The sequence below is a fragment of the Enhydra lutris genome, unplaced genomic scaffold (genome assembly GCF_002288905.1).
Source record: "Enhydra lutris kenyoni isolate GAN:26980312 unplaced genomic scaffold, ASM228890v2 scaffoldscaffold26, whole genome shotgun sequence".
Classification (NCBI taxonomy): Eukaryota; Metazoa; Chordata; class Mammalia; order Carnivora; family Mustelidae; genus Enhydra; species Enhydra lutris.
Genome location: NW_019154110.1, coordinates 137,152 through 209,240, shown reverse-complemented (window position 1 = coordinate 209,240; position 72,089 = coordinate 137,152). Strand labels below are relative to the sequence as shown.

At 40.4% G+C, this 72,089-nt stretch overlaps 2 pseudogenes; one reads left to right on the top strand and one right to left on the bottom strand.

Moving 5' to 3' along the window:
- Nucleotides 1–33,333: 33,333 nt before the first annotated feature.
- LOC111151787 lies at nt 33,334–34,199 on the bottom strand (annotated as a pseudogene).
- Nucleotides 34,200–61,428: 27,229 nt separating this feature from the next.
- LOC111151414 overlaps nt 61,429–72,089 on the top strand; it is a 14,674-nt pseudogene continuing 4,013 nt past the window's right edge.

Genomic DNA, 72,089 nt, shown 5'->3' with positions numbered 1-72,089 from the left:
TGATCTCTGCTCTAATCTTGATTATTTCCCTTCTTATGTGTGGAGTTGGTTTGATTTGTTGTTGATTCTCCAGCTCTTTAAGGTGTAGAAACAGCTGGTGTATTCTGGATTTTTCAATTTTTTTGAGGGAGGCTTGGATGGCTATGTATTTCTCCCTTAGGACCGCCTTTGCTGTATCCCATAGCTTTTGGACCAAAGTGTCTTCATTCTCATTGGTTTCCATGAATTGTTTAAGTTCTTCTTTGATCTCCTGGTTGATCCAAGCATTCTTTTTTTTTTTTTTTAAAGATTTTATTTATTTATTTGTCAGAGAGAGAGAGGGAGAGAGAGCAAGCACAGGCAGACAGAATGGCAGGCAGAGGCAGAGGGAGAAGCAGGCTCCCTGACGAGCAAGGAGCCCGATGTGGGACTCGATCCCAGGACGCTGGGATCATGACCTGAGCCGAAGGCAGCTGCTTAACCAACTGAGCCACCCAGGCGTCCCTGATCCAAGCATTCTTAAGCAAGGTGGTCTTTAGCTTCCAGGTGTTTGAGTTCCTTCCGAACTTTTCCTTGTGATTGAGCTCCAGTTTCAAAGCATTGTGATCTGAGAATATGCAGGGAATAATCTCAGTCTTTTGGTATCGGTTGAGTCCTGATTTGTGACCCAGTATGTGGTCTATTCTGGAGAAGGTTCCATGTGTACTTGAGAAGAATGAGTATGCTGTTGTTTTAGGGTGGAATGTTCTATATATATCTATGAAGTCCATCTGGTCCAATGTGTCATTCAGTGCTCTTGTTTCTTTATTGATTTTCTGCTTTGATGATCTATTAGTGAGAGAGGCATGTTAATATCTCCTACTATTAATGTATTCATGTCAATATGACTCTTTATCTTGATTAATAGTTTTCTTATGTAATTGGCTGCTCCCATATTGGGGGCATAGATATTTACAATTGTTAGGTCATCTTGGTGGATAGTCCCTTTAAGAATTATGTAGTATTCTTCTGTATCTCTGACTACAGTCTTTAGTTTAAAATCTAATTTATCTGATATGAGAATCGCTACCCTGGCCTTCTTTTGAGGCCCATTGGCATGAAAGATGCTTCTCCATCCCTTCACTTTCAGTCTGGGTGTATCCTTAGTTTCGAAATGGGTCTCTTGTAGACAACATATGGATGGGTCCTGTCGTTTTACCCAATCTGAAAACCTCTGTCGTTTTATGGGCACATTTAGGCCATTCACATTGAGAGTGATTATTGATAGATACGTTTTTATTGACATCGTGTTACCTTTGAGGTCTTTCTTTCTGTAGATTGTCTCTATATTTCTGTTCAATGATATTTTTAGGATTTTTTCTCTTTTATTGAACCCCCCCTTAATATTTCCTGCAGTGTCAGCTTGGTGATTGCATAGTCTTTTAAGCCTTGCCAGTCTTGGAAACTCTCCATCCATTTTGAATGTCAGTCTTGCTGGATAAAGTATTCTTGGCTGCATGTTCTTCTCATTTAGTTCCCTGAATATATCTTGCCAGCCCTTTCTGGCTTGCCAGATTTCTGTGGACAGGTCTGATGTTATTCTGATGGGCTTTCCTCTGTACTTAAGGAGCTTCTTTGTCCTGGCTGCCTTCAAGAGGGCCTGCCTACAATTATAATTCTTCATTCTTGCTATTAGGTGTCTCGAGGACTTTCAAGAATCTATAATCTTGGGGGGAGACCATTCTGCCTCTAGTACATGAACACTGGTTCCATTTGCGAGATTGGGAAAATTTTCATGGAGAACTTGTTCCACTATATCTTCTAGACTTCTTCTTTCTCCTCCCCTTCAGGGATTCCAATAATTCTGACGTTGGAACGTTTCATGGCATCATTTATTTCCTGATTCTTTTTTCATGGCTTCTAAGCTGTTTGTTCCAGGCTTCCTCCTGATCCTTTCTCTCTATCTCTTTGTCCTCCAGATCACTAATTCTATCTTCTGTCTCAGTTACCCTAGCTTTTAGAGAATTTAGATTAGATTGGAACTCATTGAGAGCATTGTGAACATCATCCCTGGTGGCTTTCAGTTCTGCCCTAATCAATTCCATTTGGTCATCCATGGCTTTCTCCAACCTAGCTATTGCCTGGATAATTGTTAGCCTGAATTCCCTTTCCAACATATTGTCTATGTTGATAGCCATTAGCTCTGTTGCAGAAGGCCCATCCTCTGAATTTTTCTTCTGTTGGGCATTCCTCCTCCTAGTCATTTTGGTGAGAGATGGCTGAACGGATGTAGCTGGATGTATCGAGAATGGTGCAGTCAAGGGGCACCCTGGAACGCTTCTGAGCAATCAGGAGTCCCCACCCAAATGAAAGAAAAAAGAAAAGAAAAAGGAAAAAGAGAGAAAAAAGAGAGAGAGAGAGAGAGATAGGAAAAAAAAAGAAAGATAAAAGAGAAGGCTCAGCCCAAATGGGCACCAAGGTAAGATTTATGACATATACAAAGAAAAACAGACAACAAAAAGACTGATAAAAGTATACGACAAGAAGAAAAAATATATATATATATAAAATCTAAAAAAAAAAAGAATCTTGTCAAGAAGAACTTATAGGATATATAAGATTTATATACTATCAGGACAAATACAAATACACAGAAACACTGGCAGAAGAAAAAGATGGGAGAGTGGTTATAAATTCTCAGTGTGGGCAAAGAAGGTTATTTTGATTCTTCCTGGATGTATCTTGATATCTTTGTTAAAGGACTCAACTTTCCTAAGATAAAGGGGGATTAAAAATTGATTGATTGATAGGGTAGCATTGATTGGGGGAAGGGTATTACCTTGTAGTTTAACTCTATATGAATATTAAAAAATAAAAATAAAAAAAGAATAAACTTAACTAAACTAACTAAAATTTTAAAAAAGTTAAAATATACAAAAGCAAAAGAAAAACACAGGTATATGTATCAAGAAGTTTAGGTTAAAAGGTTATTATGAAATTTGATGTACTGGACATCTCACTATAATGGTAAATAGGTTAAAAAATTATCTATATAAAAAAATGAATCAGAATAGTGGGAATGAGTTAAAAATAAAAGTTGTATCTGTGAAGTAGTGGTAGTTGTTCTCTTGTCATCTTTTTTTTTCTTTTCTTTTTTTTCCTGGTTGGTTTTCTGGGGGAGGGGCCTGCCATGTGGGTTTTCAGGCAATGTTCCCTGAGTTAAGTCCTCCCACCCCCCTCAAGGGGGTGGGCTCTGAGGAAAGCGGTTTTTCAGGCTTTTGTTCTCTGGAGGTTTTTTTTTTTAATTTTTTTTTTATTATTTATTTGTCAGAGAGAGAGTGTGAGCACAGGCAGATAGAGTGGCAGGCAGAGGCAGAGGGAGAAGCAGGCTCCCCGCTGAGCAAGGAGCCCGATGTGGGACTCGATCCCAGGACTCTGGGATCATGACCTGAGCCGAAGGCAGTCGCTTAACCAACTGAGCCACCCAGGCATCCCTCTCTGGAGGTTTTTATGTTTGTTTTTTTTTTCTTTTTTTTTTTTTTTCTCTCTCTCCTTGACAGCTTTTGATAGTTTTTGGAGGTTTAGAGGAAAGCAAACTGCACCCTGACCTCCCTCTCAGAGGGAAGCCTCAGTCAGTTCCCCTCTGGGTGCTCCAGAGCACATAAGTTCCCCCTTGGCTGCTGCAGAGCACATTCCGAGTCTTGGTCCCTGGGGACGCAGGAACTCCTGCTTGTACCCAAAACCACAACAGCAGTGGCTGTCTGGGCAGCTCTGGACTGCCAGAGAGGTTCCAAGCAGCGATCGCACACTGAGATTTTCCCGCTGGCCGGGTCTGGGAGCGCCTGGTCTTTCCGGGTCCGAGAGCGCTGGGCTTGCGCGCATCTCTCTCAGGGTAGGGTGTGGGGCGTGCGCATCTCAGGCTCTGATAGATAGCATGGCACATGGCGCTTGTGTGGAGAGTGCAAAAAGGCTGTGCTTCTGCTGGCTGGCGAGGCTCCTAGACCCTCACAGGACCCCATGTGCTCTCAGGTGCACTGGCGGCTCAGAGACCAAGACCTGGTTTCTCCGCCGCACTCTCTCTGGCTCAGCGCCAGGGGTGGCTGTCCTGGGTCCGGGGACTTAAGCCCCTATTCCTAACCGCCCCGATTCCCACAGTTTCCCCCCACGATCCTTTGCTCTTTTTGAGTGCTTTCAACCAGATTCCCAGTTAATGCTGGTACCCAGACGCAGGGCAATCTCGTATTGGGGTATTACTTGCCAATGGGTCGCCTCTGGTGACTCCCTCCCCCTTTTGTTTATCTTCTGATATCAGTCCGATGTTCCCACTCCACTTTACCTGCCACTGGAGTCTTCTGCCCCTGTAGAGATCCAGACGTGTATAATTCTGGTCTCAGGCTGATTTCATGGGTGATTGGAGTTCTTTGGTAGGCAATCAGCTCACTTTAGGGTACAGGTTGAAACGGCGCCTCCTCCTACTTCCCTGCCATCTTGTCTCCCCCACTGTGGTCAATTTCTGAGAAAGTCTCCCTTGTGGTGCAGAACTGGGGGAGGGAAACAGCAAATTGCTCCTGTGGAGGTGGGGGTGATTCACAAGTTTCAACTGAGACATTACTCCTCTATCTTCCCTACAAAACTAAAAAACCTAAATCTGTAGGAGGGATGGTCAGCACACCCTGGTGCTCTTGGGGCACTGGTGAAAACCCATTGCAGCTAGGGAAGGGAAATAGGAGAAAAGAAACTTGAAACCCTGGAGGAGGGGCATAAAGATCTTCTGGACTCAAACTGCAAAGCAAACTGCAGGACTGAGAAGTAGAGACACAGCACCCAAGACAAAGATTTATTTTTTAAGATTTTATTTATTTATTTGACTGACAGAGATCAGAAGTCAGCAGAGAGGCAGGCAGAGAGGGATGGGGAAGCAGGGTCCCCACTGAGCAGAGAGCCGATGCGGGGCTCAATCCCAGGACCCTAGGATCATGCCTTGAGCCGAAGTCAGAGGCCTAACACACTGAGCCACCCAGGTTCCCCAAGACAAAGATTTAATCAGAGCAGAGAACAACTGCGGATGTGGTCCCCCATCCCCAAGCACATACTGCAGGAAAAGAAGCATCAGGGAACAAGTAATTTACAAAAGGCAGACCTTCACTGAGGTCCAGTATGAAGGGAAGATTAGCATAGAGCAAGCATTGAAATAAAAAGTCCTCTGAAAACCCAACCCTAAACACATGTAGTATTAGAATTTGAACCCTGTGGTACAAATCTGAAAAATCAGGTTTAATGGGTTCACCAAATTGATCCTCCCACCAAAGGCCTAGCAGGAAGAAGAGCACACCCATTTCCAAGCATGAAAATGATTTCCTACAATTTTTTCTGTCCTACACAAGTTCTGCATCTTTCAGGAATAAGCTAGAAAGCATACAAAAAGGGAAGAAAAAAACCAGCACCTTCCTAAGAAACAGAGCAATCATTAAAACCAAACTCATACATGATAGAGATGTTAGAAGTACCTGAGAGAGAGTTTTAATTAACTAGGATTATTATGTTAAAAGCTTTAAAGGAAAAAGAGGACAACATGTAAAACAGGTGGTTAAATTCACAAATTATAATAAAGATTCCAATAAAAACACCAAAAATGCATAACACAGTCACAAAGAATGTTTTCAATAGGCTTAATAGTAAACTAGGCATATCCAAAGAGAGAATCCATGTATTGGAAAACAGGTATGTCCCCCAGGCCAGAATGCAGACTGACTAAGAAGTCTTCAGATGGGGGCACCTGGGTGGCTCAGTGGGTTGAGCCACTGCCTTCGGCTCAGGTCATGATCTCAGGGTCCTGGGATTGAGTCCCGCATCGGGCTCTCTGCTCAGCGGGGAGCCTGCTTCCCTCTCTCTCTCTCTCTCTCTCTGTCTACTTGTGATCTCTCTCTGTCAAATAAATAAATAAAATCTTTAAAAAGAAAAAAAGAAGTCTTCAGATGAATGAAATAAACACAATGAAATGAGTGGGGAAGAAAAACCCAACCTAAGTAACTGGAAAATAGTGTTTTGACTAGATAACACGAAGCCTTAAGGCCAAAAGAACTAAAGGGATATTGCATTCTAGTTGGTAATCTTGTTTCACATACATCTGTGGGACATATTTTCAAACTGCTTTATATGAGTACTAGGCTTGAACAAATGAATAAATTTTAGTAATGAGAATCAGAGATTTCACTACTAGAGCAAGAAAAAGGCTATGTCCCAAGGTCACAGGAGTCACATTTAAAAAGAGCTCTCAATGACCAATGCTGAAATAATCGAAGAAACACAATAAATAGTAATAATATTAGGTTATAACCCCCCAATAAAATATATGCCATTGAATCTGAAGACTTCAGTTTTTAGCCCAACATACAAAATGATTGGAAATCATTACTCTTACTCTTACAATGAGAAAGCAAAACTACACAAGCTGAAAATCGGTGCTTCTCAGACACACCAAAGACATGAGGTTGCAGGACAAACTGCATTTCCCAAAACTCAAGAGTCTGGTGTATCCAGAGAGATAACGCTCCTGAGACTGGCTTACCTGGAGTAGGAGCTGCCAGTCAAGGATCATTTATGTAGGATGCATTAGGAATTACCAGACTGCAGAGAGCCTATAGGCGGTGAGAAGCTCCTCGAGGCTGCAGTTAGAAGGGACCCCCACACCTTCCCAGGCATTTCCTCAAGGAACCCCATCAGGTTTTCACTGGGAGATCAGAGAAAGCTCCTAAGGAGCTTGTCCTTGTTCTTCCACAGTTCTTGTTCTCCCCTGTTGTATTCCATTCCATTCCGTTTCCCTGGTCCTGACAGGAAAAGAGGGTAGTAGGTATTTTGAAACTCTCACAAACCCTTCCTCTCTAACAAGGGCCTAATCTCCAGGATGGAGTACAACACTAGAGCGAGAATCTGGAAACATATCCAGTTTGGCGAAAGGAAATACACTCCACCCTAGACCAGTCATACCTTCCTATGTCACCTAAGGCGGGGTCCACAAAGAAAGGACATGAGGAAATATACTAGAAATATTACAGCTGGAAATGAGACTAGCAGATAGGAGTGACCAAAGCTCTGCTCCTGGAGGAGAAGCAGAAATCCCTCACAGGCCAAATCTCCAAGACAGGCACATTAAAAGATGGACACTTAATCAGAAGGTTAGATCACATCCCTTTTTTTCTCCATAACCTATCACAATACTAACAAACCTCCAGAAATAATAAAAGTGGATTATAGAAAAAGGGCTGCAAGACACACACACTCTCTAAAAACAAAAGGAAACTGAAAGCCGAGAGGGAAGAAAAACAAGATCACCAGAGTAATGAAAAACCTCTGGTGCTCACCGCGAAAATAAACACGCAGTGTACCCAAACTCCTAGACAGATTAACATAAGTCCTCATACTAATGACCTACTTCCTCAGTTTCTATTCCTTTGAACAATATGTCTGGTCTCAACAAAATTCACAAGGCATTCCAAAAGGCAAGTATAAACACCATCTGAAGAGACAAAACAAGCATCAGAACCAGACTGAAATATAAAAAAGATGCTGAAATTATCTCGGGAAATTTTAAGTAACAATGACTAATATGGTCAAAGCTCTCAAGGGAAAAGTAGATAACGTGTAAGACAGATGGAATGTCAGCAGAAAGATGAGAACTATAAGAAAGGAGGAAAAGGGAATGCTAGAAGTGAAAAACAGTATTGGAAATGAAGACTTCCTTTGATGGGTGCCATCAGTAGACTGGACATGACTGAGGAAAGAATCACTAAGTTTGAATATAAGTAAATAGAAACTTCTCATACTGCAATGCAAAGAGACAAAAAGAAGGAAAAAGGATAGGATGGGATGAAACGGAATGGAATAAAGGAGAATGTCCCAGAACTGTGGAACAATATCAAAAGTTGTGATATACATAGACTAGGAATATCAGAGAAGAAAGAATGGAACAGAAGAAGTATTTGCAGGAATAATAATGGCTGAGAACTTTCCAAATTAATGATAGATACCAAACTATAGAAACAGAAGTTTAGGGAATAGAATACACAGACACATCACAGAATTAAACTGCAGGAAAACGAAGATAAAGAGAAAATACTGATGGAATCCAAGTTATTGGGGAACACTTTCCATACAAAAGAACAAGATAAAAATACAGCAGACTTCTCATTAAAAAAAAAAGGGGGGGGGCAAACCAGAGTGTAATGAGATCTTCAAAAATGCTTGGGGGCAGGAAAAAACTCTACATCCGTGAATTCTATAGCCTTTGTGATTATCCTTCCAAAGTAAAAAAGACATAGTTTCTCAGATAAACAAAAACTGGGAGAATTCCCAGACAGCAGACTTGCCCTGCAAAAAATGTTAAAAGAAGATTTTCGGGCTGGGCGCTGCCCGCTGCGTTGTGGTGGAGCTGACCGCGTGTTCGAGAGCGCGCCGCGGTTCAGCTCGCTTCCGGGGCCCCCGCCAGCAAACCCGGCGCTTGCCGGACCGTGGCGTAACGTCCACGGACGTAGCCGACCGCGCGGGAGGAGAGCCGCCGTCGGCGAGGAGCGGTCCCCGCGGGCGCGGGCGCTTGGTTTGCTGCTGAGCCGCGCTGTCCCCGCGAGAGCCCCGGCCCACCGGCTCGGGCGCGTCCTCCTTCCCCGGCGCGTCCCCGCAGTCCCGGCAGCTCAGGGTCAGGCCCGCCGGCCGCGCGCCAGCCAAGCCAGGCAGCTCCTCTCGTGACAGCGCCCGGCGCGCCCAGGGCTAGAGACCCGAGCTCCTTGGCTGGAGACTAGCGCGTCGGCCAGCTTCGGGCCCGGGTCGCTAAGGAGCCAGGCCGCGCGGCGAACAGTGGGAAGGTCAGTGCGGTCACGCCCGGACCTGGAGCCGCGTGAGCGGTCGGCGGGCTGGGGAGGGCCAGTCCCATGGTTTGCGGTCCTCGGAGCGGGGCGGGGGGGTGGGGACGTCTTGTGCTCTTCGCGGCCGCTCAGCCACTCGGGACGCGGCGGATCACCGCGACTCCCCACCGCCGAGCCACTGGAACGCGGCGGGGCTGTGGGGCCCGGGGCGCCTGGGCCCGCGGAGGGGGACTGCTAGCTGCTGGCCTCGTGCTGACCACACCCCAGCGCCCCGCTCCTGCGAGGCGCTTCCTTCGCCTCCCTGCTCTCCTGTGATGGGAGGACACTGACCACGCTCCGTCCACCTCCGCAACACTCACGTCCTTGTCACAGCAGGTCGTCAGGTCTCCTTTACCCGCAGCATAGGACGCTTTCCGCCTCCCTCCTCCCTCCCTCCGTTTCGCTTTCCTTGTTCTTCTCTCTCTCTCTCTCTCTCTCTCTCTCCCTTTCTCTCCTTCCATCTGTCCCTGTCCCCAGTCCAGCTGTACGCACAGTCGGTATGTAGTGACCGCCGAGAAGTTCAGGGCCGGAGACAAACACAGGCTCTGTTGCCCAGAGAGCACACACCCTGCGGCCTTCTCTGCTACTATGAAAACAAAACAAAACACCCCCAAAAAACCCCAAACACCCCCTAATTAAAACTGTCCAGAAAGAAACAACAGGCCCCAAAGGGAGTCCTTTGTGTTAAGTCCCGCATGGGAAGACAAGACTTAACACCCAACCGACCGGGGCCTTCAGCCCTCCAGGAATGTCCATCTGGCATCGCCTTGTCAGCACTAGTGAGGCCACTGGCCTGATAGACCTTCTGTCCCTGTAGGAAGGCGACCTTGACTGAATCAATCCACTCTTTGCTACAAATGGTGTTCTGCCTCCTTCAGCCTCTGAGAGATGTTCATTGTGTACCACTCCTGGAGCTCCTTCCTGTTTGCTAGAAGGGGTGCTGCCCAAGGCATGAATTGTTGAATAAAGCCAATAAGATGTACCAGATGTACTCCGTTAATTTTGTTTTTTAACAAATCTAGAAAGCAATTACTCAAGGACTGAGTGTTCATTAAAGTTATATTACAAAGGGAGGTCAGAGATCAAGAAGCTGCACTGGCTAAGTTTCCTTTTTTATGTTCCATCTTCGACGTGAAGACCACCCTAGTCCAGAACAACATGCAGACACAGAGAGCAGTCTTCAGATGTACCCTCTATCAGTCTGAGGGCCAGGAGTGGGATCCTCGGGAGACCGAGAGGCTGACAGTATGGGAGGGAATCAGTTGTTTTCTTGATTTCCCTTTTCTGTCCTTTTTTGGCTGCCTCTTTTCTCTCCTGGCCATGACCTGTGGCAGCTCAAACCCCAGGCTCTTTGCAACAGTGACAACAGGAGAACCCAAAACCCTATGAGAAAACTTGTCTTTCTGGCCAGACGCATTAAACTGGATAGGAGGGCCCAGTAGTCTAAGATTTATTGTTTCTTTTCTCGTCTCTGCTGCACCAAGCGGCTGTACATAGGCACCTCCCAAGGGGAGACCCCGAGGGCTGTGAGAGCTGGAAGCACTGGCAGAGGACACACCTTGACAAGGGAAATTCCCAAGTCCATGTCTAAACAGACACAAGTCCTAGGGTGGCCTCCAAAGTACATCTGTGCAAAAAAGACCTGCACACTGCAGTGGAGCACTGAACTTCGAGCACTAAACCACGACAGAGACCATAGATCACTTCCTGGACAAACCCTGAGACACCAGAGCATGGGACACGTCCACTCAGCTCAGCAAGATCGTCAGGTGGTGAGACTGGAATTCTGCCCACGAAACTGAGTCTGTCCCAGCCAAACAGGGCTGATTGCCTGTAAAAACAAAACCCACAAAATTTAATATTTTCCAGAGCATTTCAACGGAGACAGAAATTTTAAAATATAACATTAAAAAATACCCAGGATAAAACACAAATGTATTTGACATACAAAGGGTCACAAAATGATAACCGATAATCCAAGGGAAAAGACAATCAACAGAGGCCAATCCCAAGATGACCCAGATGTTGAAATTATCTAAGACTTTAAGGAAACTACCTACCACAAATACATTCCTTGAGATCAGGGTAGATAGTGAAGAGAAAGTGAAGCTCTCAATAAAGAAGGGGGAAACTATGAAAAAAAAAAAAAGAAACAGAAATTTTGGAACTGAAACTTACAGTACATGAAATAAAACAATTCCCTGGATGGGCTTGTGTGTGGAAGGCAGACAATGGGAAGTTTGTGAATTTGAAGATAGACCCATAGCAATTATCCAATATGCAATTAATTATAATCCAATTATCCAGAGAGGAAAGCAAACTGAAACCATGGCAGAGCCATAGGACCGGGTGGGACAATATCCCAAGTCTAACACCCTCATGCCCAGATGAGAGTGGAGAGAGTCCAGTGCTACGAGAGCAATTATTTGAATTAGTGGATTAATTCCATACTGGAGGTCAAACCATGCCCTTGTAAAACCTCCCCAAATATGGTGCAAGACAATATTTTACAGATTCAAAAATTCAGTGATCCACAAACAGGGGAAACTTTAAAAAAAAAAATGTGTAGACACATCCTACTTATCACGCTACAACGAGGCTTAAGGAAAATGTTTGAAAAGGTGAGAAAAATAAAGTGTTTTCCCTCAGCACAAATGAACAACAGTGTCCCCATTTTAAGAAGTCCATCTGTGACTGTTTCTCTCTGCAGAAGACATTTAAACCAACAAATAAAGTGGAGTGAGGGGCACTGTGGCTCTGGGAAAGGATGTGCAAGATATGAAGTAAAATAAAAATTAGTGGGCAAGTTATCTAAATATTTGGAACCTCAAACAAAAATTGGGTTTGATTTAGAGGCAAATAAACGAGTTGGTTACTTCTTTTTTTTATCCCCTCTGGCTCATCATCTGTGGTAATGACCAACAAATGAAAACACTGTAAGGTGAGTAATTAAATATAAGCAGGGTTGGCTGAACCCATTGCCTGTTCTACTTCTGAAAGTCAGGGGCCTTTGGAAGCTTATTCAAAAGGCATTAAAACATTAACTGCTTCAGGCTCCAGCTTACTCGATAAAACTGGCATTTCTCAGTGGAGGTTCTCTTGTTGGCATCCTGTGATGACATTCAGGCCTAATACATGGCAGTGTAGACAATCTGCATATCCTGCATAGGGCCTCCTACCACACAGGGTGTCCTACCTACCAACAGCCTCATTTCTTAGGAACCACAAACAGTGACGGTGAAATTTCAAGAGATTTAGAATCTGAGGGTGCCTGGGTGGCTCACTCGGTTAGGCGACTGCCTTTGGCTCAGGTCATGATCCTGGAGTCCAAGGATCAAGTCCCACATCAGGCTCCCTGCTCAGTGGGGAGTCTGCTTCTCCCTCTGACCCTCCCCCCTTCTCATGCTCTCTCTCTCTCTCTCATTCTCTCTCTTTAAAAGAAAAAAAAATAGAATCTGAATGTGCACATATTCCCTACATGCCCAGAGTAGATTTCTTAACTGCATGAAACAAACTTCCTTTTATAATCAAGGCATTTTCTTCCATCCAAGTACTAACCAGGCCCGACCCTGCTTAGCTTCCGAGATCAGACGAGATCGGGAGCGTTCAGGGTGGTATGGCCATAGACTCAAGGCATTTTCTTAACACATATTTATGCCTTTGAAACTCCAGTTTCCAAATTCCCCACACTTATCACAAAAGGGAAAAGCACTCTAAAGACAAAGTATGCAGGGAAATTGAAAGAGAACTTGAATGAGAACATTCCATGCTGACACATGGGGACAGTGGGGCTTCCCTGGGTCTCCGGGCACAGCAGCTCCCTTCAGTCTTGACCCTTAGCTACAGGTGTGGGAGCATCTGCAGATCTGTCCACACAGATTTTTGTGTGGGTGTGTCGCCACCCAAACAGGTCGTGTTTGAGAAGGGCATGGTTTGACTTCTAGATGTGTGAATCCAAAGGAAGTGATGCAGATTACAGCAAAGGTTTACTCTCATCTGAAGAAGAGTGAGCAGGTAATGTGTGATCTGCTGAATATGGGCTGAGAAGGAAGAGAAAATAATTTTTGTTATTAGAATATAGTTCTTGTATGATCTGATCCCATCAGACTGAAAAATATGTGTTCCTAGCCGTGGAGAGCGAGAACATATAGTTATCCTGTAACTACTTGTGCTATTTTAATGGTATTTTAACCATAAATATTGCAACTGGGTATACTCATGAATTTTAAATGTTTTTATCCTTATATTTTTCCTATGTAATTCTTACTAATGAGAGCTTCTGAATAAGGACTTTGTGCTTGCTATTTAATAGGAAAAACTAAGGATTTCAGGTTTTGTATTTTGAGGAAGGCAAGAATTACCGCCGATTCAGATCTTCAGTGTGGCTTGGCTTCTCCCTACCACGGAGGCTGGGATGACATGGTCCCTGCTCAATGTTTTGCATGACACTGCTGGAAATAAACACAAAAAACCCTTAAAAAAAAAAAAAAGAGTTTCAAGCATAAGGAAAGAGATAGAGATCAGACACTTGAATTTCCGTAAAAGAAAGGAGAGCATCAGAGAAGGAATACATGAAGGTAAAATAAATTCTTTTCTTTTGTCTTATTCTTAACTGACCTAAAGGACAACAAGTTGGGCAGTAGTAGTATTTTGGATAGTTATATGAATAAGTGAAATAAATAACAATGTCACCAGAGAGAGAAGGGAAGATTTGGGATACTAGGTTATAATGTATTGGCACTCTGTGTAAAGCAGTAAATTGTTACTTAAAGATGGACTTAGATAATTTGAACATGTATATTGTAAACCCTAGGAAAACCACTAAAAAGAGTTTTTAAAGGAAGTTGAAATGATAGAAACAGAAAGGAATTAAAATGAAATCATATAAAATATACAGTGAATTTATACTGACATAAATATTAAATAAGAGGTTGAGAAGGAACAACTCCTCCTAACAAAAGATTTTGAATTAATAAACATAGACTGAGGGAACTAAAAAGCCACAATAATTGCTGTAGTCAACATCCATTGGTGAATGCCAAGACTGGTTGACAATAGAAGAAGAAACAGATTTTTACATCGTCTCATTTAAGCTTATCTTTCTTAAAACACTTAGTATTACAAAGGGGAAATAATGACTTTACAATAAAGAAACCTTCAGACTCCACCTTAGTGTGTGATCAAGATTAACATCACTGGTGGGGTGCCTGGGTGGCTCAGTGGGTTAAGCCGCTGCCTTCGGCTCAGGTCATGATCTCAGGGTCCTGGGGTCAAGTCCCTCGTTGGGCTCTTTGCTCAGCAGGGAGCCTGCTTCCCTCTCTCTCTCTCTCTCTCTCTCTCTCTCTCTCTGCCTGCCTCTCTGTCTACTTGTGATCTCTCTCTGTTAAATAAATAAATAAAATCTTTAAAAAAAAAAAAAGATTAACATCACTGGTAATGAGACATATCCCACGTGCCCCCTGATAATGATGTACTAAGAAGGGTTCATTTTCTGTGATCTCCTTCCCCAAAGTGCATACCTTTAAGATCGTTGTGAAAAAAGCATAATGGAAACCCAAATTAAGGTACATCCTTCAAAATACCTTACCAACACTCTTCAAAATTTCATAAAATCTGGGGGAAAAAATAAGGACCTGTCAGGTTAAAAAAGACTGAAGAGTCATAACAAGTAGATGTAAGAGAAATCTTGGTTGGATTCTGAAACAGAAAGTGAACATTTGAAAAACTGGCATCATCTGAATATAATTTGTATTTCAACTAATAGTATTTACTAATGTTAATTTTTTTAGCTATGTGATATAATACTATTTGGGAAAGCTTGGAGAAAGGGATTTGGTATTCTGTGTATTATTTTATAACTTTTCTGTAAGGTAAAAGTATTTCAAAATAATTTGTAAAAAGGTATAGAAAAGTCCATCTCAGCTTCATTTCTCTTCAGCTCTATTCTTCCCTCCTTCTCAGCTTCATGTTTATCTTTTCAGTGACAATTTATACAAATACATAGAAATGTCAATATATGCTTAGTTTTCCCTTTTCTTACATACCAGTAGCATAGTGTATATAGAATCCTAAGCATCAATTTATTCACTTAAAATATATCCTAAAAACTGGTTCATTGAGGTCTTCTCATTCATTTTCACAACTGCATAGAATTCCACTGTTTGAATACACCATAATTTATTCAAATAAAAATTTGGACTCGTGGGTATCTCTAATCCTTTGGACTCTCAGGTATCTCCAGTCTAATAAAGTTAATATGCTGTGAATAACCTTGTACACTACATATGTTATCTCAGACATGGGAAAATATTTCTTTGAGATATATTTCCAGAATTAGGACTACTGGATCAAAGAGTAAATACAACTATAATTGTGGTAGGTATTTCACCTCCCTTGCACAATAGTAGGATCATTTTTCATTCCCACCAAAAATATAATAAATACCTGTTGACCCCAGCTTCACTGTGAGGATCCAAATGTTTTCAAAGTATTTCATTATATATTACTTTATTGTTTTTCTAATAACATCATGATGTTACTCTTTCTCTTACAGTTGAAGAAATTGGGTCTTAAAGAGTCTATCTTCCTCATATAAATAGCTAGCATCACTCAGTGATGAATCCATATATAGAGGTAGTCTTGTTGCTATGGAATCAAGTGAACCAGGGCAGTGCTTCATGTGAGCAAACTGGGCAGATTTCTTCATTGGTAGCAATTGGCCATATAACATCAAATAACTACACCAATTTATTTATTTTCCTATTCTTTCATTTGTTTCTATGATCAATTTGTTAATTTTTTATTTATCTAGTATTCCAGCCTGAATATCAAGAATATATATGATCTCAAAATAGAGAATCCACAACTTGAAACAGGAAAAATTAAATTCTAGTAGTAGAAATCTAGATAGTGGTTATCCTCAGTAGAGTTACAATTGGCAGAATGAAATGGGAAGCTTCTCGGACATTGTAATGTCTTGATTCTTTTTTTGGTAATGTCTTGTTTCTTGAGCTAGATTCTATGTATGTGTTGTGTATTTTTTCTGTGTGTATCTTAGAATTTAATAAAATGTTTACAAGAAAGCATTCCATGGCTTAAACCCTTACCAGATAATTAGTTTAATTGATTAGTGTTCTTTTAGTTAGTTTAATTTAGTTTGGTTAGTTTAGTTGAGTTAGTTTAATTAATTAGTGTTCTTTTCTTTACCTTAGTAAGGAGTAAGCAGGGTGTTCTCATTCACTCTTCTCTATGGCCAAACCTTGGCATAAGGACAAAATTCCCATATTTAGATGTGCAAGAAATATTTTTGTATATAAGTAATGATTTGATTTCTATTGATTCTAGGATGGCACAAAAAGATGGAACACCAGTTTGATATAGGAAAGTCATGTAAAGGTCCATGGGCTTCCTTCCCTTCATCTTAGTAACTGCAGATACACTCAAGGTTCAGCCTTACTATATAACTCTTTGAAAGTGGGCTTCCAACAGACCCCAGGCAGAGAAATCCTTACCCAGGCTCTGAGTCTTGAGTTCCAACCTCTCTAAGTGCACCATATAACTAATCTTCGTTGAGTTTGGAAGTTTTCTCTTTGTGTTGCCCAGTGTATGTCAGTGTTCTCCAGAGAAACAGGATAGGATATATTAGTTATGATAGAAGATATATATTTTTATATATACATATAGATATACAATAGTACATCTGTAGTTATCTTTCCATCAAAAGACAGAGAGTAAAAGAGAAATTGAGATTTATTACAAGAATTGGCCCACACAATTAAGGAGGTTGAGAAGTCCCATGACTGACCTGGTGTCTGCAAGCTGGAGAACCAAGGAAGCCTCTGGTATAATTCAGTCCACACCCAAAGACCTGAGAACCAGGAGTGCCCATGTCCAAGGACAGGAGAAAATGGATGTCCCATCTCAAGTCAAAGAGCAAATTTATCCCCTTTCTGCCATTTTGTTCTATCCAGATGCTTAGGAGATTGAATGGTGCCCATGTGGACTGGTGAGAGGCATCTTTTTCACTCACTCAAATCCTAATCTGTTCCAGAAACACTGTAACAGTCATGCTCAGATCCAGTGTCTTACCAGCTCTCTGGGCATCCCTTAGACCACTTAAGTAGACACATCAAACTAACCATCATTCCAGGATAGTGGACTGAGCTCTTGATTTTTTTCAAGACTGGGAGGCCTCTCCTTTCAAGTCTTGAAAACATCACCAGTTGTCTTGCTGTGCTTGTCCCAGAGCACATCCTGACTCTAAAGCCTCAAAATTCTCTCTTCATGCTTGCCACCAGCAAAGGATTCCATTGTCATAGGCTTTTAAAAATAAAAACTTAAATATCAGGAAAGGAACACGTCCTCAGGGGACACTATAAAGGCATTCAGCTCCCTGTACAGAGATATTTAAAAAAAAGAGAGAAATTGAAAAGGGAAAAATACAATCTGAGAAGAAAATTTCAATAAACTTCCCTGTTATATATTTTGCAAAGAATCAAACTCTTATTTCAGGTACTATACAAGACTCCCAACAGACATGAACTCAGCAATTTTTGTGCTTCTTAAACTATCAAGATGGAGAATATTGCATCCATCAGAACATTTCTGAAAGATTGTCCTTTTGGTGATAGGAAAGAATACTTCGGTAAGCTGTCTTTTGGGGGGAGGATGGAGAGTAATGATGGAAATCTCAAAAGCCATCATAAAGTAACAAGAAACTACCTTCAAAGACAAATAGATTCAGTTATGTAAGGGCCTGCCCCTCCCAGAGGAACTTACTTGTAAACCCCGGATATAGGGGCGGGCCAGGCAGGATGGAGACAACCAATCAGTGGGGCCCACATATATTTACTGAGGTGAGTTGAAATCCCATTGGCCACCTGTATGTGGGCTGGGCTCAACCACCTCTATAAAAGTTAGTCTGCGAGGCTGGCGGGAAGGAGAGTAGTAGGAGCAGTAGGAGGAGTTAGAATAGCCATTAGGGAGAGTCGTTAGAGCCGTTAGTTGGGATAGCCATCAGGATAGCCGGGGTAGGGATAGTTGTTCGGAGCCGCGCCGCCCCTACCACGGGGGAGCGGCCTCGCCACTACTGAGCCAAGGCCCCGCCACCAGCGGTCTCGCTGCCCTGAGCCGCGGCCTTCGGCAGTGGCGCTGTGGGGAACGGCCTAGCCACCAGCAGCCTCGCCTCGAGCGGCCTCGCCACCCCGAGCGGTGAGCGGCCTCGCCAACCAGAACTGCGTCCCCACCACGAGGGGCCTCGCTGGAGTGGTGTCATTCCGGGGAGCGGCCTCGTCCGGAGCAGCCTCATCCGGAGCGGCCTAGTCTGGAGAGCGGCCTCATTGGCGAGTGGCCTCGTCCGGAGCCGTGGACTCCTCTGGGGAGCAGCCTTGTCAGAGTGGCATCATGGGGAGCAGAGTCTGTGTCATCAGGGTTGTTGTCCTCCTTGTCATCGTCGCTGTCGTCATCAGGAGCGGCCTCGTCTGGGGAGTGGCCTCGCCGGAGCAGCCCCTGTCCGCCAAGTGGCCCTGTCTGGGGAGCGACCTCGTCAGCAGCAGCCTCGTCCTGGGAGCTGCCTCATCCAGAATGGCCTCTTCTTGAGAGCGGCCCTGTCCAAGGAATGACCTCATCAGCAGCGGCCTCGTCCTGGGAGCGGCCTCATCCAGAGTGGCCTCTTTTTGGGAGCGGCCCTGTCCAGGGAGCGGCCTCGCTGGAGCGGCATTATTGTCCTCGTCGTCTTTGTCTCTTTGTCGGGAGTGGCGTCCTCATTGTCCTCACCTCTTCGTAAGAGATGGCCCTGACCAGTTGGTTTGATTTTCGATGCTTGGCGCAAAATAAAGCTTTGTTTGATTTTCGCTTTGTGTCAGTCTTGTTCCTTTGATCACGGACCCTAACAAGTTACCCATAGAGAATATGTTTTCTTAGGTACAAAGTAGTAGTTGCCCTTACCCTGATTAAATATTACTCAATGATTTTCAAAACACAAGGTTAGAAAGTTGTCATACTCATACCTAATATAAATGTGTCATTTTCCAGAGACTGAAGATATAGCCTGCCTTTCCCACAAGACTTCACTAAATTTTCATTTAACATTTTAGAGATTTACAGTTTAATTTTTTTTTATTTTTTTAAAAATATTTTTATTTATTTATTTGACAGACAGAGATCACAAGTAGGCAGAGAGGCAGGCAGAGAGAGAGAGAGAGGAGGACGCAGGCTCCCTGCCAAGCGGTGAGCCTGATGCGGGGCTCGATCCCAAGATCCTGGGATCATGACCCGAGCAGAAGGCAGAGGCTTTAACCCACTGAGCCACCCAGGGGCCCCTACAGTTTAATTTTTTAAAATATAGTTTAAGTCATTACTGTGACCTAAGTTGTATCAGTAAACACAACAGCGAAGCCACTATACCTATTTAACCACATTAAAAGTCATGAGTCATGATTTAAGGTTGGTTTCATATTATTTTTAAGTATTGAAATCACAATAAAAAAATTCACAATTACTTTTATAAATCTTGAAATGGAACTATTAGATTTTCTGATAGGGAAATCAGATACTCAAGGCTCTCCTTTATGCTTCTTCTTCCCCCGTTTTGACTGTTTTTCTCCATGTTGTGTTTTTTTAATGGTTGCAGCACTGGGGAGATCAGGCATACTGGAGAGGGAGTAGAGGAGTGTGTGTGAAGGGGGAAACTTCATTGTACAGAGAGGTCATTAACTGTGATGCAAATGCCAATGTTCCCATGGAAACTTCTGTCCACCACAGAATATACTAGAGCAATTTCTGAAACACTTATTTTTTCATTTGATTAATTACGTCTTTGTGCCGAAGGCAGCTTGGCTTGATTGTCTCATCATGTATCTGAGAAGCTACTGCTCTAACAAACGGGTCTATTGGTTTGGGCCTATTCATATCAGTGCATCCCTGCGAGCTGATAGACATTTCAACAAAATGACTGTCCCTTAATGAGCTGCATCCTGTCAGGATTGTTTAGGGCTTCATGCGCGGCCCAGACCATGGTCATGATAGCCTCAGTTATTATGACAATGAGTAGGATGTCTATAAAAGAGCCTATATAAATACAATATATACAAATATATAAATACAATGACCCTCGTTTTGATATTATATAGTTGATTTATAATTATCAAACTTATGTATATTATAATCATAAAACACTCCTGAATTTTGTTCCAACATAAGCTATAGAGTTTTCTGACAAACTAAGTGAACATGACCACCAAGTCAAAAAGAGTAAAATATTTTTCATAATTTAATAAGATTGTTCTTGGTTTCCAATTATCTGAAAAAATAGAATGCATGCAATTATGGGAACTGGTTAATGGAAGCAAAACCAACATTTTTATTATATTCTGATGATATTCATGTTGAGTTTCTAGCACTCTAAAATGAGTACAAGCTAACTTTACTCTAATTTGAACAAGTATTTCTTAAAAAAAAATAAACCAGCAAAACAAAAACAATACTTAAAAATAAAAACAGAGGAGAACCCATAATATTTAAAGACAAATAAATATGTGTTTGGTAAATGGGACAAATAAAACATTTTTCTGGCACTCCCAATAAATATGAGATGGTTGAATAATAACCTTCTCTGGTTTGAGAGTACACACCTGTTGATTAGCTCTGAAGACTTGGGGTATTATTTTCCCCAAGTCTAAGCATCTGTCTTTGGGATTGGTACTTAATAATGATGTGCTTTCTGTCCACAGTAAATTGTAATAATTCTACTGAAAAAAGAAAGAACATATTGGCCATTTTGATTTCATGTTTGCTCAAAGCAAGAGCAAATTATCCTTCAGAACAGATGAATGAACTTTGTAAGAGGGTTGGTGTGCCAATCACAGCCAGAGTCAACATGCCTGAAACATCCCCTTTGCCAAAAGTTAATTATGACACTTAAGAAAAGCTTCCTACATGTTTTTAAGTTGTATATTTCAGTTTTGCTTCTCTAGCTCTTATGTGCAAGGAACAATCATGGTCTATGCTTTCATTTCTCCATACAGAATCTATGATTAAGTTCTGTCCCTAAAATTCACAGCTGGAAATCACCATTCTGTAGCTACCAACAGCCACACTCAGTCAGTTAATAACTGGGGATTAAACTTAATTCAGATTAATTTGTATTAGTATAGAGTTTGTGAATCAATTGTTTTCATATTAGTTTACATGTTGTCTAGACATGACATCATGTTAATTCTTTGTGTGGTTCACTACTAAAGACATTAAGGGTAACAGATGCAAACTTTTGTTTAAAGCTCTAAACATAAATCAAGGTTGGAGTGGTGGTCCAGTGTATTTTAGGTAAGGATTTTTTTTATGTTGGTACAAAGCTACATATTAAAGTCTGAAATGGATTTAGTTTATCCAGTTTAACATGGAAATGGCTTCTGATAAAGATGACAGGGACAGATTTAATTGATGGTGAGATAAATTTTAGAAAAATGGGAAAATTGTTAAAAATTAAATTAAAATGCCCAAAACTCAATTGGTATGTAAGACACTGAAACATTATTAAAATAATTCTTACTTCCAGATTTCAATTTGTACTTCTACCTCATCTGTTCCGAGTCTAAACCTTATGTAATAGAGTAACTGTCCTGCGGAAAGTATTTAATTCTGATAATTCATTTAATTCTAGTATCTTCTGAACTTCTTGGCATTTAATGATCTTAATTTTCTGAATACAGTAAGGAGTTGTGGTAAAAACTAAACCAACTAGAGCAAATTGGAAGCATTTCCTTCCTTTCTTACTACTCTCCAAAATACAAAAACAAAGTTGGTGACCTATGTTCAGGTTGTGGACACATAATCAGAGGTCATTTGTTTACTAGTTCACAAATTTTCCTTAAAAATCAGAACTTATAAAAATCCCAACCCTTAAATTTCAGTTTTCCTTATTTGGCTTATATCTGAATTTTAAGATGGACAAGCCCATTAGAACTAATCATTAGTTTCATTTGTTTAAATTTTCCTGAATTGGGTTAGGAAGTGAGCTTTCCCATTTTCAGAATGGATGTCACAGATGCCTAGTTTCTTTAAATCAGTGTCAGTTATGCATTATGTATTTTATAACCCTATTTTTATTTATCAGAATATCCATTTTCTCCCTCCAAAAATAGCATTACATATACACACATGAGAAATTCACTGCAGAAGATAAAAAGACTCGATGTTAAGTCAACGTGATTCACTTATTCTCTATTTTTTGATGGAGAGAAAGGATGAAATGCCGTTTCAACACTGCCTTTGTTCCCCAGCTTGTTATATGTATCTTGTATTACTCTTAAGCATGACATTTCTACTCTGCTAGTAATTCTATAGTTTTTTGTTAATCTGTAGGAAAGACTGTCCCTATCAGTAAAATACCTGAAAATTGAATCTTCATGAAACTATCTTTAAATGTAAACAAGCATTAACAACATAAACATTATTCTATTTATCTATATACCATTAGTGATTCCTACTGTTACCTTTGTCCCTGAACAAGTCTTAATTTGGGAGAAGTTTCATGAAATTTTATTTTCAAAATATCACTTTTTAAGAATTAGCAAATAACTTTCAATTTAAAATTTACAAATGAAGTAGGAGGGAATTTCCATGTACTCTTTACCAACATTTCACCAAGATGATTTACATTCAAAATAAAGCTTACATTCAGAATGGTTGTTGGTGTTCTCTCTCTCTTTCTCTTACTCGTTCTTTATCTCACCTTATGTAAATGTACGTATATATGTATGTATGATATCTTTTTGGTTTTGTTTTTATTTTGTGTGTGTGTGCATAATATCTCTGTAATGAAGATAATATTACCATGACTCCAAGGGGACTTTGATTAATAAGTAATCATTTCCCTATTGCTTTGACCATTATCTAAAACAAACTTTTCTTTTTTTTTTTTTTTAATTTGCCTTGGGTCACTGATGCAGTATACTAACTAGTTTTGTTCTCCAGCTTGGACTAACACTCAATAAATAGTCATAGAAATCACAGTGAGGATTTATAAATGTGATTTCTAAATATATTCAAATCACACCAAAGATCTAAGTTGCTTTCTGGGTGCAAATGCACAATAAGAGAAAAATGGACAATCTAGACTTGGGCAGAACACTTTGTACAAAACCTTTTTACATATTATAAGCAGAAACTTGTTTTATTTATACAGTATATCTTTGGCCCGGCATAATGTTAGTTGAAAGAAAGAAAGCAAGTTCCACTCCTAGGCATATAACTGAAGAGTACATCGTGACTTCAGTCAAAAGAAAGGAAGTTAAATCAGAGTATCAAAGTTTGAAGCTATGGGATGAAAGTTTTCTTTGGAATGAATGGATGAGAAGCAGTAAAATTTAACCCCCATCTCAATATTTCTTATTTTTTTTATAACTTTGCATTGTTCTCAGCAGCATCTCAAAGGGTGTGCCAAGATAATCAATTATTAGGGAAAGTTTATAGCTCATCATATACGAGCTGAATTCCAAGAGATACTCAAATTTCACAGTCCACACTTTCCATACATTTTTCATTGGGTGGCCTTTAAGAAGTTGTACTGAATGTGTCCAACCATCCATCCTTCTTTTTCTTATGCTTTCTGTGGGTCACTGCCTGGTCTTAGGCCCAGGAACTCAATCCTGGCATTCAACAGTGGAGGGATCTAAATAATCTCTTCTTTTAACCTCAAAGCAATATAGCACTACATACCCTATCCAAATAGGATTGACTTTGCTAGGAATCAAACAGTGAAGATAAATGAAAACTTTGAAGTAACTTGTCTTTTGTTGGCATTTTCATATCATGTTCTCATGAAACTTATTGTGATAAGTAAGACCAATAAGATAATAATATAATATTCAATATGGAGTAAATTTTAGGTTCCATAAGTTTTAATGGGATAAATCATATCATCTGCAAATAGGTCAGTTTTATTTCTTCCTTTTCTGTTTTTCATTTCCATTTTTTGCTGTTTTTGTACTTGTTAGAACTCCCAGTGCTGCGCTGAATAGAAAGGATGAGAACAGACATCCTTACTTTGTTCCCAATTTTAGGAAGAAAGCATTATCTTTCACCATAGTATAATGATAACTGGTTTTCTTTCCTTAATCTCTTGAGGAATTTCCTCTTCCATTTCTACTTTTCTGAGAGCTTTTATTATGGATCATTAAAATTTGTCTTTTTTACTTCCTGGATTGGATGATAGGATGATGCAATTTTTCTTCCTTAGCTTGTTAATAGGATGGGTTGTGTTCATTGATTTTCAAATACTGAATTAGACTGCTATACTAGGATACTTGGTCATGGTGTATAATATTTTTTTCTCAATTTTATTAGCTAATATTTTAAGGATTTTTTTGTGACGCTAATATCATAAAATGAATAGGAAAGTATTCCTATTAAAAAAAAAAAAAGAAAGAAAATGTTCCTTTCCTTTTTTCCTATTTTCTACAAAGAGATTATAAAATTGCTGTTAATTCATCTTTAAAAGTTTGTGGAGTTTTCCAGTAAAGATGCCTGTCCTTGAAATTTCTTTCCTGGGAGTTTTTAAATTACAAGTTCAATTGTCTTAGTAGTTATAGGGATATTCAGTCTATTTCATATCAGAGGAGTTGTGGTTATTTGTATTCTTTGCAGAATTGGTCCATTTTGTGGAAACTGTCACATTATGTAAGGGAAGTTATTTGGAGTATGCCCCTTTTATTCTTTTAAGTGACCAGTGTAGTAATATCCCTTAACATTTCATTGTGTGTCATCTCTGTTTTTTTCTTTGCCATTGTTGCTGGAGATCTGTTAATTTGATTAGGCTTTACAAAGAACTGGCTTATAGTTTAATTGATTTTTCTCTGTTGTTTTCCTGTTATCACTTTATTTATTCTTTTACGTTCATTTGATTATTATTATTTTTTTTTTTTTTTTAGTTTTCCTTAGGCTTATTTTGCTCTTCTTTTTTACTTTTTTTTTTTTTTAGTTGGATGCTTAGATTGTTGTATTGAGATGTTTTCTTTTCTATTTTTTTTAAGATTTTTTATTTACTTGACAGAGAGAGGCTAGGCCGAATGGCAGGCAGAGAGAGAAGTGGAAGCAGTTTCCCTGCTGAGCAGAGAGCCCAATGATGCTGAGCTCGATTCCAGTACTCTGGGATCATGACCTGAGCCGAAAGCAGAGGCTTTAACCCACTGAGCCATCCAGACACCTCTTGACCTTTTCTTTTCTAATGCATATCTTTAGTGCTGCAAATTTTCCTCTTAGCACTGCTTTATCTGTAACTCACAAAATTTGATTTGTTGTATTTTCATTTAACTCAAGGCACTTTTTAAAATTTTCTTTAAAATTTTGATTCGTAGATTATTTAAAAGGGTGTGATTTAATTTTCAAGTGTTTCAATTTTCTTATTATTTTTCTGTTATTTATTTCTGGTTTGATTCCATTGTGGTCAGAGAGCACACTCTGTAGGATTTCAAGCCTTAAGATTTTTTAAGATTGATTTATTTACTTGTTGGAGAGAGAGAAAAGGAGAAGGAGCATGAGCAGGGGGAACAGCAGGCAGAGGGAGAGGGAGAAGCAGGCTCCTCACTGAGCAAGGAACCTGATGTGGGACTCAATCCCAGGACCTTGGGATCATGTCCTGAGCTGAAGGCAGATGCTTAGCCGACTGAGCCACCCAGGATTCCTTCAAGTTTTATAATTTATTGAAGTTTCATGGCCTAAGATAATGATATATTTGGTATTTATTCCATGAGAATTTGAAAAGAACATGTTTTCTATTATCAGGTAGAATGTTCTATAAATGCCAATTAGATCCTATTGATGAATGGTATTATTAAACTCTTCTAAATAATTGCTAATTTTACTTCTAGTTGTAGTTGAAAAAGGGGTCTTGAAGTCTCCAATTATAATTGTGAACATGTTCATTTCTTCCTTTCAGTTCTCTCAGGTTTTGATTTATATATTTTGCAGCTCAGTAACAGTTTGGTGCTCAAAGAATTATGATGGCTGTATCTCATTGCTGTGGTAGATTGGACTTTTTACCATTATATACTGACCCTGTCTGTCTCTCATAATTTTCTTTGCTCTGAAGTCTATTTTATCTGACAGTAATATAGTCAGTCTTGCTTTCTTTTGAAAAGTGTTTTCATTAAATATCTTTCTTCCATTCTAATTTTAAGCAGCATATACTGTTTTATTTGTGATGGCATTTAGGGCAGGGGAGGTTCTTTGTTACTGCTAGGCAGGGTGGTCTTCTTGTGGGCTCCATTGACATTATGGTGAAATCAACCTCATTACAACCTCATAATGGTAAACGTTTTGACTGTCCTCTAGGTCTCCTTTGACAATATTATAGTGAAGAGGGGGCAAGGTGTCCTCTTTGTTATCATCCAGTGGGGGTAAATTTTCCATTTCCCTGTTTGGCACTCCAGTGACATTTTTATTTGCCATGACAGCCTTGCAGGTTAGAAGTCTAAGTTCCCTGCTTAGCATTTGCTGGTGTGGTTGGAGTGGGGCCACAGTTTTTCTGTGGTGTTTCCCTTGAGTAAAGCAGCTATTATTTAAAAGTTCTGTCTTGTGAGGCTGCACCTTTGAATAGAGAAAATAGGCTTTAATTGTGAATTTTTTGCCTGTGCTGCATTATACTTCCTTGTTGCCCATTTCTTCAGCTTCAAGTCTAGGATATATGAGGCCAAAAGAAAACCTAGACTACTAAATACTGTTGATCATCAGTTTCTGAGGTCCCTGAACTATCTATTTCCTTCTCTCCCTCTTTTAGAGTCTCCTTATCTTTATTTTATATAGAATGCCCAGGCTTTCAGTTGTACTCAGTGGGGAAAAATAGAAAGAAGTATGTCTACTCCATCTACAAAGAAGTGGAGGTCTCCAGGGAAAATTTTAAAGGCTACAGGCTTAAAAACACAATTTGTTGGATTTTCAGATAAACTTACCAATAGAATCTAGACTTTGATGTCTTTTGAATCCCAGTCAATTATTTGCCAGGTCTTAGATAGTAAAGATTGTCTTTGGTAGATGTTTGAGAAGGCCTTTATAATATCTAAATTATTTGTTTAGTCAAATAATCCCAAATTGCAGTGGTTTACAGTAGCAACCTTCTGTCTCCCTTACAAAATAGTCTTCAGGTCAGTTATAGTTCAACTTCAGGCTGTGTCAGACTCAGGTTTTCTGATTTAGGGCTATGGTCTGCTCCTCATGTTTTCTCATTCTGGAACCAAGGCTAAAGGAGAAATTCTCTGAATATATGCTGTTCTTTCATGCCAAGGGCAGAAATAAGAAACTGACTGATATATGCAATGGCTATTAAATCTTCCTCACCGAACTAATATATTTTTGCTTTTGTTCCTATTTCATTGGCTAAATCAAGTAACATGGCCAAGCCTAAAATCAATTGCGTATAGAAGTATACTACTTTTATACAAGGCAGACAAGTTACATGGCAAAGAACACTGATAGATAATCTTTCAAAGGAGGGAGTGCATAAATATGAAGTTTTAACTATCATAATCTGAGAATTCTCAGGCTCTAGGTTAATTGGGAAAAAACATGATTTGATTTGACATATATTTTGAAATAGAGAATTGTCAAAATAGATTTTCTTCTTTTTAAGATTTTATTTATTTATTTGAGAAAGAGAGAACACAAGCAGTGGGAGGGGCAGAGGGAGAGGGCAGACTCTCCACTGAGCAGGAAGCCCAATGCGGGGTTCCATCTTGGGATCTCCATCCCAGGATCCTGGGGTCGATGACCCAAGCAAAATGGCAAATGCTTAAGTAACTGAGCCACCCAGGTGCCCCTCAAAATATATTTTGTATTAAAGATGTAAACCTCGGGGTGACTTGATTTCAGCTTAGATCATGATCTCAGGGTTGTGAGATCAAGGCCTGCATCAAGCTCTGCTCTCAGTGGCGAGTCAGCTTCTCTCCCTCTCTCCCTCCCCACCCCACATGATCTCTCTCTCTCTCTCTCTCTCAAATAAATAAAACTTTTAAAAAATAAATAAAGATGTAAACCTCATCCTGAGGAAAAAACAGCTCTATAATATGTATAAAGTGGGTTTTTTTGCATATGTTTTAAAATATAAGAATAACTAGTTATTAACTTAAAGTGATGTGTCAAATAGGTTACCTGAAATGCATGTTAAGTTTCAACTTAATTTTTAAGATAAATGTCATTAAAATTATCTCCAGGTCAGTAGTTTTCAGACTAATTATGTTTTAGTTTGCATTCCAAAATCCCCATTAGAATACAGGTGTATCACAGGGTGCCTGGGTGGCTCAGTGGGTTGAAGCCTCTGCCTTTGGCTCAGGTCATGATCCCAGGGTCCAGAGATTGAGTCCCACATTGGGCTGTCTGTTCAGTAGGAAGCCCGCTTCCCACTCTCTATCTGCCTGCCTCTCTGCCTACTTGTGATCTCTGTCTGTCAAATAAATAAATAAAATATTAAAAAAAAGAACATAGGTGTATCTACAGAGATAGAGATATCTTTATTGTTTCATGAAATCCTATGTTAAGACCAGATACAGAATAATTCATAAAATGATAGAAAGGGAGCAAAAAGATTTTTAGGCAGCTGGAGTGAGAAGAAAAATATAAAGAAAATGTTCTGTACTGGGAACTATTTTAAGTAAAGAGTCTGGGGCAAAATTTTACATAGCTTCTTCTTTCTAAGTGAGAGAAATAATTCTTAACCCCACAAATTCAATAGTGAGTTCATATGAGTTCCACATAAAGGATTCCAACATAAAGGAAGCAGTACGGTATAGTGAGATATAAATTAGTTTGTGTTGCTTACCTTTGTTTAGTTACATATCTTGTTATTTGTTGATAACTACACAGGGATTATACTAGTTACCTAGCCTGATACACAGCCAACTCAAATAGAACTAAAAATTACTTAATATATCTTTGTTCAAGGCCCAGTATAGAGGAACTGGAAGGAAATGAGGAGGTAATCTCATCCCATGCTTCCTTATAAAAGACTTCTGTCATCTTGATGGAAAAAGTACAGTGTTGGTGGGACACTGACTCTTCCTTACTTTCTAATACCTGTGATTGTGAGACATAACTTATATTGAGTTGAAAGTTGCCTTTTTCTGTTGCCTATTATTATTATTGTTGTTATTCTTTTCATTCTTCTAATGAATTCAATAAAAAGACACCTAGTAAGTGGTAATCATATATTGGCACACTAAAAGAGTTAACTAATTAAAAGAGTTAACTAATTGATATATGGTCTCATGAATTTAATAGAAGAGGTGAGACAGATGACCAAACAGATAAAATATGAGACAGTATATCATGTCTACACTGGAGATATGCAAAATGTTAATGGGACTCCAAGCAGTAGAGATTATATGTTATTGGGGAAGGGGAACATATGGGAAAAAAGAATGAATTCTATTTTTAAGGTGGATTTCACACAGGCTCCAGCATTTAGGTAGAATTCTAGCAGGTAAATGTGGGATGTAAGTAAGAAAAAGATTGTAAGTGAAAGATAGGATGCAGTTCCAATAGGAGAAGGAGGAGGTAAAACTGAAAAGGCAGACTAGAAGCCTGTATTAGTTGGTTTGGGCTGCCATAACAAAATACCACAGATGGAGCGACTTAAACAAGAACTTATTTTTTAACAGTTCGAGACTCTAGAAATCCAAGATCAAGGTCATCATTAGGGTTGGTTTCTAGTGAGACCTTTCTTCCTGGTTTGTTGATGGCCACTTCCCTCCTGTGTCCTCATGCACATGTGGAGAGGGAGAAAGCTCTATCTCTTCTTATAAGGGTACTTGCCATATAGTATTCAGACCCCAAACTTTTAATACCATTTAACCTCAATTACCTCCTTTAAGGCTTTATTTCTAAATTCAGTCACACGGGCTTAGGGCTTCAACATAGGGATTTTGAAGTAGACAGTTCAGTCCGTAGCAGTTCCCAAAGTGGAAAATTGTCAATGTACACTGTGAATTAGGACTTAATTCAGTTAGAATTAGGGAGCCATTGACACAAGAACCTGGGTTAGAACTGTAACATGTAAAGTTTGTATACCTTCTCAATTGCTTTCTTCCAGGTCTGGGGCTAAACATGGCATCGCCTGTTGTTAAATTTACAAGTACTGATCATATAAATATCCTTAGAGTTTCATTTGATACCAAGGAGTAAATGAATCCTAAAGAAATCTTCATTGTATTTATAAAATATCAATAAAATAAACCAAAATTACTTAAACTCAGCCACTCTTTCCAGTTAAGTCATTCAGTACTGTTAGATTTTTCCAAGTATAAATCTGAACTATAGGTCTACATGTCTGTACAGAATCAGTCTCTCTAAAATACTTGATGCCAAATAATCCATGTGAAGTAGAGATATGTTTTGTTTTATAATTACTATGAAAATGTGGGTATCAATTAAAAAATCACAGAGTTTCTTTCTTTGCTGGCTGAATATAATTTTAGTTGTTTCTCTTATTGCTTTATGAATTATTAAAAGCTTTTGTCATTTCATTCATGTTTGGCTAAAAAAATTAGGCATGATTTATGGAGGCTTAAAACAAGGAAATATGAAGTAGAAAGCTAAAAACACAATCTCATTAATTCACAACTTAAAAATTTTGCCACCAAAAGGGGAAAAATATTTTGGGATTTCTTTCTCATAATTTTCAATATTGTCTACATAATCTGAACTCATCACATAATTAAATATTCTCTGGTCTTATTTTTGTCAACTCAGTGCTTTTGCTTCTTAACTCTTTTTAATTGGGTATGTTTTCCTTTCTGTTAGAATAGACAAGTTCTTAAAACAGGTTTTAGTCTGGTTTATTACAATTTATTAAAGAAGATGCCAAAGTAATTCATACTAGCCATAAGTTAAGAAAAAAAGAAAACTAAAAAGAATGTTTCTTGAGTTTGTAATTTCATACTAAATGTTGAGATGTAGTAAAAGTTATTTTGTCATGTGTGATAAGAACACATCAGATTTCTGTGTAAAACATGGCAGTGCAAGAGTCATTTGACTCTCAGGGAAGGGGACAACATAATGCTTGCTAACCTTGGTTTATCAATTTTGGTTGACTTCCAAAAGTCAATAGCACATTTAGTAGAAAGTACATCTCATTTGAATAAAAATGTGAAAATTTTCACAGGATGCTGTGAAAATATATAGTTATAGCATTTTTTTTTTCTTTTTTAGGCTCCCTGCGGAGCAGAGAGCCCGATGCGGGGCTCGATCCCAGAACTCTGGGATCATGACCTGAGCTGAAGGCAGAGGCTTTAACCCACTGAGCCACCCAGGTGCCCCAGTTATAGCATTTTTTAAAGGAAGAACCAGTTTATTAATGACAGCCTTAATTACAACCACTCTCAAGTGTAAAAATAAAGTGTAATTAATTAAAATTTAGAACTCACTTGGATTTGCCAATTAGCCTTTCACTGGATGTGCTAAAGGGAGGGCATCTTGCCTGATTCTGAATCAACTGGTCAGATGGAGTTCACTGGAGAATGAGCTAATAAAAAGAGACAGGAGTGCCAACTGCAGGGCTCAAATCTTCTCCATGTTGCATTGACACCACAGAATGACAACTGCGTGTGGGCAGAGATGACACAGAATCATCTTACAGCCAGGATATGGAATGAACATCTCCAACCATACAGAGACACAAAAACACACATGCAGTTATATACACACCCACACTCCAGAGACAATTATCAAAGAATCTTTATCCTTCCTCTGAGCAGATTAACACATTCATCAGCTGCCATGATGCAACATGGGGCTAAAACAGAAAACCTTGCTAAGGGGTGCCTGGGTGGCTCAGTGAGTTAAAAACCTCTGCCTTCAGCTCAAGTCATGATCTGAGGATCCTGGGATCAAGCCCCGCATCAGGCTCTCTGTTCCCCAGGGAGCCTGCTCCCCCACCTCTCTCTGCCTGTGTCTGCCTACTTGTGATCTCTGTCAAATAAATAAATAAAATCTTAAAAAAAAAAATTTACTCTTTAAAAAAAAAAGAAAAGAAAAAAGAAAACCTTGCTAAGTTTCCATAAAGCCTGCTCTCTGGATGCCCAGTTTTGTGTTGGCAAGTGGGTCATCACTGCAAAAGACACGAGTGGTTTTCCCAGCATCCTACAGGCTATGATCTGCTCCCCAGAAGAGGGAGCTCCTGGCAGAAACCAGCTGGGTTCAAATCAGAGGGCAAAATTCATCCCTCCCCAGGCTGGTGGGGACAGGTGAGTGGCAGCACCTGAAAGTGGTTACCCACTTTGGGTCACAGAACATTTGTCCCATCAATGCACTGCCTCCAAAGTATTTGTGCTTTGTTACCATCCTGATGGTTAGTCTGCACTATGAGAACAGAAGGAGCTCTGGCCATGCACTGTTTCTTTTAATAAAAGCAAACTGAAACCAGAATAAGAAGAAAAAATAAATTAGGATATTTCTGATTGTGTCAACACTGTTTCAGAATTAGGTGCAATTCCATTCAAAGAGAAGGGGGGAAGGAGCTGCAGATGGGGCCCCGAAGACTGATAGGGTAAAAGGATCATGGAGTCCACAGAAGCACTTGCAATAGCCTAGCCGGCGGGACCCTCCCTGGCCACGGAGGACACGCCACACCGCTCAGGGTGGTGAACTTATGAAATAAATGCTGACCAAATAACATTTATAAATGTTTGTAGGAAAGATGGCAGGAAAAGGAGCTGGTAGAGTCAAATTCACAGATCATGCAGGGAGAATACACCAAAAAAAAATAATATTTGAGCTGAGTAAGAAAATGCTTTAAGAGAATCTGTATCCCAGCTCCCACTTTTGGGAGACAAAAACAAAAACACACGAAAAAAGCAGAACAAAACCCAGAATATTCCAGTTTCCAAAGAATCCAACAACTAATTTGGTGGGCTGGAGTGAGGGGTATTAGTTAATGCCTCTCCGTCAACCTCATTTTCTCCTTGAATTTCATGGAAAATACAGCTCAGGTCTACTGACAACAACAATCTGTCCTGTTAAAATTCAGCATCATTAAGTGTTCCAAAGCCCTTACTCCATACACATGAAACACACAAGTCCCCTTAAAAGAGACACTCCAGGAGGGACCAGGCATGCCCACCCACATGACTTGTTGAATGTGATCACAACATCTGAACCAAAGACAAGCTGTTTCTTCTGGGGATGATAGTTTTAACAGGTCCCTGAAATGTACAGTGAAGGGATGCCAAAAAACAAAACAAACAAACGAAAAACCCCCCAAACCAAAAACCAAACCAAAACAAAAAACCCCACAGCCCTCCCAGGTTAGGGGTTGAGTTTTAGAAAAGATGCATTTCTTTAGGCGATGGACCAGAAAGTCCCTTCCAGGCCTGACGAAGAGCAAAAAACGCCTGTTCCAGCCCTCCGGTCACTGAAGGAGAGAACAAGACTGTGTGTTCCACAAATTCTAGTACAGCTGGGTCCCTCACTCTCCTTTTTTTTCTTTTTTGGTAAGCATCCAATCACCCATAAATTCATGGATACAGCAGAGATGAAAGGTGCAACGACTTTCATACTGGTTATCTTTTTAATTTGGTCAGTGAGCAGCATTTCCCAGTTGTACCCGCCCAAAACCAAGTTCTCGGCAGTTCCATCCCATGGGATTGCGGCGTGGATGTGGCTGGGTACCCTGGAGGGTCAGGAAGGCTGGGTCCGTCCAGTGTCATACAGCAGTGAGGCAAGGCTCTACCAGCTGGCCCTGACAGCTTCGATATCGCTAACCAAATTCTGAGCCAGGCAGATCCCAAAAATCTGTAGCAATGCAATGCCTATGAAAATACCAGCCACCATGGTTAAATTGTCCTGCAACCACTTCTCAAACTGGGGCACACAGCCTTTCGTGTAGATTACAATCTGCTGGTCAACTTCTGGTTTTTGCCTGGCATCATAGCCACACTAAATGTTGATGACATCTTCCACGGGGTCTTTGGTGCAGCCCGAGAATGGCATGCCGCATCGCTCTGGACTTGCGTAGGAATCTGTGCAATTGAAGCAAATATTTAGGTTCCAATCATCAGCTCCAAAAGCCCCACAGCACTGCCAGAACTTCAAAAGGAAAGTGTTTTCCTGTATCACTCCAATGCACCCTGCGAATCCCAAAATGAACATCACTCCTCCCACCACGAGGAGGAGCCAGACTGGGTCAAAGCCTCCGAGATCGGTGGTGGAAGAGATTTTAGACAGAACTCCTTTTTCATTCCACGCCCATAGTCCAATTCCAAGAAATGCTATTCCCAAGAACCAAAATAAGACATTGAAGCCAAATATGAAGTATTTGATGCAACAACTGACTTCAAGACCGTTGTACTGCTTCCTGGACATCCTCTGGGTTCATGAAGACACTTGCCCCATCAGCCTGAGTTTGGAGCCCGGGAGCACCGTTGCTCTGAGTAGCCGGGAGGGAAGCAGGGGATCTGGGCCGCAGCTCTGGGCGGCGCCCGGCGGCTGGGGCTGAGAGCCGCGTGGGGACTCACCGATGGAGAGCAGCTTCCGCACCTCCAGCCCCCTATGCGTCGAGGCCGCCGAAGTCGGGGTGGCGGTGAGCTGGCAGAGAAGCCGCGCGCTGCAAGCCCAGAGCCTCACTGAAGCTGGCTCCGAGTCCAAGGAGAGAGCCCACATCCGGCCGTCGGGAGACATGTCCCTCCGTCCGCCTCGTAGCGTTGGGCAAACGCGGCTGCGACAGATGCTGCTGAAGACGCTACTCCCTCGCCCGCCCCCTGGCTCGCGCGCCTATAGTTGTAGCATCTTGTAATCTGACCAGTAGCAAACAAAAATAATTGGTGAGAAGGCATGTATTAAAAATTTAGGGAAGGTTATATTTTTTTAAAGTTAAGCCATCTCTTTATGTCCTCTGTTTTTCTACCTTTATTTTGCTTACATAGCAAGGAAAAGCTGCTGCTGGTTCTTTATTAGGTTGAACAGAACCTCTTATATGGGAATATAAATTTGCCCAACCTGAACTCTATTGAAAGAGTGATGAGAATTTGCCTAGAGTCCTGAGAATTAACTTGATTTTTGTTTTGTTTTGTGTTCTAGCCTTAATGTGTGTGGGGGGGTGATTCATAGGGAGAAGAGGGAAGCACAGAAACTGAATAGGGAAATACTGACTGATAAACCAGCCAGTTGAAGACAAAGTAGGAGGGATCAGGCACTGTTTTGCTATTTCAGTCACTATGACCAGTAGTAACCTCATCTGATTGCAATTTTCTGCTTTTTTCTTCTTTATCTCAAACGTGCAAATGAGAAAACTAAGGCTCAGAGAAGCTAAGTGATTATATCAAAGTCATTAAGCTTCCCTGTGGTAGAAATGTGTTTTTCATTACATTTTGCTAAGCAATATGTAATCTGACATTATAGTGAACATATGACCAAAAAAATTATTTTCATGAAAAAGACAATTCTATCATGGGATATTTTCATCTTAAAAATGTATCATTTATTTTGCTATGTGAGTTTAGAACCTCTCATTTTTCCTGAGTATATATGTAGGTTCTTTATATAGCTGATAAAGCCTTCTATGTTTACATCATTCCTGTTGAACTCCACAATAAACCTGATAGGCAGACAGAGCATCTCTTAATCTGATAAAATACCATCTCAGAGAGTTCAAGTGACTTGCCCAAGATAATACTGCAAATATCTGAAATAGGCAAATTCAAAAACTGTTTTCAGAATCAAGCATCAGATGGTATTCTACTATATATCTTAATATTTTCATTAGATAATATACTAAAGTTCTATCAAGTATATACTAAAGTTCTCTTCTGATATTTACCTTTGGAAAAATCTGATGTTTCCACATATGTAATTAATATGCCCTTGTTTTAAGCAATTCTAATTTTTATTATGTACTTTTGTTTTAATCATTTCTAATTTTATGTGATTTCAAGATAATTTGAAAATACATATTTGGAGTTCTTAAAAGTGAGTTAGTTGGTTACTTGCTAGTAGTGACTGGACTTATCCAGCATTGTAGCTTTTAGAGATCTTCCACCTTTTCTCTTAGCATGACCTTAAATAAAATTAGTGTATATTGTCTGAGAACTGTTATTATTTCAAATGAAACACATATATTGAAATATAACAGTAGGCTCTGGATTGTCAGTGTTACAATGTAGTGATATCATTTGTAATTTTAGTGAATAAGAATACATCTTTGGAAGCTTATGAAAAACAGATAGAAAAAGAATTAATAATAATTTAAATTCCCCTATCTAACCTTAACATGAATATTATCAATATTTTCAATGTGTAATTTTGTTCATTATATTATGATACATAGTTATATCAGATATGAATTTACTGTATTAAATAAATGTGCCTATACCAAACAATGCATATTATTTTTAGTCAAGAATTTAAGATAGCTTTTCTAGAGTATTTTGATTCTATACAATTTTTGCCATTGTTGCTGAATCAAAAACTGATATTCTTTCAGATGTTTTCCCATTGTAATCTTCAAAATGGGAAATAAATAAAGGCCTAAGTGGAAAGATAGGATTTCTTTGAACCAGAAATCCAATTTGAAAAATGGAGTGGACTTTTGCCAGGATAAAATGGAAGGGGGGAAGTGGGAGTCTTTCTGAAATAGAATCCAAAGAATTCTATGATTTCTTACTATTGGCTTGACTAACTTTAATTCCCATCGACCAAAGACCACCAGGTACACACCTGTGGTCAGAAGTTATTACTTGATGCAGCAAAAGAGTCTACACACCATGGGAATTTGTAGGGTACCACAAAAGAAAGAGAATGAAGTCAAGGAAAGAGAACTTCTGGAGTTTTGAGTGCTGGAGTCAAGGGATGACCTTGGGAAGCATTGGTCAGATGGTGTCAATGCAAGGGTTGCTGGAACTGTCGGAGGTCTCTGTCTTTAGGATTTGTGAGCCCATGTAGAATCACCGTTGATTGGCTTGTGGGTAGTCTTATCTAAATCACACAGGTCTAAGTAAACTGGTGTTAAAAGAATGAGTTTAGATAATGGGTGATAAACATGATTTCTCTGGCACCTTCTATTTTATGATTCAGGATATACTTTTAAGTTGCGGTTTGTGTTTCAGTTTTCACTGCCACTATGTCCACAAATTTTTCTCTTTCTCACTACTGACAAAATTTATCATTGAGGGTAAGTCATTTAAATTCCCCTTAGTCAATCAGTGCTTTCATTTGCATAATAGAAATCTTGCCATTGACATTCAACCAACTCCTTTTTTTTTTTTAAGATTATTTATTTATTTACTTGACAGAGAGAGAGATCACAAGCAAGCAGAGAGGCAGGCAGAGAGAGAGGGGAGGAAGCAGGCTCCCTGCGGAGCAGAGAGCCCGATGCGGGGCTCGATCCCAGGACCCTGGGACCATGACCTGAGCCGAAGGCAGAGGCTTTAACCCACTGAGCCACCCAGGTGCCCCCAACCAACTCCTTCTACTTCTAAGTCTGAAATACTGAAGCCCAGACACTCACTCTTAAACATCTATCTTTAAGCATAAAGAAGGAGCTGAACTTTGTATCAGGTAAGCTTTATCCATCATCATCTCAAATTCCACATTGGAAAAATTATAGAAATATGATTTTTAAGTATAAAAAACAGAAAATGCCAAATCCTTATTTCCCAAATACTCACTAAATATGTGAAAATAAATTCCCAAAATATAAAATTATGGGTGCTTTCACACACTATGAATTTAATAGTAAGTGCACTCTTGTTAAGTAAAAAAAAAAAAAAAAAATGATTATAATGAAACTGTTGGCTCAAAATGAATATTCATCACTTTTGTCAGAGATCAAAAGAATCAAGCCAACCACAGATGAAATCGAAAACACACAGGTGCATTGTTTTACTAGTTAGTTGTTTTCGTCTGCCCAGGTTGCCATAACAAAATATCATAGACTGGGCAGCTTAAACAAGAGAAATTTGTTTTCTCACAATTCTGATGAGTGCAAGTTCAAGATCAAGGCACCAGTAGCATTTAGTTTCTAGTGGGAGCTCGCTTGTTGGTTTGCACATGGCCACCTTCTCTCCAAATGCTTACAAGCACAGGTATCTCTCCTCTTCTTAAAAGGACACCATCCCCGCTGAACTAGGATCCCCACTCTTATGGTTTTTTTTTTCAAGAGAATATTAAATCGTTTATTGATTACACATGATAATGGATGATACACAAGCTTTAATCCCATCTATAATTTTATCTGATACCATAATTCAATTTAGATATATTGCATAGGATGTGCCAACAATCATATTAATAACCAAATAAACTCCAGGATTTTGCTTGGGTGACCTTTTAATGGTGAATTCCAGGTCATAACACATTAACTGTCAGTTCAACTACACCAAGGTTTGTTGAGACAATGGCTTCTGTGCCCAAGCAGGTTGCAAATAAATTTCGAATGGAACCTGGCATCACCGTGAAGGAATTCTAACTTCACACTGTTGGGGTAGTATACCAAGATGGCTTCAGAGTAGACTAACTTTACACAGCACATTTGAAAAAAAGACACATTTATTCAGCGTCATGATCAGACTATCACATTTAGCAATCAACAGCATGGGTGCAAAAAAAAAAAAATCTACACTAAAACCCTTTGTTGGAATGCTTTACACTTTCCACAGAACAGAAACTAAAATAACCTGTTATACAATTAGTCACAAATACAGTCCTCGAGTTTTTTTGCCCATACACATGAGTATTGTCTAAAACATGTCTTCTTTGTAGCAGCTAGGCCCTGCCACCACTGTGCTTGGCTGAGTTCACAAATCTGTTGTAACCTGTAGCTTCCCTGTCACTTCTCTGGCTCTCCTCTCCTGCTAAGCTTTGTTTCCTGGAAGTAATTAAAACCTTCTGCCACTGCCGTAGCTGCTGCTGCTGGAACCACCATAGCCACCTTGGTTGCGTGGTTTGGCGAAGTATTGGCCTCCACCACCATAAGGGCCAGAGCTTCTGCCTCCAAAATTGCCTCCTTTCATGGGTCCAAAATTTGAGGATTGATTGTTGTAATTGCCAAAATCATTATAGCTTCCGCCACCTCCAAAGTTGCTTCCATCATTACCAAATCCGTTATAGCCATCCCCACTGCCACCATATCTACCACCACCTTGACTGCCACCAAAGCCACCTCGACCACTGAAGTTTCCTCTGCGACCAAAGTGTCATTCCCACTAAAACCACCTCCACGACCACCACCAAAGTTTCCAGAACCACTTCGACCTCTTTGGCTGGATGAAGCACTAGCCATCTCTTGCTTAGAGAGCGCTTTCCTTACTTCACAGTTGTGGCCATTCACAGTATGGTATTTTTGAATGACAATCTTGTCTACAGAATCACGGTCATCAAATGTTACAAAAGCAAAACCCCTCTTTTTGCCACTGCCTCGGTCAGTGATGATCTCAATCACTTCGATTTTCCCATACTGTTCGAAATAATCTCTTAGATGATGTTCTTCTGTGTCTTCTTTAATGCCACCAACAAAAAAGTAATTTATGATGTGGCTTCATTATTTTGATTTTTAGCTCATTATCACATCATAAATAGGAATTCTCTAAATACTGATCTCTTATCCTTCCACTTGACCGAAAAGAGATAAAAACAAAATAAAACAAAACAACAACAACAACAAAAAAACTCAATTCTCACTGCTATAAAGAGGGGTATATTTTACCGTATTTTTTTTTTCCTTGTAAGTGGAATGACACACGTTATTTTAGCAAAGACATCTTTTATTCATTCCTCCCTTTCCTTTTCATGATTACAACACTCTCTCCCCCCTCTCCCTTAGGTAAGTCAATACTAAAAACTCAGTGTGTGTTCATATGTATTTTTCTCCTTTTATGGACTACATAAAACTATGTAGATGTATACTGATATGTCCTCATACACACATATACGGAGTTGGGTTTCTTTGTTCCTGTTTTTATTTTTGTTTTACATTACCTTGAACAACTCTATAAAAGTTATCTTTAGAAGCACCTGGGTGGCTCAGTTGGTTAAGCAGCTACCTTGGGCTCAGGTCATGATCCCAGGGTTCTGGGATCAAGCCCTACTTGGGCTCCCTGCTAAGCAGAGAGCCTACTTCACCCTCTCCCTCTGCCTGCAGCTCTGCATACTTATGCTCTCTTTCTGTCAAATAAATAAATAAAAATAAAATCTTTTTTTTAAAGTTATCTTTATGTATAAGTTCTTACAAATTGGTACATTTGTTTCTACAGAATAGCTTTCTAGGAAAGGAATAGGTATTTTTTTTCTTAGTAGATATTTCATATTCTCATTTTACAGATTAATAAAACTGAGGCTTTTTAGAACAGAAGGCTGAACTCGGTTAATCACATTACATTTCAACCAGCAATCTAAGACTACCCTATCACTTCATGTCCATATCAAGATGAAATCTGTAGCATTAAACTTTCTCTCTGGTTAAATCATTATATTGATTTCTATTTCCCTAGTAATTAGTCAATTTCCTTATTCCCAAGGGTGTTAGTTATTTGATTTGAGCTTTGTATATTGTGTATTCATATCTTTGCCCATTTTTAGACTCTGTGTTTTGCCTTTTTTCCTGACAGTTTGTAAGAACTTTTTATTACTGAAATGAGCTCATAGCCTGCTATTTGCATTTTCATCTTTTCCAGATATATCATATCTGTCTTGCTTGGTATATCTTTTTTTTGCATACCAATGGTTTTAATTTCATTTAATAAATTCTGAATTTCTAGATACTCTAGGTGTCTAGCATTGCACATGAACTATCTAGATTTTCTTGCACTGTTGCCAGAAAACAATCAGTGTTTTAATTCAACTGGTGTTAATTTTTGTAAATAGTGTAAGACAGACAGGGATCCCTTTTTAATTCCTCCTAGATTAATGCATTGCTGTTTCAGCACTGAATATGAAATTTGCTAGTCTTCTCATTGAATGCCTCTACCACAATTGTTGTGTTAACTTTATTATTTTGACAAGGTATTCAGAGTCTGATGCTTATCAGACTGAGCTACCCAAGTGCCCCTCAATTCCTTTATTCCTAACAACTGATTCTCTTTCTCTATTAACTTGTTTTGTCAAAAGTGAGAAAGACCACAAAATATGTAGAAAGTCCGTGATTTGTCTTCATCATCCCTTCCATGCATTTCTGCCTTTTAATGTCTATTTCTCCTTTTTGCTTCCTGAGAACCTTCTTTCTACTTCTTCCCACCTTCTATTGGTATCACTTCAGCCTAATGTCAAGCCCACCTTTCTTTATTCCTCTCAAATTAGTCATGTCCTAATAACTTTCTACATGTTTTCCTATCATGAGATAGGTTGAAAAATATTTTTTATACTCATTTTCAATTTTTACAGTGATCCCCAAAAGTAGGTATTATTATTATCATCACTGTTACTGAAGAGGCTATATGACTTGTCCAAGAACCACACCAAAACATGGCAAAGCCTATATTCAAACACAGACATTCTGATCATAAATTTCATGTGTTTTTTTTTTTTTTGCTGTCCTTTATTTGTAAATGACTCTTTTGTTTGATTGACTAATCTGAGTTAGGATGACAGTGATTAAGAATCAATAGATAATTTTCCAAAGTTTATCATGTCAAATGTTTTTTCTACATCAATTGAGAGGACCCTGTGGTTCTTCTCTCATTGATTTGTTCTATCCCATTGATTGATTTGCGAATGTTGAACCACCCTTGCAACCCATGGATAAATCCCACCTGGTCATGGTGGATTAGCGAGGATCTTGTTGAGAATCTTGGCATCCATGTTCATCAGAGACATTGGTCTGAAATTCTCCTTTTTCATGGGGTCTTTGCCTGGTTTGGGGATCAGGGTAATGTTGGCTTCATAAAAAGAGTGTGGAAGTTTTCCTTCTGCTTCAATTTTTTGAAACAGCCTCAGGAGAATAGGTATTATTTCTTCTTTGAAAGTTTGTTAGAATTCCCCAGGGAACCTGTCAGGTCCAGGGCTTTTGCTTTTTGGGGAGGTTTTTTATCACTCCTTCAGTCTTGTTACTAGATATTGGTCTATTCAGGTTGTCAATTTTTTTCTGATTCAGTTTTGGAAGTTTATAGGTTTCCAGGAATGCATCCATTTCATCTAGGTTGCTTAACTTATTAGCATATAACTGTTGATAATAATTTCTGATGATTGTTTCTATTTCCTTGGTGTTAGTCATGATCTTCCTTTTTCATTTATAATTTTATTAATTTGCATCTTCTCTGTTTTCTTTTGGATTAGTTCAGCCAATGGTTTATTGATCTTATTGATTCTTTCAATAAACCAGCTTCTAGTTTCGTTGATGCATTCTACTGTATCTCTAGTTTCTATCTCATCGATCTCTGCTCTAATCTTGATTATTTCCCTTCTTGTGTATGGGGTTGGTTTAATTTGTTGTTGATGCTCCAGTTCTTTAAGGTGCAAGGTTTAACTGATTTGACTCACCATTTAATAGATTTATTTGGTCACAGAAATGAGTCTGTGTATGTGTGTGTGTATGTACATGTGTAAAACAATTACTTTCCATCTCAGGTAATATTTTTTTTTTCTTCAGGACATAGTTTTAAGTTATTACCTCTACCAAAAAAATCATATTTCAAAATGAGGCAAATAGGTTTAAATGTGGAAATATTTCACATGCCATAGGAGAGTGACTAAGAAACCAGAGTAAATACTAGAAGTTGGAATTATTATTTATAGGAATATAATGAATAATAAATATCTATTATTTGCCAGGGCCACCTAGGGTACTCGGAATGTCACTGGACATCTCAGATGTGCTCTTACTTTACAATTCTAAATACTCAAATATTAGATACTACATTTATTTTACATAGAATAGCATGCACTCTTTATGGCAAGGCATCATGAACATGTGCATTTGTATTAGAATCTCCATATATAGCAAATAAAAACACAGAGTATGCAGTTATATATACTTCTCAGATAAAGGACAAATGTTATTTTTAGTATAAGCATGTGCCATGCAATATTTGGGATTCATGTATACTAACAATTATCCATTTTTATCTGAATTCAAATTTAACTAGGTATTATGTACTTTATCTGGCAACTATTTTTATATATCTAACACTATACTCGAATCAGTCTTCATATTGATGTTCAAGACAACAATAACTGCTAACAGTTACATAGGATCATCACATTGCATTAAACTTTTTTTTCATGTTGCGATAGAACCCATATAACATAAAGTTTACTGTCTTAACCATTTTTAGGTATGCAGTTCAGTAGTGTTAAGTGCATTCACATTGTGCCACCAATCTCCAGAGCTCTTTCCATCTTGCAAAACAGAAGTTCTATACCCACTGAAGCACCTGTCATTTCCCCCTCACTGTGGCCCATCAATCACCCTTCTACTTTCTGTCTTTTTGAATTTAACTACTCTAGGAACCTCTTATAAGTAGAATCATGAAGTATTGTTTTTTTTTGTTTGTTTGTTTCTGTTAGTTTTTGTTTCTGTTGACTGTCTTATTTCACTAAGCATAGTGTCTTTAAGGTTTACACATGTAGCAGGTGTCAGAATTTCCTACCTTTTTAAAGGCTGAATACTATTCTACTTTTAGTTATCTTTTCACCTGTAAATAGATATTTGGAATGCTTTTACCTTTTTTGGTTATTATAAATAATGCTTCAGAGTTGGTGTCTTGATCCCTTCGAGCTACAGTAACAAAAATCCACTGACTGGGTAGCCTATAAATAGCAGAAATGCATTTCTCACAGTTTTGGAGGCATGGTTGGGTGAGGGCTCTCTCACAAGATGCAGACTTTTCACTGTGTCCTTCCATGGTAAAAGGGGCTGGGGAGCTCTGTGGGATCTTTCTTATAAAGGCACTGATCCTGTTCATGAATATTCTACCCTCAACCTATTTACCTGCCAAAGGCCTCACCTCCTAACACCTCCACATTGGGCATTAAAATTCTAACATTTAAATATTGGGAGATCATAATAATGTAGACCATAGATTTGATTTCTCCTCAGGCTCTTCTTCTTATCCTATAAATGGCCATTTTCTCCCTGTAATATCTGTCTACTAAGTAAATCTGTATCCTAACTTTCTTTTCTTATTAAAACACCAGTCACCTTAAGCTAGGGCCAAACTCATTTAAATTTAATTATCTCTTTCAAGACTGTATCCAGATACAATCACTTTCTGAGCTACTAGGAGTTAGGAACTTGGAGGGACATAATTCTGTTAGTAATAGGTATAAAACCAAAAGTGAAATTCCTAGATCATATGGAAATTTTTTTTTGAAATTTTGTTTTTATTTTTTGAGGAAACTCCATACTGGTTTTCATAGTAACTACACCTTTTATGTATCTAACAATAGTGCATAAGGATTCACTTTTCTCCACATCCTTCACAACACTTGTTACTTTTTTTGATAGTAGCCATCATAGTGGGTATGAAGTGCTATCTCATTGTGGTTTTGACTTACATTTTCCTAATTTTGAAAATCTTTTCACAAACTTATAGGCCATTTCTGTATCTTATTGCAAAAATGTCTATTTGAGTCCTTTGCCCATTATTTGTTTTTATTTTACTTATTTATTTTTTAAAGATTTTATTTATTTATTTGTCAGAAAGAGATAAAATTAACACAAGCAGGAGGAGCAACAGGCAGAGGGAGAAGCAGACTCTCTGCTGAGCAAGGAGCCTGATGCAGGACTTGATCCCAGGATTCTGGGATCATGACCTGAGCTGAAGGCAGACACTTAACTCACTGTGACCTTTTTTTTTTTTTTTAAATTGGATTGTTTTGTTGTTGAATTAAAGGAGTTTTTTTTTTTTTAATGTATTCTGGATACTAAACCTTTATCAATATATGATATGCAGATATTTTCTATCATTCTGTAGGCTGCCTTTCACTCTATTGGTTATGTCCTTTATGCACAAAAGTTTTCAATTTTAATGTATTCACTTTTTCTGTGTTAATTTTTGCTGCCTGAGCTTTTCCTGTCATATCAAAGAATTCATTTCCATGTCCTATATCATGAAGACTTTCCCCTGTTTTCTTCTAAAAGTTGTATAGTTGCAGCTCTTACATTTAAGTTTTTGAGTCATTTTGAGTTAAGTTTTGTTTATGGTGTAAAGTAAGTGTGCACTCATTTGTGTTGCTTGTGAATTTGCAATTTCCCTAATAGCATTTGTTAAAAAGACTCTCCTTTCCCCATTGAATGATCTTGGCACCTTTGCCAAATATCATTTGACCATTTAGATGAGAGCTTATTACTGGATTCTCTGTTCTTTCCATTGACCTATAGGTCTGTCTTTATTTGAGTACTACATTGCTTTTAGTACTGTTGTTTTATGATAAGTTTCGAAATCAGGAAATGTGAGAACTCCAACTTCATTCTTTTTCAAGATTGTCTTGGCTATCCTTGTCTCTTGTGACTCCATATGAATTTTAGGATAGTTGTTTTTATTTCTGTAAAAAAAATTGCATTGAGATTTTCATAGAGATCACATAAGTCTACTTTTTGATGGATAGTTATTCTGTTCTTACTCCAATACAGTTCTTAGTGTTCAGAGTCATTTCTAATTTTATTAGTTTGGATATTATCTCTCTGTGGGAGGTAATGTTAAAGATGCTACCTGGCAGCAAAAAGCAGCACTTCTGAGATAGGATAGCATAAAGAGAAAAAGAAAAACCCTAATTTACAAGTATCAAAAGTTTTTAAAAAGTGGATATATATGTATGTATTTATGTATTGTTGTGCTCTGGTTGCCATAACAAAATACCACAGGCTGCATGGCTTAAATAGCAGGAACATATTTTCTCATACTTCTAGAAATTAGAAGTTCAAAATCAAGGAATCTACAGGTTTGGTTATAGATGAGTTCTCTTACTGATTTTCAGAGAGCTGCCTTCTTCTATGTCCTCCCATAACCTTTCTTCTGTGCTTGATGAGAGAGTGCTGTTCTCTGATGTCTCTTCCTCTTCTTATAAGGGCACCAGTTCTGTTGGTGTTGAGCTCCACCCTTATGACCTCATTCAACCTTCATTACCTTCTGAAGTCCTTATCTCAGAATACAGTCACAGTAGGATAGGCCTCACCTATGAATTTGGGGGTAGGAGTGATCTGTCCATAATAACATAGATTAAAAAATAAAGAATAAAAAGATATGTCACTAACATAATGGCAGTCTCTTATTGAAATGGCCACCTCTGCTGCTGGGGACAGAATTAGCAAAGCAGAGGATTGGTGGATAATACTTTATCCAGTGTCCAAAGTTGTGAAAACCAACCTTGTGTGAATGAGAAGACCAACCTTCTTCACTCAGTGGCTTTTTTTTTTTTCAATTTTTATTTTATTTTTTTTCAGTGTTCCAAAATTCATTGTTTATGCACCACTCCCAGTGCTCCATGCAATATGTGCCCTCTACAATACCCACCACCAGGCTCACCACGTCCTCACCCCCCCCCAAAACCCTCAGTTTGTCTCTCAGAGTCCACAGTCTTTCATGGTTCCTCTCCCCCTCTGATTTCTCCCAACTCACTTCTCCTCTCTATCTCCCAATGTCCTCTGTGTTATTCCTTATGCTTCACAAGTAAGTGAAACCATATGATACTTGACTCTCTCTGCTTGACATATTTAACTCAGCATAATCTTTCCCAGTCCCATCCATGTTGATACAAAAGTTGGGTATTCATCCTTTCTGAAAGAGGCATAATACTCCACTGTATGTATATATATATATATATATTCTTTATCCATTCGTCCGTTGAAGGGCATCTTGGTTCTTTCCACAATTTGGTGACTGTGGCCATTGCTGCTATGCAATGGGTATAAAAGAAGGGTACATGGCACCTCTTTTCACGACATCTCTATCTTTGGAGTAAATACCCAGTAGTACAATTGCAGGGTCATAGGGAAGCTCTATTTTTAATTTCTTAAGGAATCTCCACACTGTTTTCCAAAGTGGCTGCACCAACTTGCATTCCCACCAATAGTGTAAGAGGGTTCCTCTTTCTCCACTTCCTCTCCAAAAATAGTTGTTTACTGTCTTGTTAATTTTGGCCATTCTAACTGGTGCAAGGTTGTATTTCAGTGTGGTTTTGATTTGAATCTCCCTGATGGTCAATGATGATGAAAATTTTTCCATGCGTCTGTTAGCCATTTGTATGTCTTCTTTGGAGAAGTGTCTGTTCATGTGTTCTGCCCATTTTTTGGCATGATTATCTGTTTTGTGTGTGTTGAGTTTGAGGAGTTCTTTATAGATCTTGGATATCAGCCATTTGTCTGTAGTGTCATTTGCAAATATCTTCTCCTATTCTGTGGGTTGCCTCTTTGTTTCATTGACTGTTTCCTTTGCTGTGCAGAAGCTTTTGATCTTGATGAAGTCCCAAAAGTTCATTTTCGCTTTTGTTTCCTTTGCCTTTGCAGACTTTATCTGGAAAGAAGTTGCTGTGGCCAATGTCAAAGAGGTTACTGCCTGTGTTTTCCTCTGGGATTTTGATAGATTCCTGCCTCACGTTGAGGTCTTTCATCCATTTCAAGTTTCTCTATGTGTATGGTGTAAGAGAATGGTCGAGTTTCATTCTTCTACGCATAGCTGTCCAATTTTCCCAGCACCATTTATTGAAGAGACTGTCTTTTTCCCACTGTATATTTTTTCCTGCTTTGTCAAATATTATTTGAACGTAGAGTTGAGGGTCCATATCTGGACTCTCTACTCTGTTCCACTAGTCTGTGTGTCTGTTTTTGTGCTGGTACCATGCTGTCTTGATGATCACAGCTTTGTAGTAAAGCTTGAGATCAGGCAACATGATGCTCCCAGTTTTGTTTTTCTTTTTCAACATTTCCTTAGCAATCCAGGGTCTCTTCTGGTTCCATACGAATTTTGGGATTGTTTGTTACAGCTCTTCAAAAAATGCTGGTGGAGTTTTGATCAGGATGGCATTGAAAGTATAGATGGCTACAGGCAGTATAGAAATTCTAACAATGTTTGTTCTTCCAATCCATGAGCATGGTATCTTTTTGTGTCTTCATCTTTTTGTGTCTTCTTCAATTTCTTTCATGAGTGTTCTGTAGTTCGTTGAGTACAGATCCTTTATCTCTTTGGTTAGGTTTATTCCCAGGTATCTTATGGTTCTTGGTGCTACAGTAAATGGAATCGGTTCTCTAATTTCCCTTTCTATTTTTTCATTGTTAGTATATAAGAAAGCAACTGATTTCTGTACATTGATTTTGTATCCTGCCACATTACTTAATTGTTGTATGAGTTCTAGTAGATTGGGGGTGGGATCTTTTGGGTTTTCCATAGAAAGTGTCATGTCATTGGCAAAGAGAGAGAGTTTGACTTCTTCTTTGCCCATTTGAATACTTTTTATTTCTTTTTGTTGTCTCATTGTTGTTGTGAGGACTTCCAGTACTATGTTGAACAACAGTGGTGAGAGTGGACATCCTTGTCGTGTTCCTGATCTCAAAGGGAAGGCTGCCAGCTTTTTCCATTGAGAATGATATTTGCTGTGGGTTTTTCATAGATAAAGTTTGTGAAATTGAAGAATGTTCTCTCTATTCCTATACTTTGAATTCTTTTAATCAGGAATTAAAGATTTATTTTGTCAAATGCTTTTTCTGCATCAATTGAGAGGAACATGTTGTTCTTCTCTCTTCTCTTATTGGTTTGTTCTATCGCATTGATTGATTTGCAAATATTGAAACACACTTTCATCCCATGGATAAATCCCACCTGGTCATGGTGCATAATTTTTTTAATGTACTATTGGATACTATTAGCTAGGATCTTGTTGAGAACCTTGGCATCCATATTCATCAGGGATATTACTCTGAAATTTTCCTTTTCGCTGTGGTCTTTGCCTGGTTTGTGGATTAGGGTAATGCTGGTTTCATAAAAAGTGTCTGGAAGCTTTCCTTCTGTTTCTATCTTTTAAAACAGCTTCAGGAGAATAGGTCTTTCTTCTTTGAAAGTTTGGTAAAATTCTCCAGGGAATCCATCAGGTCCTGGGCTCTTGTTTTATGGGAGGTTTTTGATTACTCCTTCAGTCTCATTAGTAGATATTGGTCTATCCAGGTTGTCCATTTCTTCCTGATTCAGTTTTGGAGGTTTATAAGTTTCCAGGAATGCATCCATTTCTTCTAGGTTGCTTAACTTATTGGCATATTACTGTTGATGATAATTTCTGATGATTGTTTCTATTTCCTTGGTGTTAGTCGTGATCTCTTCCTTTCATTCATAATTTTATTAATTTGGGTCCTTTCTCTTTTCTTTTGGATTAGTTTGGCCAATGGTTTATTGATCTTATTGATTCTTTCAAAAAACCAGCTTCTAGTTTCGTTGATGTGTTCAACTAGGATACACCCTAGTTTCTATCTCATTGTTCTCTGCTCTAATCTTGATTATTTCCCTTCTGGTATGTGGGGTTGGCTTACTTTATTGTTGATTCTCCAGTTCTTTAAGGTTTTGAGGTGTAAAGAGAGCTGGTGTATTCTGGTGTTTCTTTTTCTTTCTTTTTTCTTTCCTTTTTCTTCTTTTTTTTTTAAGGGAGCCTTGGATGGCTATATTTCCCCCAAAAAATGGCCTTTGCCATATCCCATAGGTTTTGGACCAAAGAGCCTTCATTCTCATTGGTTTCCATGAATTGTTTAAGTTCTTCTTTGATTTTCTGGTTAATCCTAACATTCTTAAGCAGGGTGGTCTTTAGCTTCCAAGTGTTTGAATTCCTCCAAACTTTTTCTTGTGGTTGAGTACCAGTTTCAAAGCATTGTGGTCTGAGAATATGTAGGGAATAATCTGTCTTTTGGTATTGGTTGAGCCCTGATTTGTGACACAGTATGTGCTCTTTTTGTTGGTCTCTTTGTCAGTTTTTATGTTTGGGGCCCATTCTGGCTGGGTCTTCTCTTTTTTTCTGTCTGTCTCTCTCTCCATTGACAACATGGAATTTTTTAGGGCAGAAGTGAAAGCCACCCAGGAAGAAGTTAAAAATGCTATCAATGAGATCCAATCTAATCTAAATACTCTAACAGCTAGGGTAACCAAGGCAGAAGATAGAATTAGTGATGTAGAGGGCAAACTGATAGAGAAAAAGGATCAGGAGAGGCCTGGAACAAACTGCTTAGAAGCCATGAAAACAGAATTAGGGAAATAAATGGCATCATGCAATGTTCCAATGTCAGAAGTATTGGGATTCCTGAGGGGGAGACAAAAGAAAAAAGACTAGAAGATATGGTTAAACAAATTCTCATGAAAATTTTCCCAATCTGCGGACTGGAACCAGTGTTCCTGTCCTAGAGGTAGAAAGATCACTCCCCAAGATGAATGAATCTAGAAAGACCTCGAGTCACTTAATAACAAGATTGACAAATCATAATTTTAGACAAGAGCTTTTGAGAGCAGTTAGGGGGAAGAGATTCCTTACATACAGAGTAAGGTCCATCAGAATCATGTCAGACCTGTCCTCAGAAACTTGGCAAGCCAGAAAGGGCTGGCAAGACATAGTCAGTGCATTAAATGAGAAGAACATGCAGGCAAGAATACTTTATTCAGCAAGGATGACATTCAAAATGGATGGAGAGATAAAGAGCTTCCAAGACCAGCAAGGTTTAAAAGTATGTGGCTGCCATCCTGGCACTACAAGAAATAATAATGGGGGTTGTATAAAAGAAAGAACCCAAGAGTGACATAGAACAGAAATTTACAGAGACAATCTATAGAAACAAGGACTTCACAGGCAATGCGATGTCAATAAAACATAACTTTCAATAACCACTCTCAATGTGAATGGCCTAAATGCACGCATAACACAGCACAGGGTTGCAGATTGGTTAAAACGATAGGACCCATTCATATGTTGTCTACAAGAGACCCATTTGGAACCTAAGGATACATCCAGACTGAAAGTGAAGGGATAGAGAAGCATTTTTCATGCCAATGGGCCTAAAAAGAAAACTGGGGTAGCGATTCTCATATCAGATAAATTAGATTTTAAACTGAAGACTGTAGTCAGAGATAAAGAAGGACACGACATCATTCTTAAGGGGTCTATCCACTAAGAAGATCTAACAATTATAAATATTTATGCCCCAGTATGGGAGCAGCCAACTACATAAGACAACTGGTAGTCAAGATAAAGAGTCATATTGGTATGAATACATTAATAGTAGGGAATCTTAACATACCACTCTCAGTAATAGATCATCCAAGAAGAGAATCAATAAAGAAACAAGAGCATTGAATGACACATTGGACCAGATGGACCTCATAGATATGGATAGAACATTCTCCCCTAAAACAACAGAATACTCATTCATCTTGAGCTCTCAGTGGCTTTCAAAAAAATGACACACAATACATTTTTTACTTTTTGAAAACAAGCAAGTATAAATAAGAACATTTACATTTCTAGATATTCAGTTTATATTTGGAGGAAGAGTGGATTCTAGGAAATTGAGTGAGATTCTAGTAACAATTTCCCTTTCCTTTAATTTAGAATAAAATATTTAATTTAGAATAAAAGTTTCCTGAAAATGGAAAATATTAAATCTTTATTGATATTGCAGTAATAAAAAATGTAAGCTGATGTATAAATGGTAATGATTTATTTTTTTAGACAAATACTGTTCTAGCCTCCACATGATCTCTTCTAAAAAAAAAAAAAAAAACCCAAGTAAAAGTTAAAAAGAATTAGAGGAACTACTGAGTATTGGACAGTGCTCCTACATGCAAATAAAATTTCAAAATTCTTACTTGAAAGCAAAATTGGTGTTTTTACCTTTATAAAATATAGGAAAACTACACCCTTGAAAAATCACTGCCTTCTCAAATTATATCAAATATTGATGCTATTTCAGTCACCATGAATACATCAGAACTGTGTACAGACTTTCAAGTATCATTTAAAACCACCAGTTTATTTATCAAGATTATGAATTTAAAATAGTGGTTAATCAATTCTTTATTTAATAATACTGTTTCTTGTATCACTGTTTATGTTATTTATTTATTTATTTTTAAAATTTTTTCTCTCTCTTTCTTTTTTAAATTAGTCAAGTCACTCACTATTTAGAATAACAATATTTTTGAACTCACTGATAGTAAGTCCCACTTTCACTGTTTTTGACAGCAAGTTAATTCCCCTCTATTACAGTGACAGGTAGCAAAACTTAGTCAAGGACAGCTGACTTGCAAACAGAACATTGTATAACAAGAGTATTAGTATCAGAATATGGTGAATTACAACCATAGCTTGAATTAAGACCTGGAAGATATTCTAAATCTATCACTCCAAAACCATATTACCCTCAGCTTTTTTTAATCATTAAAATTGAAAAGGTTAAACAAAATAATGAAATGGAAAAGCAGTAATAGTTGCTTTACATAATGAAAAGGGTATTGTAGGGACTAAATGTCTATGAAAATGCCTGGCATAGTGAATTTCAAATAGACTTTATTAATGAGTATTCTACAAAAACTTTATATGATTTTTTAAAAAACATATAAAGTTATATGTGTTTTAGAGACACATGGAATTATAAGTTATGGTTAAGATCATTTCTGTTCCTAGAATGACATTTTGATATATGTGGGGAACCAGTGGTTTTATGTGGCCCAGAGAAATGATGCTTTCAAATGTCCAGTATCTGAAAACTTGATATTCTTTCACATTTATCACCCAGGATTCAGCAATTCATCTTCAAAATTATTTAGGTACTATGTACTATATACTCCTAAGTAAGAATGATATGGAAATAATCTGAGTTGCCCCCTCCTTACCATTTAATCTTAAATAATGATACTGGTTGTGGATTACTAAGACAATATATCAGATTTTTGAAAAAACAACAAATAGGGGCGCTTGGGTGGATCAGTGGGTTAAAGCCTCTGCCTTCGACTCAGGTCATGATCTCAAGGTCCTGGGATCCAGCCCCCTGCATCTGGCTCTCTGCTCAGCAGGGAGCCTGCTTCCTCCCTTCTCTCTGCCTGCCTCTCTGCCTACTTGTGATCTCTCTCTCTGTCAAATAAATAAATAAAATATTTAAAAAGTAGCAAATAAATATACAAGAAAACAGAAAAACTGCATGCTTATCTCCCTTCTGTGACTAACACCTCTTGTATGAGTTTAGACAACTCATCTGACTTTTTTTTTAAAGATTTTATTTATTTATTTGACAGATAGAGATCACAAGTAGACAGAGAGGCAGGCAGAGAGAGAGAGGAGGAAGCAGGCTCCCCGCTGAGCAGAGAGCCTGATGTGGGGCTCTATCCCAGGACCCTGGGATTATGACCTGAGCCAAAGGCAGAGGCTTAATCCACTGAGCCACCCAGTCGCCCCTCATCTGACCTTCCATACACTTGGTAATTCTATTAAAAAATGAGGGGAAAATATCATGTCTTGTATCCAAAATCTTAAGGGGACCTTAAGGGAGTCTTAAGTTCCCTTCAAACATTAAGATGCTTATAATCAGTATAAAACATCTATTTAAAACTTCTACTAATTTCCATACAAAATGCTTTCTACAAATGTAATCCCTTACTGTATTGAAAAGAGATGACATCATCCAAAAAGAGCTATTCTTTGTTAAATATTCATAAAACCCAGTAATTTCTATACTGCCTGTGGTACATCAGCCTTAAGGAAATACAATATTATTAACATGAAGGAAATACAAATAAACATAAAGTGCATTTAAAAATACAAATTAGTTTATTTGATTGTACAGCCTACACTCAGAGTGCCTCAAACCTGCAAACTGTATGACAAGCGAGTTTACAAAGAGATTAGCTCTGTGCCAGTGACATGTAATTTTGATAAAGTAAGTGATTAAATTCCTCACATTTAGTGGAAGAAAAGCTGTTCTGAAAATAATGGTTGAATCATTGTAATCGTTACACATAAATTTTTTGCTTATAGTAAAATGTAGTTGGAGCAAGATAAGGCTGAATCAGTTACTAACATAGGTTCTCCCATCTCTTAGGCAGTCATTCCTGGAGGGTGATTAGCAAATGGAATGTTTTAGCTTGAATTGGCCAAGTTTCTAAAATTGGATCATGAACGTATGCAGTCAAATGATGAGACAATCCCCTGAGAATCAGGACTCATGTATTCCAATTCTACTTTAACAAGTGTCTTAACAAAGTTGCAGATCCTTTATGCAGTTTGCATTTTTCCAGAAGAATTATCAAAATGATAAAACTAGGGGGAAAAATGTTTACATGGTCAATAGTCTGACATTGACATTGTAAGAAAACCCATTTGTAGGGAAACACATTAGACTGAGAGACAATTTTTACTTGATAGGACCATTTCTAGATGTGTGGATACTTGTGGATACTTTACTCTCTAATTTACATATAATTAATTACTATACTGTCTTTTAGGGCCCTTTAGCTCCTCATCTTATGAGCTGTGATCTCATCACTTCTAAAATGAGGAAACTCATTTTAGGATCTTGTAAAAAGCAAATGCACTAATAATAAGTGTAACACACTTATCATAGTCTCTAATACGTTTTCCAAAAAGGGACTAAATGTTAGTATAGATAGCAGTCACTCAGTGAACAATTCTGTTCACAACCCCACTACCTAGTAATCCCCAAATTTTAGTCCCTCTCCTTTATGTATGATATTGAAAAGTATATCAGTATCCTCTAAAGTTGCCAGTGACCAATGCATAAGATGGTACTTTACTTTTTGCTGTGATCATATTATTTTAAAGGACCCAAGATCACATTATTTTAAAGGACCCCAAATTCTGCAGATTAAACCAGGAATGAACCATGAACTCAAGAAGGATCTAAGATTAAAGAAATAGATTTTATACTAAGCAAAACAACAACAACAAAGAAAACCAGGTTGAAATAACCCATTTTTAAGCCTGCAAGGTGACATTTCTTAAAAACCAGTTAACTCTTTTATGTCATGTAAATATTTTTCACATTTGTGGTACCATGAGTGATATTTCATTTAACAAGTGTGAACATGCATTTCTGATAAAGTTGTTGTTTAAACACGCTTTGGATGAGGTGGAGACTTGAATAGTCACCAAGAAAAATGGTGTCTTTTTTTGTTCGTTTTCACCTCCAATTAGAAGAAAATCTATCAGTTACAGACACAACCATTTTCATAAATACAGAATTATAAATGGCTGCCTTGAGGTGCCTGGTGGCTTGGTAGTTAAGTGTCTGCCTTTGGCTCAGGTCTTATTCCAGGGTCCTGGGATCAAGCCTGCATCTTAGGTGCTACCTGCTCGCCAGGAATCCTCCTTCTCCCACTCCCACTGCCCCTACTTGTGTTCTCTCTCTTGCTGTCTCTTTGTGTCAAATAAATAAATAAAAATATTTTTAAAAAATGCTGTCAAGATAAAAAGCTTCTGCACAGCAAAGGAAACAGTCAACAAAACAAAGAGGCAACCCATGGAATGGGAGAAGATATTTGCAAATGTCAGTACAGACAAAAGGCTGATATCTGGGATCTATAAAGAACTTCTCAAACTCAACACACACAAAACAGATAATCATGTCAAAAAATGGGCAGAAGACATGAACAGACACTTCTCCAATGAAGACATACAAATGTCTATCAGACACATGAAAAAATATTCATCATCACTAGCCATCAGGGAGATTCAAATTAAAACCACATTGAGATACCACCTTACACCAGTTAGAATGGCCAAAATTAGCAAGGCTGGAAACAACACGTGTTGGAGAGGTTGTGGAGAAAGGGGCACCCTCTTATACTGTTGATTGGAATGCAAGTTGGTGCAGCCACTTTGGAGAACATTGTGGATATTCCTCAAGAAATTAAAAATAGAGCTTCCCTATGATCCTGAAATAGCACTACTGGGTATTTACCCCAAAGATACAAGATGTAGTGAAAAGAAAGGCCATCTGTACCCCAATGTTCATAGCAGCAATGGCCACCGTTGCCAAACTGTGGAAAGAACCAAGATGCCCTTCAACAGACAAATGGATAAGGAAGATGTGGTCCATATACACTATGGAATATTCTGCCTCCATCAGAAAGGATGAATACCCAACTTTTGTAGCAACATGGACGGGACTGGAAGAGATTATGCTGAATGAAATAAGTCAAGCAGAGAGAGTCAATTGTCATACAGCTTCACTTATTTGTGGAGTGTAAGAACTAACATGGAGCACATGGGGAGATGGAGAGGAGAAGGGAGTTGAGGGAAATTGGAGGGGGAGATGAACCATGAGAGACTATAGATTCTGAAAAACAATCTGAGGGTTTTGAAGGGGAGGAAGGGGTGGGAGGTGGAGTGAGCCTGGTGGTGGGTATTATGGTCACGTATTGCATGGAGCACTGGATGTGGAGCATAAACAATGAAATATGTCACACTGAAAAGAAATTATATATATATATATATATATATATATATATATATATATATATGTATGTATATGTGTGTGTGTGTGTGTGTGTGTGTGTGTATAACAAAACAAACAAACAAACAAAAAAAACCCTGGGTGCCTGGGTGTCTCAGTGGGTTAAGCCTCTGCCTTTGGCTCAGGTCATGATCCCAGGGTCCTGGGATCGAGCCCCACATTGGGCTCTCTGCTCAGCAAGGATCCTGTTTCCCCACCCTGTCTGCCTGCCTCTTGCCTACTTCTGATCTCTGTCAAATAAATAAATAAAATCTTAAAAAAAAACCCACAAATATTCTTGTTGTTCATTAGTACCCCATGTGTCTCCATTTTATTTTTACTTATTTATTTTAGATGATTTATTTATTTTACAGAAAGAGAGAAACAGTGAGAGAGGGAGCACAAGCAGAGAAGGAGCACAAGCAGGAGGAGTGGGAGAGGGAGAAGCAGGCTTCCTGCTGAGCAGGGAGCCCCATGCAGGGCTCGATCCCAGGACCCTGGAATCAGGACCCCAGCAGAAAGCAGATGCTTAACAATGGAGCCACCCAGGTGCCCCACTACATTATCTATTAAATAAGTTTTATTAATCAACACTTTTTTGGGTCTGCCTTATGTGTGTTAACACTAATACATTGTGCTTTCATTTGCTCTTTCGTGATCACTGAGGATGTCATGAATCTTTTCATGTATCTATTGGCTGATTTTTTTCTCTTTGGGATATTTCTGTTCAAGTATTTTAATTGTTTTTAAGTTACCTACTTTTTTTTTTTATAGATTCATAGTTATCCTATCTATTTTTGTATACAATTACTTAGTTGGTATATTAATATAGCCTTTCATAGTTTCATTTGGTGGGCAAGAATTTTTTTTTTTTTTTTACCTTTTAATGAGTAGAGTACAACTTGCCAACCTTTCTTATGCTTCATGTTTTTCGTGTCTTGGTCAACTAATCTTTGCCAACTCCCCCAGATCGGAGAAATATTTTCATATTTTACCTTCTAGAAAATTTGTGATGTCATTTTTTGTATTTAGTCTACGTCAGTCTGGAATTGAGTTTTAGGCTATTTTGTTCCATGTGGATATTCAACAAGTTTAGCACTGCTTTGTCAAAGTCTGCCCTTTTTTTTTGTCTGTTTTCTCTGGTCATTCCAATAGTCTTTTTGTAATAAATCCAATTCCATCAGATTCTCCTCTCACTCTCTTTCTCCCTCACTCTTGCCCTCGCTTTATTCTTCAAATTTCCTGGGTAATTACTAGTCCTTTTCATGTCCATGGAAATATAAGAATTGGCTTCTCAATGTACACAGGCACTTGCTAAATATTAAACTGGGATTGCATTGAATCTCTAAATCAAGTTGGGGTAAATTGAAACTTTACCATACTGATGATCAAAGCTATGAACCTGTTCTATTAATATATGTAACATATTAACATATTTGACATCCCATTTATTTAGATCATAAATTCCCCTTAGTAATATTTTATGGTTTTCTGTATGGAGACTTTCTGTGTAGAGACTGTATAAAGTCTTTGGAGAGATTAAGTCCTAGTTTAGGTGCTCTCATAAATATGATTTTCAACCTTTGTTCATATTTCACAGAATTCCAATGAATTTTTCTTAATTTTTAACTTACATCCTATGACCTTGATTAATTCACTTCCTGATTCTAATACTTTGTACATTCTTTTAGAATATCTTTCTATACAAATTTCACTCATTTTTTCCAGTTGTTATACCTTTAATGTTTCCTCCATAACTTATTATACTGGCTAGGATGTCCACTTCTAGGTTTGTAGATTACTTGTTCAATTTTAGGTGTTCAATATTACAAAATTTTATTTCTGCCTTGGTGAGCTTATAATGTTTCTCTTAGAAGCAGCTCATTATTATGTGTGTATGTGTGTATTGATGCAATCTAACAAATTTAATCTTTTAAATAGAGTATAGAACCCATTAACATTTCATGAAATTACTGAGCCCCTAAATTTTTGTCCATTGTCTTGCAATTTTTTTTTTTTGCTTCATCACTTTTTATGTCCCTTTTTAAAAATACATTTTTTCCTTTATATCTTTAAAATGCTGATAAATGCTGTCAGCCTCCAAATCTCTGGTCACTTAAAGTACATACAAAATGAGAAAAAAGAATGTAGACTTACAAAGAATAACCATTTAGCTTTTATAAGTCCTTCTTTTAAAACACTAGAGAATTTACTTTCACAAAAAGAAACAAATTCAGAAGGAAGGAGTAGGATGAAAGTCACCTTCATCAGCACATAAACAGATATTCAATACCAAATAAACTGTAAACTCCAAAAAGATGCGAACTGTTTTTAAAAAGATGGCAACCGACTTTAGGTAACAATAACTTTCCTGGAGATTGATGAGGTAGAAGTGGTAGAATTGTTCAGTAGGCACCAAAAGCATGTGGATAACCTTGTAATGAAAGGAAGGAAGAATGAGATTCTAAACAAAAATGTTTTAAGAGCAAAAAAAATTTATATATGTATAGATATATAAATTTTTTTTGCTCTTAAAACATTTTTAAATTTATAAGATATATATATATTCCCCAGTCCTAAACCCCAGCACCTGGGAGCATGACCTTATTTGGAAATAGGGTCCCTGTAGATGTAACTAGCTAGGATAAGGTCATATTTGAGTAGGTTGGGCCCCTGATTCAATAGGACTTGTGTCCTGATTGTAAGGGAAACTTAGGATACACAGATATGCACTGAGGGAGAATTCCATGTGAAGAAGCCCAAAGCCAGGGCAAGACTTCAAGCTGGGAGAGAGGCCTTGAACAGATCCTTCCTTAATACCTTCAAAAGGAGCATGGCCTACCAACATTGTAGCCTCTAGAACTGTGAGACTGTCTATTTCTGTTGTTTAAGCCACTAGGTTTGTGGTATCTTGTTATAGCAGCCCTAGAAAACTAATACAAACCTTGTTAGAAGAAAAGAAACCAACCATAAGCACATGGGGAATTGGGGGAAAAATATATATATCTAAATGTTTAAAACACTGAAAAGGAACACACATTTGTGAACCCTGTGAAAAGGAAAACAAGCAAACAAACTGAGCCACAGGATTCACACAACTTTTCACCTGGAGGAGTTCTGGATGGTGGGGGTATGGAGGAGATTCCAAGGAAAAGATGGGAGTCTCTCTGGTGTGAGGAAAGAGAGATTGGAATTCAGGAAGGCTGGAGTGATGAAAAGGTCATGGGTTCCAGAAAGAAGGAAGTCAAGTAGAAAACCAGCTCTTGGAAATACACACTGGAGTCCTCTTGAGTCCTTGCTCAATAGGAAGCAGTGTGTGTATGAGAAAATGCCTCAGGTTCCAATAAAGAGCAAATGGAACTGAACCAGATGGTTCCCAAGACTCAGACAAGGCTAGAGGTCATTGGAGTTCCAACCAGCCAGAGTGAAGAGTTCTTTTGGATAAGTCAGAATATTCAGTAGAGACCCAGTAAGGATCATGAGTTAGTAGAGGGACTAAATGATCCCTAAAATAAAGGTTACTCTACAAATTCCCTAAACAAGTTGAAGAACAATTTTAGAAAGGGTCAGAATGACTTACTCATATCTCACTGCCCATGCGACAGCCAATAATAGAAGGAAGATAGCATCCTACAAAGGACTCAGTTCATCTAAAGGAAGGCAGTTCAAAAGGGAAGAAGGAACAGATGGGAAAAAGAAAATATGACTAGCAAGGTAGTAGACTTCAACTTAAACATTTCAACAATTACCTTAAGAATTAGCTATTAATATTCTATTTAAATAAAAGACCTAAATATGTCAGTGAAAAATAAACTTTAAATAGAAGGATGCAGAGGATAATATAGATTTTGTGAGAAGAAAAATTATGAAAAGGGCTATACCGTACACATACTAATCCTAAAAGTCTGAATTTAATAGGTCTAGGCAATAGACAATGGAAAGACAACAAATATAATGAACAGAGAAAGAAGACAATTCAGAACAACAAAGGACCCATTTAGAAAGACATGGCCATCATAAAGGTGTCTGCATCCAAATAGAAAGCTTCAAAATACATGAAGCAAAAACATCCTGAAAAAAAAAAAAAAGAAAAGAAATTGACTAATCCACAATTCAACGGGGAGAATTCAACACTCATCTGTCAATAATTAATAGAACAAGCAGATACAAAAATGGGAAGTAAATAGACCTAAAAATCCATTCAACCTACTTGACCTGTTTGGCACTGGAACACAACGCCCAACAAATGCAGAATACCCAAGGACGCAGGAAATACTCATTGAGATCAACCACATTCAAGACCATAAAACAAGTCTCAAGAAATTTTTTTAAAAGATTTTATTTATTTATTTGAGAGACAATGAGTGAGAGAGAGCATGAGAGAGGAGAAGTTCAGAGGGAGAAGCAGACTCCCCAAGGAGCTGGGAGCTGATGCGGGACCAGATCCTGGAAGTAGGGGATCATGACCTGAGCGGAAGGCAGAAGCTCAACCAACTGAGCCACCCAGGCGCCCCTCTCCAGAAATTTTTAAAAAACGGCTTACGGGCACCTAGGCGGCACCATCAGCGAAGGGCCCAACTCTTGGTACTGACTCAGGTTGTGATCTCAGGGTCTTGCGATTGAGCCCTGAGGCAAGCTCTGTGCTCAGCGCAGAGTCCACTAGGACTCTCTCTTTGCCCAGCCCTTCCCGCCTCCCCCACTCACGTGTGCTCTTTTCCTAAAACAAAAAAATCCTTAACAAAAATGAACAATGGTTGAGAGTGGGAGGGGTGGGGAGAGAAGCAGCCCGCGGGCGAGCGGGAGGAGCCAGAGATGCTGCCCGCCCTCCCGGGGCCGCGCTCCCTCAGCCGCCAGCGCCGCAGGGAGCCTCCAAGCGCCTGGAGCCATGGCGCCTGCCAGCCGGGCTGCCTGGGCCCCGAGCGCCGCGCTAGCAGCAAGTAGTGCCTCCAGCGCCGCGGGAGCGCGTTCGCTTGGGGGCCGCAGGCCGGTCCAGGGAGGAGGCAAGGGTGGCGCTCAGGCGCCCGCCGCGGGGCAGGCAGGATGTGCATGGAGATCCCGAGGGACTGACGGAGCTGTAGCAGGGCTTCACGGGGGAGGTGGCGAGGAACCAGTCTGTGCACCTGCTGGAGTTCCCGCTGCCACATTTCCGGGGCCTGCAGCAGGAGCACGAGGGCAAAGGCACTGCCTCCTTTGGCCATGAGGGCAGGACCTGGGGTGCGGCGCGGGCACCGCCTTCGGGGCGGCACCCCCAGCGAGGGGGTCAACTTCGCGGAGGAGCCAGGAGACCGGGAAATTTATTTTGCTTTTGACAAGGAGGATTTTACCAAACAGCTCATACCTAATCTTCAGAAAGTCAGAATTGCAGATGCCACCAATGCTTCTCAGTCCTTGGCGCCTTGGGAAAAAGTTCGGGGGAGAGAGCTGAAGACAGTGGTTGGGACAAGGAAGGCTAATTTTACTAGGAGGGCCCCAGCGGCGCCTCTCCCCCGCTGACCGCCGGGGGGCGTGCTGGCCAGCGCGAGGCAGAGCCTTGGACACGTGACCACTGGCGGGCCCTCCCGTTTTAAGGCCGCCTGCCCTGGTGGCAGTTACCTTGGGGCGGGCTTGGGTGACAACCCTGTGTAGGGAGCGTGTGGAGGAGAAAGCAGTGGCCGCCAGAGGAGTCCAGGCCGTGTGAGGGCAGGGCCTTTGAGGCCGTGGGAGGGCGCACTCTGTGAGTTGGGGTTGGGGGTCCTGGTGTGGGAGGGCCTGGTACCCCTTGGGGGTTGGGAGCGCTGGCCCCATCCAGGAAGGGGCCAAGGCCTGGGCGGCCTCAGAGAGACCTAAGCTGGAGGAAGGAGTGGCGCCTCGGTGTTGTGTCCCCCTCCCCTCCCCCACAGACCCCCACACTTTTCTCCCCTCCCCTGGGCCCCCGCATCAAGATGTGCTGGGAAAGTTTGCAGTTGGAGCAGGCCCCGGTACTGAAGGCCTCGAGCTGAAGACAGTGGTTGGGACTGAGGAAGGCTAATTTCACGACTAGGGCCCCAGCGGCCCCTCTCCCCCGCAGACCGCCAGGGGGAGGGCGGAGACACCCCCCCCCCCACTCCCCCGGCTCGCGCGGCAGAGCCTTGGACATGTGACCACCAGCCGGCCCTCTCGCCTTAGGGCAGCTTGCCCTCGGGCGGTTAACTTGGGGCGGAGCTTGGGTGACAACCATAGGTTGGGAGCACGCAGAGGAGAAAGCAGTGGCCGCCAGAGGAGTCCAGGCCGTGGGAGGGCAGGGCCTTTGACGCCTTCGGAGGGCACACTCTGTGAGCTGGGGGCGGGGGTCCCTTGGGGTTTGGGGGCGCTTGCCCCACCGGGGAAGGGGCTCCGGGAGGCCTCAGAGAGACCTAAGCTGGCGGAAGGAGCAGCACCTTGACGTTGTGTCCCCCTCCCCTCCCCCACAGACCCCCACACTTTCTTCCCCTCCCCTGGGCCCCCGCATCAAAATGCGCGGGGAAAGTTTGTAGTCGGAGCAGGGCCTGTACTCAAGGCCCCGGGCTTGAAATCTTAGCAATGTTTTTTCCACCTGGAGGAACCGAGCGTTAGAGAGGTCTGCCTCTTTCCTGCGGTGTGAGCCCATTAAGTCATTTCAACTCCCAGAGCCTCAAACTCCAGTTTGTTGGAAAAAATGAATGAGAGACTATGTTAGAAGGCTGTTAAACTTTGTAAACAATTGCTGCCTTTCTCAAGCCCTCTGTGGCAGCTGCATTGAACATTTTACATAGGTCATCTCAACCCCAGAATTTAGGGTTCTCACTTTTATCCTGCCTGTGAGCAAATATGCACTCTGAGGGTACAGTGACTTGCCCAAGGTCTCAGAGCAAGTGAGTGGTGGAACCAGGATTGGGTGCTAGGAGAGGCCGACTGCAAAGCCCATGCTTTTAACCACTAAGCTGCAGCTTCTGTCCTTATTTACATTATGAGAATTGTTGTTAATGCCTGGGTTATCATTTTGCTTGCCTGTGGGAATATGGATATATACAAAGTGAGTTACAGGGCTCTCAAATTATTCCTGGAAAGATGAGAGGCCCTGGTATCAATATGCTTCCAATCTGGTACAGGCTTTCCCAGAAGTTTGAAATTCTTTTTATTCCTGTGGAAAGGAACCACAGTTCATTGATAGGTTCATGCACTAGGAAATTAAAATGGGAAACAGAGTGAACTGCTGATGGTTATGGTCAATATTTCTCTAAAGGAAACTCCACAAAGAAGAGTGTCAAGTGCAGGGGAGTACCCCCTAGAAGAAGCAGAAAAAGGTGAAGAAACAGAAGTGGAAGAAGAGTATAATCAATATGATAGAGAGGTGGAAAGTATGCAACAGGAATTAAAAGAAGATGACATATTAGTACAGAGAAAGGCTCAGCAGGAGGGAGAGCAGGAAGAGAAGGAAGAGGAAGGAGAAGAGGAGGAAGGAGTGGAGGAGAAAGGGGAGGAGGGGGAGGAAGGGGAAAAGGAGGGGGACGGAGAAAGGGAGGAGGGGGGGAGGAAGAAGGGGAAGGGGGAGAAGAAGTAAAGGAGGAAGAGGAGGAGGGAAGAGTAGAGCAGGAAGGGGAGGAGGGAGGAGTAGAGGAAGAGGAAGGAAGGGGAGGAGGAGGAAGGAGAGGAGGGAGGAGGAGGTGGAGGAAGCAGAGGAGTAGGAAGGAGTGGAGGAAGAGGAGTCAGGAGAGGAGGGGGGAGGAGTAGAGAAGAAAGGAGAAGAGGGGGAGGAAGAGGAGGAATGGGAGAAAGGAAAGAGTGGAAGAGAAAGGGGAGGAGGAAAAATGGGAGGAGAGGAAAGAGGAAGAAGAAGAGGAGGGGGAGGAAGAGGGGGAAGAATATGGCCAAGAGGAGGAGGCTGTCAGAGAAGAAACAGAGGAAAAGGCTGGAGAAATACAGCGGGAGGAGGCTGCCATTCAGGAAGAAACCACAGCGAAGCCTCAAGAAATCACCAAGTCCGTGACCAGTTTGGAGACACTTACACTGACTGATTTGCAGTCAGTCATGACAGGAACTTCCCTAGTAAGTAGTAATTTTAAGCCATTCATCTGTTCATTCATTCATTCATTCATTCATTCATTCATTCATTCATTCAGAATCATGGAATGCTTATCATTTGCCAGGATATGGGGAAAACACAAATAAGATACAGTCCATTCTCTTAAGGAGCTCTAGGTTGTGTAGGGAGGCCTACTGATACCTGAACTCCATAAAACAATATCCTAAGTGTAGTGATTGAGTGATGCATGGGAGATACTTAAAAAACAAAAATCAAGGACACTTTGCCCAGGTAGGAGGATGGTCAGGGAAGTCCTCCTGGATGAGGTGTGCAGGGGAGCTGACAGAAAGAGTTCCTAGGGGTTAGTTGGAATGCACTTGTCTTAGAACAGAGTCAGCGTGATCATAGTAATGTAGGCTCTCCCCCTGCAGGAGAACTCAGCTGTGGTCCAAGGAGAAGTGACTGTGACTTGCCCATCCTTGGAGATGACCAGGGCCACTTAGAAGAATGGTTTTGCTGTGTGGTTCTGCTCGGAGGCCAAGAATAAACCTGGCACATGCATGATTCATGTTATTTAAGTACAAAATGTCCCAGGCTTCTTTTTATTTTTTTAAATTATTACTATTATTTTTAAGATTTTACTTATTTATTTGACAGAGAGAGTGAGAGAGAGCACAAGCAGGGGGAGAGCAGGAGAGGGAGAAGCAGATGCCCCACTGAGGAGGCAGCCCAGTGTGGGGCTCCATCCTAGACCCCAGGATCATGACCTGAGTGAAAGGCAAACACTTAACCAACTGAGCCTGCCAGATGCCCCCCCAGGTACCTTTTTGAAAGAGTTCATAGTTCCAGTGTGAGGCGAACACTAAGGCTGGCTGAGTAGGAACAGAAAGAAAAGTAAAGGAGGGAATGAAGCAGCTATACACTGTATTTGGAATCACAATCTTCTTTTATTTCTTTTTTAAGAGAACACTTAGAGAGTCCAAAGGTGCGTTAGAATCAGAGCATTTGGAAACAAATGAGCCTTTAAGAGACTTGAGCTCAAAAGGAAAATTTCTTGACTTGGATCAAACTGGTTCCCAGGAACCAGAGATTAGTTTCCCTGAAACACAGCCCTCAAGCGAGCTTGGGGAGAAAATCGACCAGATGCCCCAGGGTGAACTGGGCCGGGAAAGGAGAGAGGAAAAAAGATGATCAGACTTAAATGAGTGAGAGAAGAAGAATTCCAGTCCAAAGCAGAGATCCCCGAGAAATCACTGGTGTCTACTAGCGAGGACATATTGATTCGAAAGGATGACCGCGCCAACATGTATCCTTTGGTAAGGAAGTGTAACATGTTTTTTTTTTGTCCTCTAGTGCTTTAAAAGCATTGTGAAATAAGGAGATTTTATGCATATGGAAGAAAAAATACCACCAGAAATATCCTTTTGAACTAATAATAGACTCGTATGTTTTAAAGTTCAGCGGTCTGGCGGGACATGTGTGACAGGAGTGCTGCCTCTGGGCCTGACATCTGGGTCCAACAGTGTTGCTCCCCAGGCAGGAAATTCTGGACGTGATTTGTCTGTTACATAGGGTGCCCTTTCTTGTGGGAGACTCAAGGACAATCTCTCCCTCTCCTCCCCATTCCCCTTCTTTCTCACTTCCTCCTCCTGCTCCTCCATTCCTTTCCCCTTTCCCTCCTCTCCTCACCTCTTCTGCCTTAGATGGCTTGATACCTCTTCACAAGCTCCTAAAACCATTATGGGCTCCTAAAACTGCGTGTTTTGAGATGGACCAGAAAGCAAAAGGTATGAAAAAGTGAAAGGCACTGAGAAAGGCACCAGGGGGTCGACTGGCATCTGCCTTTGCCACACAAATGTTACCATTTATTTACCAAGAGAAAGAAGAGGAGGAGAGTTTTTCCCTTCTTCCTCCATGTGCCACTGAAAATTGCTTCCTAGGATTCACCTCCAGTTTTCCCTGTAGATTCTGCCTTTGGAAGATTTGTAAGTGTGGAATGCACATAAAGTGTTTAATGTAGTTCCTGACACATAGCGAGCACTGGACGGGTGTTCACATCTAGATGATGATAGTGGGATAGTGGTGGTGGCGGCAAGGATGGTAGTGATGATGAGGATGATGGCAAACACCTAGTGGGGGATGCAGACAAATGACAGCCTCATTTCTGTAGACTGGGTTTACTTTGAGCAATGGAGTTCAAGGTCACAACATGGGCTTGCCCAGTCTGAAAGATAGAACAAGTTTTAGAGCCTGTGAAGACTTTTGGCTTGTTTAGCCAGCTAGCACGACATCCGGGGATATCGCTAATGAGAGCAAGTGTCCTGCCTGCCAGGGGTTTGGATCCCCTGTTAGCCTTGGGCTCACTGTAGAACTGAACTCTTATAGACCACCTCCCTCCGCAAATTTGTTTAGATCCTTGAGGACATCTTCTTTCTGTTCCTTTCTGTTCCCATTCCTGTATTGTTGGTTCCCCCCGCTTTTTAAAAATGGTTTTATTTATTTGACACAGAGAGAGAGACCACAAATAAGCAAAGAGGCAGGCAGAGAGGGGGGAAGCAGGCTCCCTGCTGAGTGGAAAGCCTGATGTGGGGCTCCATCCCAGGATCCTGGGATCATGACCTGAGCCAAAGGCAGAGGCTTTAACCCACTGAGCCACCCAGGTGCCCCGAATATGGAATTTTTAATCATGCTTATGTAATTTTGTCTCTTTGTGCTTTATTCTTCCAAGGGAAATGGTATATAAGGACCAAATACAAATATTCCCAGCTGAACAATTGCCTTTCTTATGAAGTTCTTTAGTGACTATACTGTAACTTCTCCGTTCCATATATTTTCATGAAGTAAATTGAATTTCACAATATGCTCACTATGTGTCAGGTACTGAACAGTCTAGTTTCTGGGGATTAGGAGGATAGGACATTCTTTCTGTTTACTGTTGACTTTCTTTTCTTTTTTAAGCAAGGTATAATTCACATACCGTTAAATTTACCTTCTTAAAATTTAAAATTGTGGTAAAATACACATAAAGTAAAATTTACCATCTTTAAGAAAAAAATATTTTATTTATTTATTTGAGAAAGAGAGACACAGCGAGAGAGGGAACACAAGCAAGGGGAGTGGGAGAGGGAGAAGCAGGGTTCCCAAGGAGCAGGGAGACTGCCAGGGGCTCGATCCCAGGATCCTGGGATCATGACCTGAACCGAAGGCAGAAACCCAATGACTGAGCCACCCAGGCACCCCTCATCTTTCTTTTAAATATTTATTTATTTATTTGAAAGGAGAGGGGGTGGGGAAGGGCAGAGGAGAGTCTTAAACAGACTATTCCTGGAGCCCGATGTTGGGCTGGATGCCACAACCCTGAGATCATGACCTGAGCCAAAGCCAAGAATCAGTTGCTGATCCAACTGTGCCACCCAGGCAACCCTAAAATTTACCATCTTAACCATTTTGAAGTGTACAGCGTCTAGTAGGTACATTCACACTGTGGTGCAACCAATGCCTGGAACTCATCCCATGAAACGGAAACTCCCTACAAATTGAGCAACTCCCCGTTCCCCAGCCCTGCCCCCAGCAACCACCATTCCACTTTCTGTGTCTACGGATCTGACTCCTCTTGGGACCACGTCCTTGGAATCCTACCATATTTGTCTTTCTGTGACCGGTGGATTTCACTTATGTGATGTCCCGGAGGCCCATCCACGCCATAGAGCGTCGGGTCTCCTTCCTGTGGAAGCCTGAACAACACTCACATGTTGTTCATCCATTCGTCCATCATGGGACACTTGGCTTCCTTTTACCTTTTGGTTTTGTGAAGTATGCTGCTCTAAACATGGGCGTGTGAATGTCTCTTTGAGAGCCTGCTTCCAGTTCTTTGAGCTAGGTATCCAGCATGGTCATTGCTGCGTGATACACTAATTCTGCTTTCAGTGTTTGGAGAGCTCTCCCTGGGGTTTTCCACAGCAGCTGCATGATTTCACATTCCCACCAAGAGTGCCTGGTTCCAATTTCTCCACATCCTCATAAAATTGACCCCTTTAAATCATACCATCCATTGCTTTTTAGCATGTTCACAAGGTTGTGCAGGTGTCACCACTGTCTAATTCCAAAACATTTTCATCCCCCACAAAAGAAATCCATATCCCCTAACTGTCACTCCCCGACCACCTTCCCCAGGTCCCCAGCAGCCACTGGGCTCCTTTCCATCTCTATGGATTAGACTGACCCTGTACTGTGTGTGGCCCCTTTCACTCAGCGTCATGGATTTGAGTGTCCTCCATGCCCTAGCATGTGGTTGAGGACGTTCTTGAAGTGATTTCCCTCACTTTGGACTGATGATGTGAAATCCTTCCCCTCCAGACACTACACCAGGGGTGCCTGGCATCACAGTTCTGGGCTCCGTGCACTCAGTGTCTTGCTGGTCTTGCCTTTGTCTTTCAGACCATGACTTGGTCTTTTGGATGGAACAGTTCCCTTCCTGTTTACTACATTCGAGATGAAAACCAGCGAGTTCTTCTGTACGTCTGTGTTCACACTGCGGTCATCTACGATGTCTTCAAGAATACTCAGCACCATCTTCAGGTATGCAAGTTTTCGTTGTTGCTTTTTAAGATTTTATTTTATTTTGTTTGTATTTATTTATTTATTTATTTATTTATTTATTTATTTTTAAGAGAGCAAGCAGGAGAGAGCAATAGGGAGAAGTAGACTCCCCTGCACAGCGGGGAGCCTGTCGTGGTGCTGGATCCCAGGACCCTGAGATCAAAGCCTTAGCTGAAGGCAGACGCTTAACTGACTGAGCCGCCCAAGAGCCCCCAGACATATATTTTAATAAGGACCTCCCTTAAGTCAGTGCCTAGATCAAAAACATCACAGAGGGTTTCCCAAAAGCCTAGTCCGTACTCAGGGATCCATGCCATGTAGGTGCAGAATTTGCTCTCTAGATGTCCAGAAACACACAAGCTCAGCAAGCAGCCCTTCTTGGAGCTTAGTTGAGTGTGCAGCACTGAGCACAGTGCTGATGGGAGGGAGAGGGGGTAGTTTGTCTCTGCAGAGTGAGGAAGGAGCAGCAGGCAGAGGGGCTGAGAAATAGGGACCATGCCAGGCAGCTGTCCAGCCTCCTGCAGAGTCAGGTGGCTGGGAGTGGCCTTGACCCATCCATCCATCCATCCATCCATCCATCCATTCATTTGTTCATTTATTCCACAGATATTTATCAGAACCTCTTTGTTTCAGATCCTGGGTCTGTAGTCATGAACAAAACAGATCTAGCCCTCCTCCCCCCACCACCATGGAGCTTATAGTCTCATAAATACACAATTATGAATTACAACAAGCACTCCAAAGGAAATGTGGGCTGCTGCAGGAGAGAGATCAGGAGTGAGAGATGGCCCTCCAGTTGGTTGTGCTGGTAAACATGACTTTTATGCCGAGATCTGATGGACTGAGGAAAATGTACCAACCAGGGGCAGTTTGGGGAGAAGCAGTCCAGACCCAAGGAGATCCAGGTTTGCAGGCCTGCCCATGGAGCCCAGAAAGAAGGCTGGTATGCCTGTCACAGAGTGAGCAAGGGAAGAGGAAGGAGGGAGGAAATGGGCTATTTCCTGGCAGGGAGCACTAGCATCTTGTTTGTTTCCAGAAGGTTCCTGAGTTACTGGGAAAGGATTGTGGGGGGATGGGAACAAAAGCAGGTAGACCAGCAGAGAGGCTTTTGCTCCAGATCTGCTCAGTGGCCTGAGTGGACACTGTTTAAGAGAGATGAGGCCAGCAGGGCTTCAAGGGGGCTGGAGGTGGGGCAGAACCCCAACATTTATTCCCCACCTGGGTTCAGAGTTGGGCACATGCCTACATCTGTAGGGAGCCCCTGTCCTTGTTGGGAGCGTGGCTTACCCTTCAGGGGTTTTGAGGCAGAGAAAATCAGAAAACCACTGGCTATGGAAAAATGCCAGGGAAAGACCGTAGGAGTGGAATTTTCAGCCTGATGAACCTGGAAGGGGAGCTTAGTTCTCTCTGTGGGGCTCCAGCCTCTCTGGCCATCCTGAATGTTTCAGAGCATTTTCTCTGCATTTCTGCAGGGTCACGCTAATGTGATCTCCTGCCTCTGCATCAGTGAAGACAGGCGGTGGATTGCCGTGGCCGACAAAGGGCCTGACTGCCTGATAATCATATGGGACTCCTTCACAGGGTAGGCGTGGCCCAGGCATGTTTTTCCCTACTCAGCGTAGTGTATCTGCAACAAATGAGAAATGCTGGTCTGGGCATGCAGAAGCCAGCGGTGGGATGCCAGGTGAGGGTGAAATGGCCTGGGGAGGCTGGCCATTCTGTTGCCTTGAGGCTTGGTTGAGTGACATTACCTTCATGAATTTCCCCATTTACAATTCTTGGCTCTTTAGGCCAAGAAACTTGGTGTGGTGATGTCCCAGAGTAGATGAGGGAGGTTAACACTAACCCAGCTTGGTGGCCCAGAGAAGTGAAGTGATTTTCCCCATCTACAAAAAAAGAGGCTGATCATACCCACTGTTTTAGTTTCCTTGGGCTACTCTAAGAAATTACCATATGCTGGGGCACCTGAGTGGCTGAGCAGGTTAAAGCCTCTGCCTTTTGCTCAGGTCATGACCCCAGAGGCCTGGGATTCAGCCCTGCATCAGGCTCTCTGCTCAGCAGGGAGCCTGCTTTCCTCTCTCTCTCTGCCTGCCTCTCTGCCTACTTGTGTGATCTCTGTCCATCAAATAAGTAAATAAAATCTTAAAAAAAAAAAAAAAAGAAATTACTACATGCTGAGGGGCTGAAAATAATAAAAAGTTATTCCCTCATGGTTCATGAGGCTGGAAGTCTGAAATTAGGGTGCCCAAAGGGGTGGTTCTTTCTGGGGCTCTGAGGGAGAACCTGCTCCAGGCCTCTCTCCCAGCTGCTGGTGGTGGCTGGCAGCCCTTGGTGTTCCTTGGCAGGTAGACTAATCACTCTAATCTCTGCCTCTATCTTCACATGGTGTTGTCCTCTGTGTGTCTCTTTGTGTCTGCACTTCTATGAGTTCAGCAGTCATTGGTTTTAGGATCCATCCTAATCCACCCTCCTCTGAACTAACACATCTGCAAGGACTCTATTCCCATATAATGCTCACATCCTGAGGCTCTGGGTGGACCTGACTTCTGAGGAGGCCCTCAACACACTACACTTTCCTTACAGGACTGTCATGAAGACCAGTAGCACAGAGTACATGGCCCATGATAGATGTTCATGTGTGTTTTCTTTCTTCATTCCTGGTCCTAGAGGCAGAGTGCAGTGCTAGATTAATTGATAAGATTGGAAGGCCCTGGGTGAGTCACTGGGGGGGATGGTGACGTGGGGGGTGGATGAGTCCAGTTGGGGAGGATTAGGAAGAAGTTCTGTTTAAAGCTCTCAGGTGTTCTGGAAGGTTAGGTTGGATGTTCTAGGATACAGGTCCCCCAGGTGACTGGTGACCTCCTAGGGCCCTGTTACTTAATCCTGGTCCTCATCTTACTAGATGTCTCAGTGGCATTTGACACTTGTCATTTCCTTGGCTTCTCTGATACCATGTCCCTTTGGTTTTCATCTACCTTCTGAGACTCTGCTTCCTCTGACCCAAGATGATGAGGAGGATGCGGTTGGTCCTTTTCTCCAGCCAGGAAGGAGCAGACCTGGGGTGGTAACCACACCATCTTCATCTCCCTAATCACCTCATAATTCCTCTTTTCATGGATGAGGAAGCTGCTGGAGAACATCCCATCTGGATGTCCCGTGGATATCTCCTGTTAAATGTCCTCAATCCCTGTTGCATCTCCTCCCAGAGGCCTTCTAAACCCACCTTTGCTGCCCCTGCCCACCCACTCCTGCCTGGCCA